This window comes from Schistocerca piceifrons, chromosome 2 (assembly GCF_021461385.2).
Source record: "Schistocerca piceifrons isolate TAMUIC-IGC-003096 chromosome 2, iqSchPice1.1, whole genome shotgun sequence".
Classification (NCBI taxonomy): domain Eukaryota; kingdom Metazoa; phylum Arthropoda; class Insecta; order Orthoptera; family Acrididae; genus Schistocerca; species Schistocerca piceifrons.
The window spans coordinates 407516078-407588166 of record NC_060139.1 but is presented as its reverse complement, the minus strand read 5'-3'; positions in this window follow the sequence as shown (position 1 = coordinate 407588166).

Below are 72089 nucleotides of genomic sequence, written 5' to 3'. Positions count from 1 at the left end.
AATTAGATATTTGAGATTTGGGGGAAATTACGGTCGCCAGTCCTAAGGACAATTATTATAGTAACTGAAAAAGAAAGGTTATTACACATATAATTAGCACTAGAAGCGTGGCAACTGAAGGTTGACACGTGTAGTGTGAAAACTGAAAGTTTGTCAGAAGTAATAAATTTCGCTACACTCTGACTTAATTTAGGAAAAGAATTAATAAAACCGGAAAATCGAAAGTTAATTTAGTGACTGAAGTTAATAGTGAGCTTTCTTTCTGAAGCACATCGAAATTCAGTAAAATACGGTTAGTCTTGGACTACCTCAACAATCATTTCAAAAGCTACTTGAATCTACGCAATTTAGAAATAAGAGATTTAACTTTGAACTTGAATTAAATGATTCTGAACGATTAACAATAGTAAAATTTAGTACGTACCAAGCTGAGCAGCAGTCACAGGTAAGCTAAAATACGGTAACAAAACTCGCACTCTTAATTTGTGCTTGTGTAATCTAAATATTGTAGCCAGCTATGAATACCTTAACTGAACTTTGAAATTAAAGCAGTGAAATCGAATGATGCTGGCCTTTGAATTTCAACGACACTCGGGTTCATTCCGGAAAAGGAAGGGACCCTGCTTGGTAATGCAATTGGAACAATGAGCAACAAACGTTCATGCTACGTTGCTGTAATTTTGTAATGCAACAATTTTAAAAGTTTGAAAAGCTGAGGTCTGCCATACAGTTCTAAAACTTTACGTGCTTCCAGTCTTCCTTGTTGGTTGATTGAAGGTTTGAAGCCGTCGATCGAGGAGGTGGCGACAGTCACTCATTGTCGGCCGTCGCTGTTGCAGAAGCTGGAGTCGGCGCGCCTTCTTCTCGACACGGTCACCAGGCGAAACGGGCTCTTGATGTGCGCCAGCTAATGCTGCCTGTCCGCGACACCATGTCAGAAACTATCATCGCAAGTCGAGCGCAATTACATTCGATTCTACACAGAGTACGCGAAAGAACTAGCTCCCCTTCTAACAGCCGTGTACCGCAAGTCTCTAGAGGAACGGAAGGTTCCAAATGATTGGAAAGAGCACAGGTAGTCCCAGTCTTCAAGAAGGGTCGTCGAGCAGATGCGCAAAACTATGGACCTATATCTCTGACGTCGATCTGTTGTAGAATTTTAGAACATGTTTTTTGCTCGAGTATCATGTCGTTTTTGGAAACCCAGAATCTACTATGTAGGAATCAACATGGATTCCGGAAACAGCGATCGTGTGAGACCCAACTCGCTTTATTTGTTCATGAGACCCAACAAATATTGGATACAGGCTCCCAGGTAGATGCTATTTTTCTTGACTTCCGGAAGGCGTTCGATACAGTTCCGCACTGTCGCCTGATAAACAAAGTAAGAGCCCACGGAATATCAAACCAGCTGTGTGGCTGGATTGAAGAGTTTTTAGCAAACAGAACACAGCATGTTGCTATCAATGGAGAGACGTCTACAGACGTTAAAGTAACCTCTGGCGTGCCACAGGGGAGTGTTATGGGACCATTGCTTTTCACAATATATATAAATGACCTAGTAGTGTCGGAAGTCCCATGCGGCTTTTCGCGGATGATGCTGTAGTATACAGAGAAGTTGCAGCATTAGAAAATTGTAGCGAAATGCAGGAAGATCTGCAGCGGATAGGCACTTGGTGCAGGGAGTGGCAACTGACCCTTAACATAGACAAATGTAATGTATTGCGAATACATAGAAAGAAAGATCCTTTATTGTATGATTATATGATAGCGGAACAAACACTGGTAGCAGTTACTTCTGTAAAATATCTGGGAGTATGCGTGCGGAACGATTTGAAGTGGAATGATCATATAAAATTAATTGTTGGCAAGGCGGGTACCAGGTCGAGATTCATTGGGAGAGTCCTTAGAAAATGTAGTCCATCAACAAAGGAGGTGGCTTACAAAACACTCGTTCGACCTATACTTGAGTATTGCTCATCAGTGTGGGATCCGTACCAGATCGGGTTGACGGAGGAGATAGAGATGAACCAAAGAAGAGCGGCGCGTTTCGTCACAGGGTTATTTGGTAACCGTGATAGCCTTACGGAGATGTTTAACAAACTCAAGTGGCAGACTCTGCAAGAGAGGCGCTCCGCATCGCGGTGTAGCTTGCTCGCCAGGTTTCGAGAGGGTGCGTTTCTGGATGAGGTATCGAATATATTGCTTCCCCCTACTTATACCTCCCGAGGAGATCACGAATGTAAAATTAGAGAGATTAGAGCGCGCACGGAGGCTTTCAGACAGTCGTTCTTCCCGCGAACCATACGCGACTGGAACAGGAAAGGGAGGTAATGACAGTGGCACGTAAAGTGCCCTCCGCCACACACCGTTGGATGACTTGCGCAGTATAAATGTAGATGTAGGTGTAGATGTAGATGTACATGCTGCCAAACCCCGAAAGCGCGGCAACTCGCGGGAGCGTCACACAACACACCTGCTCCACTCGCTACTCCAGCCAGACTCCCTCTCTGCCCGCGCTCCACGCGACCGAGTTAACACTACCAAAGATCCTAAACCCTTTGGTTCTCCACACGACCTATCGATGTAATGGTTCGATAGCATAGTTTCCCTAGGCCAGACCCAGCGTAAAAATACAAATAATCTTTACTCAACAAACCAATTATACATCGACATAAATGCATATATATACAAATAGTAAAACAATTACAATATACAAAGACACAGAAACGTCATATATTCAGGTGACAAAATAAGGAAAAAATTTGCAGTGCAATAGATGGAAATAGGAGGATATGCATTTCCGGCGTTACACACTTACTATTGAGATTTACGATTAATATACTGAAGCGTCAATGAAACTTGTATAGGCATGCATATTCAAATACGGAGACATGTAAGCAGGCAGAATACTGCACTGCGGTCAGCAACGTCCATATAAAATAACTGTCTGGCTCAGTTGCTAGATCGGTTACTTCTGATACAACGGCAGGTTACCAAGATTAAAGCGAGTATGAACGTGGTGTTATAGTCGGCGCACGAGCGATGGGACATAGCATCTCCGAGGTAGCGTTGCAGTTGGGATTTCCCGTACGACTATTTCACGAGAGTACCATGAATACAAAGGAATCCGGTAAAACATCCAGTGTACGACATCGCTGCGGCTGGAAAAAGATCCTGCAAGAACGGGGCCGACGACGACTGAAGAGAATAGTTCAACGTGACAGTGTGCGATCCTTTCGCAAATTGCTGCAGGTTTCAGTGCTGGGCCATTAACAAGTGTCACCGTGGGAACCATGTAGCGAGACACCATCGATATGGGCTTTCGGAGCCGAAGGCCCACTCGTCTACCATTGATGACAGCACGACACAAAGCCTTACGCCTCGCGTGGGCCCGTTAACATTGACATTGGACTGCTCATGACTGGAAACATGTTGCCTGGTCGGATGGCACTCCGTCTTCAGGCTACAAGTGGCCCACCGGGACCATCCGACCGCCGTGTCATCCTCACTGAGGATGCGGATAGGTTGGGCGTGTGGTCAGCACACCGCTCTCCCGGTCGTTATGATGGTTTTCTTTGACCGGAGTCGCTACTATTCGGTCGAGTAGCTCCTCAATTGGCATCACGAGGCTGAGTGCACCCCAAAAATGGCAACAACGCATGACGGCCAGGATGGTCACCCATCCAAGTGCCGGCCACGCCCGACAGCGCTTAACTTAGGTGATCTGACGGGAACCGGCGTATCCGTTGCGGCAAGGCCATTACCACCTGGTCGAATGAGTCGTTTGAAATTGTATCCAATTGATGGACGTGTACGGGTATGGAGACAACCTCATAGACCCCGCTCTGTTCAAGCTGGTGGAGGATCTGTAATGGTGTGGATCGTGTTCATTTCGAGTGATTTGGGACCCCTGATACGACTCTGACAGTTGACACATACGTAAGCATCCTGTCTGATCACCTGCATCCTTTCATGTCGACTGTGCATTGCGACGGACTTGGGCAATCGCAGCGGGACAACGCGACACCCTACACGTCCTGAATTGCTACAGAGTGGCTCCAGGAACACTCTTCTGAGTTTAAACATTGCCCCTGCCACAAAACTCTCCAGACATGAACATTATTGAGCGTATCTGGGATGCCTCGAAATGTGCTGTTCAGAAGAGATCTCCAACCCCTAGTACTCTTACAGATTTATGGACAGCCCTGCAGAATAGATAGTGTGAATTTCCTCCAGAATTACTGTAACATTAGTCGTGTCCATGCCACGTCGTACTGCGGCACTTCTGTGTGCTCGCGGGGGTCCTACACGATATTAGGCAGGTGTACCAATTTCTTTGACTCTTCGGTGTAGTATGCACAAATTGGATAACAGATACATCACTCAGTGAGCACCAGAAAGACTGACCATTTCTAGCCTATATTTCGTTAATGACTATAGGAAAATATGTATATTATTTTTCAGGTTCCATTGTCAACAGACTTTCCATATAATAGCAAAATGAAAGTGACAAACCACAGAACTCTCAAATGTACATTGGACTGTTGGTTACTGGCACTGTTTTCTTTATTCTGTAATTATTCATCCTATAGCCGAGATGTATGATTCAGGTATTTACTCTGAGCCAGAGAAAATAAATACAACTATAAATACAATTAAAAGAATGATAAATGAAAACACATTTTACAGAAAGTCACTTGCATGCTACAGGAGCAGACGAAAAGGTACTGCTATTGTCAGAAACGACACTTCGATCTTGTTAGAACTTCGCATACTACTGTATGGAATTTTGTCATCACTGCGTTCATATCGGTCGAATGACGCCTGTGAATTATCACTGATCCTAGAGAGAAGTATATGTTTGATGCTGGAACCTGTCCTTTATTAAAATCGACAGAAATAACAACAGAAGATTAATGTGCATCAAAGAGTAAGTAATCAGCAAAATATTATCGAACATGGTTCTCAATTTTATGTACTGTAATTTTGAGAGGATCTTGTATATGATGTAGAGAGTTTACATGCCTAAAACTGTATGTTTATGGTACATTAGATACATGCGAAAATCAATTGTTTTAAATATTTTGAGGTACATTTGTTCATAGGATATATATTTCGGTTCCTCTTTGAAGGCGCTGTACGTCTAAATTTCTTCTAAATCGTCGGTTAATCTGCCCTTTTTCGCCTTATGCAACACTTTCCCAGTGCTGCTGGTGTAACACAGCTCAACGCGAACCTTAAGAAGGTTGTGGATAATATTAACCTAATATCATGTTTTTGTTAATACATTGCATTACGTCTTTGTATGTGCCTCAGAATGCCACAAATATCGCATTATGTAAATGAAGTAAATACAGTTAGGCCTACGATTAAAAGCGAATGTGACGTCATTTACTGAATCTGTGTTAGATGTGGATCCGTATTACAATAATTTAATTTAAATTGTACTGGAAACTGTTTGGCGTATACGTTGTATTTCCTACAAACAATAAGGTGAAATGAAAGGTACTGCAAGCTCGTGAAGTTATTGTGTCATATGTTAAGTTAATCACTCACACAGTGTCTAAGTTCCCTTCAGTAGTAATAGTATAGATTTATTTTTGTCATCTGCGCATTATCTGATTAATCAGTACACACTGGTCATTGTTTCACATTTACAATAACTGACACTGTAAATGACGGAGTTAAAGTATGGTCATCGCTTGACTTGCTTTTCTTTTAATAATATCATCAGCACTTTGAGATCTCTTCCTCGAGAAATGCCTGTTCTAGGCAATTTAATCAATGTCATATCCCGTTGCATTTCTGAAAGTAATGAGTCATTCCTGCGTTCTTCAGCATTTTCTTTCCACTTTGAAAGAGCCACCATACACACACGTACACGTAGATATACAAATACACGCAAGCGCAAGCCCCAATAAATTGTAAATTTTTGTCACAAGAGAATTTTATATGAAGCTCTAACCTTTAGTTAGAGTAATAAACGCAGGCAGCATCCATTTGTGGAATATACGATGACATACTGTTATTGAAATTTTGCTCGGGAACATCTATTTTGCAATGGAGTAAAATCAAATTGTTTCATTATTGCCCGTCTCTTTTACGCGCGCTTTCCACACACGCCACTTGCGTGTATATTTATGTTCAATGATTCAAATTTCCTCTCTGATTTGAGGCTTTTATGATGTATTTAAAACATGCAAAACTGTGTTATTAGCAGTGGTCCGTTTTGGAGAGTTATCTGCTAATCATGGCGAGGTATACCGCCATCACTTGGTGAGAACTCGTGTGGACAGTAGGTGCTAACAGTGTTACAGCAGGCGAGAAGTTGTAGTAACAGGGGGTGTTTCACGTTCCTAAGTGTAGATTGAATTCCTGCTAATTTCGTAAGACAGAGAATAATTCGGGTAACTAGAATACTGTACAGCTTGATGTACAATAACAATAAAATAGCACGTTCTATATCTCCGTTACAAATACTGTTAAATAGTAAAATAGCACATTCTACATCTCCGTTCTAAATACTGGTATCTTTAAAGTACGACGAAGGCAACAAGTAGATAATTACAGTTAGTCGCTACGTGGCTTGGTATTGGGGAGGGGGGGTGGAGAGGGGGAGGGGGGGAGGGGTGTGTTTGTTCAGGTCCGAGTGAGGAAGACATCTTTTCCACTATTTGTTGATCTCCGATTAACGTACAAATGAAAGGCTGACCCAAACGCACGTTTATACTGCGTTTCGCCCCACTGCCGAGAGGGCTGAAGTTTGGAACGCCTACCTTCTTTTCGGTCGTCGTAAAATACGCATGCAGCGCGCTCTCTTAGTTACATGAACAACATGTGAATAGCTAGTACTTTAAGTACGAAACGATTTGGTGCCGTGGGGCAATTAGAAGAGACTTACCATTTAAAAAGGAAATGAATTTACCTGTGCGCACGGTGTCTCCGTAAAACTATATCTAACCATAGAAACAGTACTTCAGATGATCTTATACCCAACACCAAACTAGAGTGAGCCAAAGCAACCTGAATAATATGGGCATGTGTCTTCCCAGACGATTTTATCTTAAAACTATAGAATCAGCGGTAAGTTTTATGTATTTGTTATTTACAACACGCCAAATCTCACCAAAATTTGAGCACATACAAGGAAACGATAGTAATCGTTATCATGGGACGTTCAGCGGCGGGGGTTGGAGACTTATTTGACGTGAGTGGCAGGTTACTGCACTGCGTAACAGCTTTAAACATAAATTATTGGTACTGAATAATCTGCCGAATTTCTTCTATAGCATTTGAACTGCCTTTGGCTTAATGCACAGCGACAAAAGGACACGATAATTGCGCAGTTTCTTTGGCGTATCGTCGCAACTTCCACGGCACTCTTTTAGCACAGGCTTTGTTTTGTGTTGATGAGTCACTATTCTGAATAAATCTTTGCCTACAGAATGTCTCTGTAACTTTACAAAGTTCGTTCAGGCACTTTATGAATAGCCGGCTTCTGAAATCTTATTAGACCACACAAAAATAAAAAAGAATTGGGTACTATGTGACTTTTTTCCCTAGGTCAAGTAAAGGACAGTTCCATTCTCGTAGTCCTAACCTAATAAACCGGCGGAATTTGCAGTGCGCCAACGTTCCAGAAGCTTGAAGACCAGCAACCTATGCCGCTCCAGAGGGAACTACCACATAGTTGACCACGTTGGCTCCTAATGCTTAGGTCTCTATGTACATTTCAGTGCATAAGTCTAGCTCACAGTAGCTCGTAGAAGCCGTTAGGTATGAAAACGTATCCAGTAAAAATTTACTACTGCATCTTCACAGAATTTCTTAATTTATGTAGCTAATCAGATTATTCCACAATAAGTACTCTTAGAACAAGGGTGGAACTAGTCGGAACGAAACGTGGACTCCAACCAGGGACCACGTTAGAAACTGTATCATACTTTGGTATTTGATTTATTACTCTTCTTACATATTATTTCGTCACCTGCTACCTACCACGGTATGCGGTACTAATACAATTTCGAAAGGTTACCACTTAAAAAAGGTGGCGTTACATCTACTATACAGTAAATTATCATTATCATGTAGAACACCACAGCTGAATTGACCCTGTGCCGAGTGGTCCGGCCCTCTGAAGATTTTTAAATCCAGCCACCTATTGTGGCGGCGCTATATATCAAGCCGATGGTCTCTTGCAGCTGAGTGACCTGAGTCGTGCATCGGCCAAAGACGGAGTCGTCTCTCTTGTGACAGCGAGCAGTGCAGTGTGGAACGAGCCAGCAGCTCGTATCTAGCGGCTGTGTAACAGTTCTCCTCGTAGTGAGGCAGAGGCGTGCAGTACCTGATGAAGAGGGTGTTGTGACAGGTATTCGATCGTGCTGTTATACAGTGGAAGTGCTTTGAATATTTTCCTTAGTGTCTTCCCTGTTTGGTTACTAATTGGCGAACTGTCTGAGCATCTGTTAGGGTTGCTGCCTACATTAGTGTGTGTTTCGTATTGTAGTGCCTGACGTGCTGACGTCTTCTTAGTATTTTAGTGTTCGTTCCTAGTCTGTTACGTATCATGCATTAGGAGATTTGTGTAGGCTCCTCTGCGAGTGTTTCCGTAATCTCGTGCAGTTGTGGACTGGGACAGAGACGTTTGATTCGTATGCGAACCGCATTCCGAATTACAGGGTCAGCAGTGTTTGTCGGCTGGACGTTGTATGCGAGTCAACGGGTAACTTTCCGGTTGGTTTAGGAATCACGTCTGTTGTTGGATCGCTTTGCTAGGTTTCCTCTCTGACAGTGAATTCGCGGCGAGTGGGAGACACTGGAGTTTTCGTCCTCCATTGTTATTTGCCGATGTTTCGTACGGTCAGCTGCACTCACAAATTCGTTTAGTCGAGAAATGTTAGTGCAATAGATTACTGCTTTCCGCAGCAGTGATTGCGCATTGGTTTAGCTCGTTCAGTGGTGTGCAATGAAAACCGCACTGTGTTAGCAGTCATGCTGGAAGTGAGAGTGTGTGTATTTTGAATCGTTTTCTCGGCTGTCACAGGACGTGCTAACTTACGTACAGTTGCATAGCGAGCGCCGTGTCTGAGAGAGATAAATTCCGCTGATTGTATGGCGTGGAGGTGTGTAGCTAGTTTATTGTTCACTTCCAGCGTGTTTGCAACAGTGGAAGAGCGTTCGTTGTCCAGTTTGGATACTGTCCAAAACGACGATTCTGAATTGCCACACCAAAATAATTTAGCGTGACGAGGTTTTTGTTGTTTTAGATGCGGGATTTTTAGAATAAAATGAGGTGGTGCGATGTGGCCCTCAACTACGTACCCTCTGACTCAGAGTTGAAATATTAAAAATTTTGGCTGGTTTCGTTGTCAAGGGACTGGGATACGTAGTTGCCTCATTACAAGCCACATACTGCTGAGTCTACAGTTTACAATGTGAATATACACAAGAATCGAATGGTCGAAGGTTCCTATCACTCGGAAATTGCGAATTTTGAACGTAACATGATCATTAATAAATGAAAGATTGAAATAAAATAAAATCTGCAGGTACTATTTTAAGGACTTTAAATGATGAATACGACTGCAGAAGTACCTTTAAGAATCCCATTTATTACTGTAAAACACTTACTGGTGTCGATAGTCCAGCAATTAAATAAAATATAAGTTGAATAACAGGGAAACAATTGATTCCTACTTCACGTAATCAGTTGCGAACAACAATGTAGCTCGCGAGGTATTCACTTTTAAACGTATATAATGCCTTCACTGCAGAAGCCACGGAAATCTCACAAGTGCACAAGTCGGCACTATGAAATATTTCTATCCCCACTGAAATTTCCCCTTAGAAAAATTAATGAATTACTGTGCTGATAAACCTCTTACATTATTTGATTTTCTAACAGCTGAGCAGAACTGAAGGTACTCAGACATTTCGCTCTTTACCTATTCTGATAAACACTAAAGAGACACACAATATTTTTAGTGCAACGCAATCTGACTTTCAATAATCCCTACAAAAGAATGGGCCTGACTAACATTAACCTATACCTTTCACAAATCACTTACCTCACAAAAATCTTCGTTACTCGAACTACTGCAATACAGCGAGCTCCGCTACTGCCAGCCAAACAAAAGATTCAAACTACTCAAGGCACTAACTACTGATAGGCATAGTTAGCAAATGAAAGATTTTGATAAAGAACAAACAATGTATTTACCTTAATAGTGTTCAAAAGTCATAATATATGTATATATCAGTTCATGACATTCAATCTTACAAATTTACTGTCTCTGATGGACACACGTCCAGATCATCCGCCCTTAAAACTCCGCCATTTCTCTCGCCACATCCATCACTGCTGGCGGCACACCTCCAACTGCGCAACGCTACGCGCTGTTAATAGCCAACTGCCCCACACTACAATAGCATATACTCCTATAATGCAAACCCACCACAGCCTTCACACAGCACAGTCAGTGATTTTCATATAGAGCGCTACGTGGCGTTACCAACATACAAACCTAAACAGCCTACTTACATAGCCCCCATGATCCCCACAAAAAAATTTAAAATTGTTTTGGGCAGTGGCCAATACAGATTTGAAAAAAATTTTTATAATTACAATAACAAAGAATAGGTAAAGAGTGAAATGACTGAGTACGTTCAGTCCTGCTCAGTTGTTTGAAAATCAAATAATGTAAGAGGTTTATCAGCACAGTAATTCATTAATTTTTCTAAGGGGACGTTTCACCACGTCACGCGCAAAACTACTTCACTCTCCAAGTCTTTCCCACCTTCACGTCCAGCACTCCCCGCGTCCTGTGCGACTGTCCCTCGCGCCTCACTGTTCAGAATTGCCCCGTGTCCTCTCCAGAAATGATGCTCCTCCCCCACCTCCATACGTCTCTTCACATGTCCTTTTTGGAAACGATCGCTGTGATTGGCTGGAGCGCTCCCGCCATGTCTTCAAGCCGACACACACTCACAAACATAATGAAAGACATTCGAAATAATGTATTTACATTTAAATAACTTGAAACTAAATTAATATTCCTGTGGACGGACCATAAACACCGTTTATCAGACGTTATTAAATACGTAAACAAATTAAATAATCATATATCAAAGGAACAGAACACAAGTAAGCCAGTTGCCTAATATCTCTGTGCTTTCTAAAACACAGTAATTAATTGACAAGTTTCTTCATGAATACTATATATATCGCATATATATATATATATATATATATATATATATATATATATATATATATATCGCATATAAACAAAGATATAGATGAATAAATATATTTGTAAGCATGGTGCTACCGTTTTTTTTTTTTGTGTAACTGTGTAGTCGATAGTAATCGGCCACTTTAACCTCGAATAACTCATGTTCTATTCAAGTTAGATACCTGTAATTTATAACAATTTAGGTTTAAAGCTTTCTAAAGACATGTCGATCGACAAAATCGGATGAACCGTTTAGATTTTGGAAATTCGTAGCTGGGTGTAACTTGTATAATTTACAGTCAGATACTAAACTTTAAACTAATAAAGGTATTGAAAATCTGATTACTTCATCAGAATCGTCGTGCAAATAATGGTAATGTACATGTTTCTTTTCAAGGTATCATGATTCATCTGGCTACTATTAATTTCTGTACGAACTGTGATATGTCTGCTATTAGGGTTTCATGAAGTCCGCCATCTTTGGCACTCCCTGCATGTCTCCTTCATCGACACAGCGTCGCCATGGATATCCCAGCCACGTGGTCCCTGGACCATCTGCTGGGGCTACCCTTCTTGTCCGGCACCACGCGGTCTACCTGCCAAGCGGTCCACGCGGCCATGCCAACTCTGAACTTGGAATGTTTTCAGGGCGCCACAACTCCCCCATTACCTCATATAGTAATGAACTAGCTTTGGGAGCTGATTATTAAGGGCGCTGCCCTATGCTTAGTCTACAATGCCAGTAGACAGGCTGGTGGCAGTTTAGTGATAATGTTATGTAAATTGAAGGTGGAGAGGGAGAAAAGGAAGGAAGGGGAAGAAACTCATGATGGCCAGCTAAATCGTGACTTTATGCAGAGTGGAAATGTGTGTTGGACCAGGATTGAAACCCGGAATTGCCGGATACTAGTCACTCGAGTTAGCCACTGCGCCACCGGTGTTTATCAGAACTGTGCACACTGTCTCCGTACACATTACCATCGAGCGCCGCCTATTCACAGTCTCCATCCATGTCCTCCATGCCCACTTCTTTGCGATTCCCACAGGAGATCGAACGTTATTTAGCATTCGCACTGAAGGTGGTGGATTCATAGCCCATCGAGACGACTCAGTTGTATGAAAGTGCGGCGTCTGTTCTTTCGAACATATGTGACTGTTTCGTGATCAGTGTGATTTCCTAGTTGTTGTTGTTGTTGTTGTTGTGGTCTTCAGTCCTGAGACTGGTTTGATGCAGCTCTCCATGCTACTCTATTCTGTGCAAGTCCTTCATCTCCCAGTACTTACTGCAACATACATCCTTCTGAATCTGCTTAGTGTATTTATCTCTTGGTCTCCCTCTACGATTTTTAACCTCCACGCTGCCCTCCAATGCTAAATTTGTGATCCCTTGATGCCTCAGAACATGTCCTACCAACCGGTCCCTTCTTCTTGTCAAGTTGCGCCACAAACTCCTCTTCTCCCCAATTCTATTCAATACCTCCTCATTAGTTATGTGATCTACCCATCTAATCCTCAGCATTCTTCTGTAGCACCACATTTTGAAAGCTTCTATTCTCTTGTTGTCCAGAGTACTTATCGTCCATGTTTCACTTCCATACATGGCTACACTCTATACAAATACTTTCAGAAACGACTTCCTGACACTTAAATCTATACTCGATGTTAACAAATTTCTCTTCTTCAGAAACAATTTCTTTGCCATTCACAGTCTCCAGTTTATATCCTCTCTACTTCGGCTGTCATCAGTTTTTTTGCTCCCCAAATAGCAAAACTCCTTTACTTCTTTAAGTGTCTCACTTCCTAATCTAATACCCTCAGCATCACCCGACTTAGTTCGACTACATTCCATTATCCTCGTTTTGCTTTTGTTGATGTTCATCTTATATCCTCCTTTCAAAACACCGTCCGTTCCGTTCAAGTGCTCTTCCTAGCCCTTTGCTGTCTCTGACAGAATTACAATGTCATCGGCGAACCTCAAAGTTTTTATTTCTTCTCCATGGATTTTACTTTTCTTTCCTTTACTGCTTGCTCAATATACAGATTGAATAACATCGGGGATAGGCTACAACCCTGTCTCACTCCCTTCCCGACCACTGCTTCCCTTTCGTGCCTCTCGACTCTTATAACTTCCATCTGGTTTCCTGGTGGTCGTTCTGATTCATGAGGCTGGGAACTGCGAAGTCGTGATGAAATGAGGACTCAGTGCCTTGTTCAAGATTAACTTTTTGAGCGGGCTTTTTTTGCATGATTTGAATGTGCTCAGTCAATGGTGTTATTTGGGCAGGACCACTTTCGTTATATACATGTCTGCTCCAGCGCGTCCGCTTCCCATTGCTCAGCACTCTCAGCACTTGAGGTGTGCGTGATGTTGATGCTCCTGATGTCGCGTTGGCTAACATTGGTGACGCTTCTCATAAGGCTCCTGGATGAGAACTACTCTGCCAGAAAAAAAGTAGTACATGATGTCGATTTTGATTCGATGAGGGCATTTGCCACGTGGAAGGTAAATGGTTTCAGCAACGTCCACCAATAGATAGCGTAGCGGCATAGCTACCACAGTCTCATCTGTGTCTCCCATTTAGTAGAGAATGCTCACAGCCAGAAGGCTCAGTGGCGAAGCAAGCAGGTAACCATGTCACAGAGAAGCATTCTTGCTTCCTACAGCCAATTCATTGTGTTTGAAAGGTGTCTAGTAATACGAGGCTAAGTCAATAATATCCGCAAATTAGTTATAAATATATATTTTAATCAAATAGGTAGCTTACAAGAACATCATTTTTCGACATATCCTCCTTGCGTTTCAGCTTCCTGATGCCCTCATAAATAATGGTTCTCGGTTGAGCTGCGAGCCAGGAATGCACCGCTCCTTTCACTGCTCCGTCCGAGACAAATCGACGGACCCTTAATGCCTGTTTGAGTGGATCAAACAGGAGATAGAAGGGGCACGATCGGGACTATCCAGTACTTCAAATTTGAGTTTCTGGAGCGTTTCAGTAATGTGGGTAGCAGTATGTGGACGGGCATTGTCGTGAAACAATACAACACCGCCCGCAACTCGTGGTCGTGCGGTAGCGTTCTCGCTTCCCACGCCCGGGTTCCAGGGTTCGATTCCCGGCGGGGTCAGGGATTTTCTCTGCCTCGTGATGACTGGGTGTTGTGTGATGTCCTTAGGTTAGTTAGGTTTAAGTAGTTCTAAGTTCTAGGGGACTGATGACCATAGCTGTTAAGTCCCATAGTGCTCAGAGCCATTTGAACCATTTGAACACAACACCTTTTGACAGCAATCCTCGGCGTTTGCTTCGAATTTCAGGCTTTAGCCTGGCAGTAAGCATCTCACTGTAACGTATACTGTTTATTGTAGTGCCCCTTTCCCCATGATGTTCCCGTACTGGACCTTATGCCTTCCAAAAAACACTAAGCATCAGTTTTCCTGCGGATCGTTGGGTCTTGAACTTTCCTTGTACGGCGAATTTGGATGTTTCCTTTCCATACTCTCCCGTTTACTCTCCGACTCGTAATGATGGATCCATACTTCGTCACCAGCAATGATGCTGCCTAAGAAGTTGTCCCGCTAGTTACCATAGCTATCCAAATGTTTTTGCAGTTGTCCAAACGCGTTTGTTTATGCAACTGTGTGAGTTGTTTTTGGACCCATCTTGCACAAACTTTGTGAAACTCAATTCTGTTGTGGATAATTTCGTAGGCGGCACCATGACTAATTTGCAGACGATGTGCCACTTCGTCAATAGTGTAAGAGAATCATTTCACGTGAACTCTCAATGGTTCCTTCATTTGTGGCGGTAAGCGGTCGTCCGCCTCCTTCGTGCGTAACACTGGTGCGACGACTTCGGAATTTTTCAGTCCATTCGCAGACACTCAGTTGTGACAAAACACTGTTCCCTATTGTAACGAAAGTCTTCGATGAATTTCGGCCCCTAATACGCCTTCCGACCACAAAAAACGGGTCACTGAACGGTGCTCTTCTTTGGTGCAAATAGGCAGCGGAGCAGCCATGATTAACAGCACGACAGCGATAACGAAACTAACAGAAGCTTGAAAATTGCGGATATAACAACAAATAAGCAAGGCATGCGTCATTAACGTAAAACGACAGTGCCAGCAAAATAAAATAAAATATATCTAATTTGCTGATGATAATTGACTTACCCTCGTACTCTACTGACAAGGGAACCTCCCCATCGCACCCCCTTCCGATTTAGTTATAAGTTGGCACAGTGGATAGGCCTTGAAAAACTGAACACAGATTAATCGAGAAAACAGGAAGAAGTTGTGTCGAACTATGAAAAAATAAGCAAAATATACAAACTGAGTAGTCCATGCGCAAGATAAGCAACTTCAAGGAGAGTCTGAGCTCAGGAGCGCCGTGGTCCCGTGGTTAGCGTGAGTAGCTGCGGAACGAAACGTCCTTGGTTCAAGTCTTCCCTCGAGTGAAAAATTTACTTCTTTTTTTCGCAAAGTTATGATCTGTCCGTTCATTCATTGACGTATCTGTTCACTGTAATAAGTTTAGTGCCTGTGTTTTGCGACCGCACCGCAAAACCGTGCGATTAGTAGACGAAAGGACGTGCCTCTCCAATGGGAACCGATAACATTTGATCGCAAGGTCATAGGTCAACCGATTCCTCCACAGGAAAACACTTCTGATATATTCTAAACGACACTGGTGACGGCATGTGCGTCACATAGTTGTCTGAAAACAAAAAAAAATTAAAATATTCACTCGAGGGAAGACTTAAACCAAGGACCTTTCGCTCCGCAACTGCTCATGCTAACCACGAGACCACGGCGCTCCTGAACTGAGGTTGTCCTTGATGTTGCAGATCTTGCACATGGACTACTCAGTTTGTATATTTTGTTTATTTTTTTCATAGTTCCACACAACTTCTTCCTGTTTTCTCGATTGATCTGTGTTCAGCTTTTCAAGGTCTATCCACTGTGCCAACTTATAACTAAATCTGAGGGGGGTGTGATGGGGAGGTTCCCTTGTGAGTAGCGGGATAGTCTTTTCAGAGATTTACACGCAGTTAGGACATTCTGAGTCAGTTGTGCGACATTGCTGGTGTCAGTGGTCATGTGAACTTTATCACACTCGTAGACGAGGTTCTAGACGTCCCAACAGTAAAGACGCCCGTCAGGAGCCTCGTATTCTAACGGCAGATCGTACTGCTGCCACGGCACCGATAACAGGGCTTGTGAACTCAGACGTGTCAACATGAACTGTTGCGATCCGGTGATTGACATTGGGACTGCGGTCAGGCACATCTCTGTCCCGTCGTCCACTCACACCAGACTATAGACGTGCAAGGCTTCAATCGTTGCCGTTAGAGGATCACTTTCAAGATGGAATGTCGCGCTGTGGTCTTCAATGAGGAAAACAGATCCTACTTGCACGCAAATGATGGTCGTTTGCTCGTACGACGTAGACTTGGTGAGCGCTGTGCATTCGTTCAGGCACACTGGCCCCAAACGAAGCCTTACGGTCTGCTCACAGCACTAGTTCTCCTTTGTTGTTTCTGTATGGGACGCTAACCACCGCTCTGTACGTGCAGAATGTTGTTAGACCCGTTTTTGCGACGGGAAGGTGATGTGTTGGCCCAAGAGAATAATGCTCATCCACACATTGCCCATGAAGCTAAACGTGCTCTGCAAGACGTGAAGAAACTTTCCCGGCCAGCGCGATTACCGGACTTGATTCCAGCTGAGCACGTGTGGAATATGATAACTACGTGAACAGGTCAAGCAAGCGAGCCATAACTTACCCCAGGACAGTATTCGACATCAGAACTATTGGATATCAGAGTCAGCGTCTGCATAGCCGCCCATGGAGGCTGCTCCACGTATTAATATTGGTGTTTGAGCCTAGGTCGATACGTCTTAGCTCAGAACCGCTTGTGCTACTGATATTTACATGTAACAATTTCATTTACTCCATATGCACTGTTGCAACAATAAAACTTGAGTGAACTGAGAACTCTAAAAGCGTGTTTGCGGCAGTCGGTCGTGTGTTGCAGACTGGCATCGGGTCGAAAGACTTGACAAGGAATTTTGAGCCGAACTGAGAAAAATTAATAAAAAAAGGAAACTGAGAGATATTTCAGTCGAACCACCCCCCAGTCGCTAACATCCACTCCCCAACCATGCTTCCATCGTGCAACACTAATTTCAGTGATTAATGAGGATCACCACTAGCCTTGTGTTAAGTAGCAGGCAGTCTGTGTCCGCTCGCCGTACTTCCACCATGCTGTCAGAAGAATGTTTGTGATCAGTGTTTCTGGATTTAGTCTTTGACATTTTATAAGACAACTAGACCATTTATATCATGATTTCAGCACATCTCGGCACCCTGAACATGTTTTAAGTACGAAACGGACCTAACAAAGCAAATTTGTAGTAACAGGACTGAGGTGGTTTTCATTAACCATTGCAATTACGATAATTTTAAGACACTGTACTTTCTCCATGCAAATTACTAACAATTCCTCCAAAAAGATTCATCACGTGAAATTCAACTTGCTTCACACATTCCATTGCTTCGTTCCCTGGATAAAGTGAACTACATTGTTTCGGTGTCTGAACTACCGTTTTCCTGAATACGCGTCAGTCGTGCCACTGCAACACATCGCTCGCTACAGGCACTAATATTAATATCTGATGCGTCCTACGGCATTGTAATAGAACCATTGCTGATCATGTTATTTCCTAATTACTGAGCGGATAGTTTTAGTTGCAATCTCAGAATTTTTGTAGATTATGTAGACATGAGGAGTTTTTATATACTAAAATTTCAGTAGCAGCCAGCAATATCTGGACAAAATTTGGTATGATGCTAAGACTGGCAACTTGTTAACAATGTAAGATTTCAAAAGTTGAGCATTTGACGAAACGTAGCAGAGGGTGTCATTTGACTACAGATCTTTAATCTTATACAAATATTTGGTAGTAATGAAAAGAAGCATGAAGTGAAGCGGACAATACGTTGTGTTCGGAGCAACCATTCATTGATAGGATCAGGGGAACCAAATACATTATATACAACACACTTTGACCTCTGCTCAAGTGTATATCAGTTCGGATTGACAGGTGACATCGTGCGCGCACCATTATGTGCTGTTACATGGGTCACTGGCTTGTTCATTATGCAAGGAGAGTAACAGTTCCAATTGACGCACTAATTGAACCACGCAGTTTGCTACATTCAAATCATTCTATGTGTCTTTCTACGCCATATTCGAATAACGAAATAACCCACAATCCTCCTATATGTAAGGAGGCCAAGTCCACATGCAAGCTCACCCAAAAAAATATTAGTCATTTCTTTTCGCAAAAAGGAAGGCAGGATATCAGAGCTCATTGTTCCGTCGACAACTTGGTCATTAAGAACGGAGTACAAAATCGGATCAAGGAATGATGGGAAAGAAAATCGACCGTGCCTTACCAAAGTAACCATCGCAGCATTCGCCTTAGGCAGTTTTGGAAAATTACGTAGATCCTATATCTGGATGGCCAGACGGGGATGTCAGCCGTCTTTTCCCAGAATGCGAGCCCTGTGCGTTGACCACTGCGTCATCTCGCACGGTGTTCGATCGCTTAGGAGTGCTGCAGACATCAGCGACTTTCCGTTTCTAACGTAAAATATGACGGTGAAGTGGTGTGTATGCACCATTATGGAATGTGGGATCAACTCAGCTACCTCAGTTAAAATGATAGAATGGAGCTATCGTGTTGACAAGTGTCCGTGACCAATCTGTGAATGGAGCTCACCGAATTTTTGGTTTATCAATGCAAAGTGTCAAACGTCGTGTCTATAGGGAACGGTGCACTACTGATAATTTAACACGGTGTAAGATCCGATAGGAACTACAGAAAAGTGTCACGCCTTGCCAAAGGCTACTAATCTGAAATTCGACAGGAATTCGTTGTCGGTGAATGCAGGTCCCTTTTAATCAGCTTCCGAGCGAACGCTGAAGTGAACTGCAAGCTACTGTCAAAAAACAGACAACTGGGCAGTAGCTGACCAGAGGTGTGTAGTGTGACCAGATAAGTCGCCATTTGACATCTTTCCAAGAGATGCTTTATGAGGCGACATCACAATCAGCTATCCCCTCATATCCAGGTCCACAGTGGTTTTAAACACATTCGAATCTGTGAGATTTTGATGATTAAATTTTTCTGTGTGTTGTACCGAGTCTCTGTATAAAATATTCATAAACTGTAAAACCAACGTTTCGACCTATTACAACGGTGTTTTTCAGGGCAAGATTTTATTGGCTGTGGAACAGACTAGTCATGACGAAAGGGGAGAGGGTAGGAAACAACTGTAAAACCAGCGTTTCGACCTATTACAACGGTCTTCTTCAGGGGAAGATTTTATTGGCTGTGGAACAGGCTAGTCATGACGAAAGGGGAGAGGGTAGGAAACAAGCTATTCCTGGGTTAGCCTGCTTGTCAGAGATCGGTGACAGTCTCCTGTAGCCGTTCAGACTGTCGCGCACCGCGGGGAGTGGCCGCACGGTTAGAGGTGCTATGTCACGGGTTGCGCGGTCCCTCCCGTCGAAGGTTCAAGTCCTCCCTCGGGCATGGGTGCGTGTATGTGTTCTTCTTAGCATAAATTAGTTTAAATTAGTTTAGGGACTGATGACCTCAGCAATTTGGTCCCTTAGGAATTCACACACATTTGAACATTTGGGCTGTCACTTTCATGCCCGCTGAGGCTTCGCCGCAAGTGCTCGCGGATCGTAGGGTATGGATAGCCGGCAGCCAGGACGCCGAAAGTTTGTAGCCGTCCTCTTTATTGATGTTGTGTGGCTGCTTTTTTCTTCCACCATCGCAGATTTATTTTCTGTATAGCATTCATGTTCCGATGCTCTTGTGCCATCAGGTCTCCCTCTCTTCCCTATGTAGACATCTCCGCACTCACACGTCGTTCATATACTCCTGCTATGTTACATTTTTTGATTGCATACTTGGTGGAACCTCTCGTGGTGTGAGTACTGTGGATGCTGCGGAAAATGGGGTTGAAACCTCGTCGGCGGAGGACTTTGCCTATCCGTCCTCTGACGCCCTTCACATATAGTAAGTGGAATCTCCTCATTCTTGCCCTCCTCTCTTGTTTTATTTCGGTTGGCCTTGGTCGTCATTCTTATAATGTTGACGTCACAATCATTGGCACGAAACATGTGGTGCAGTTCTCTCAATTCTCCTTTTATATGATTAGTGTCACTTATCCCCTTCATAAAGACAGTCAGCCTGTGCAGAACTGACTACTCCAGAGCTGGGCGACTGGGGCGTGCTGACACCGATCGTCAGGGCCACCTTTTCTCCAGCAAAACCAGTGTTGTTCTGAAGAAGACCGTAATAATTTTAAGGTCGAAAGATTGGTTTTACAATTTATCATTGAAGGATATTATACACGGTCGCGCTACAACACCAAGAAGAATTTTAATCATCATGACACCGGCCGTGAAAGCGTACGCAATTATGATATGCGGTTTTGTTTCCCAGTCAGCTTAAATTTCGTTTTCGATCAATAACTGAGTATGTACGGCGCTCAAAAGTTACTTCAGTAATTTCTTTTTATAACTTTTTCTTGCAGTACAAGGCAGCTTTCTTGGCCTGCGTTTTGGTTCCCCCGGCTCTGTTGTACGGGACGAGATGGAAAGCGTTCATACAACCGACAGGATTCCAGCCGAACGTTGCCACCCAGATATGGGCCTAGGCATTGTGCAGCTGCTTTCAGACGCTGCGTGGGTGGCGCTAAAAGGCCAAGGAGATTATGTGGGATCTGTGTCCTGTTTGGACAGTACCACACTGGCAGTCCAACCCTCCTAAGAGAAGCAAGAGCAAACAGTACTGAGGGGCTGAGATACGTAATTAATTTAGCTTCAGTCGCGGTGATCAAGTGAAAAGGCAGCAACTACTACTTGTTTTGGAATTCGTCCCACGACGAAGGAATACAAGTGGCAGGCTTTTCATGGCACGATAGTATCTTGGGTGAACTCGATCAGATACGCAACGGAACATATATTTTGTGTGTGTTTAAGTTTTCTTGGAGAGGAACTTCCACACCGGCGCGTCGCTGGAGGGGTGGTTTTAGAGGCGTTGCTTGCCTTAGATGGGAGCGAATGTGATTGGCTCTTCCCTCATCGACACACAGGTGAGTAAAATTTAATTGCAAAGTTTCTGTATGGCAGTCGCGTCTCGTGTGTGCCAGCGATTGGTCGAGGGCTAAGCGATGAGGCACTGTACCTAGAGGTGGTCACCATTTTGGAAGAGATCGAACACAGTGCTCGAATCTCAGTGCACCTTGGTGTGGAAACTGTCGCTACGGAGGCAGGGGGTGGGTGCCGGGCAGCCAGAGTAAGTCAGAGCAATGTGGACCAAAGAGTGCTCATCGGAAAGGGTACAAATGGATTTCAGATTTAATAGCCTTGGGCAACATTAAACGGGGCAGTGAAGCCTGGCCAAGTACCGAGCGAGGTGGCGCAGTGGTTAGCACACTGGACTCGCATTCGGGAGGACGACGGTTTAATCCCGCGTCCGGCCATCTTGATTTAGGTTTTCCGTGATTTCCCTAAATCGCTTCAGGCAAACGCCGGGATGGTTCCTTAGAAAGGGCACGGCCGATTTCCTTCCCCATCCTTCCCTAATCCGAGCTTGTGCTCCGTCTCTAATGACCTCGTTGTCGACGGGACGTTAAACAGTAATCTCCTCCTCCTCCTCGTCCTCCTCCTGGCCAAGTAGTGCTCACTTTTCCTCCTCTCGATTCTTAAACTGATGGAGCTGCGCTCACTTAATGAAAAAAATTTGCGAGAACTTTTGCTGTGATATTTGAAGCCACAGAACTAGTTCAGAACCGGCCTTTCCTCCACTTGTTACAAGTAACGTCAACCTTTAACTGCTTCTCTCCCTTGTTATGTTTATATGAGATGTTAGAGTAACTCTTTGAGATTGGTTAAACCGTTTGATAGCTTAAAATATAATGAATAAATGACGGGAATGGAACCACTCAGTTTCTGAACTTCAAATCACCTTCCAGCCAAGTAAATGTCCAATTATTTTATCTGAGCAACAAATTTTGGCTACATACACACATCAAAAAAGTTTTGCATCACCCCTGTTTCCAGGACTCCTAAAGGTAGTCGTTGACTGTGGATATTGTATCACAGACACGGTCCTAAAACCGCCCAAAGATGTAAACAACCATGTGTGAGCAGTGACTATTACACGGAGAGGGTCCGACAGCCGATCAGTTCCAGACATTCCACCAGAAAGGAGGTACACGGCTCGTGTTGTCTGTAGTTCAACCATGACTAGACGGTCAACACCGCGGTTCGATCGCATCCACATTGTAACTTTGTGCCAGGAAGGGCTTCCAACAAGGGAAGTGTCCTGGCGTCCCGGAGTGAACCAAAGCTATGTTGTTCGGTTAAATGGTTTAAATGGCTCTGAGCACTACGGGACTTAACATCTGAGGTCATCAGTCCCCTAGAACTTAGAACTACTTAAACCTAACTAACCTAAGGACATCACACACATCCATGCCCGAGGCAGGATTCGAACCTGCGACCGCAGCGGTCGCGCGGTTCCAGACTGTAGCGCCTAGAACCGCTCGGCCACCCTGGCCGGCTATGTTGTTCGGACATTGACGAGATACAGTGAGACAGAAACTGTCGAAGACATACCTCGCTCAGGTCATCCAAGAGCTACTAATGCAGTGGATGACCCCTACCTAAGGATTATGGCTCGGAGGAACCCTGACAGCAACGAAATCATGTTGAATAATGCTTTTCGTGCAGCCACAGGACGTCGTGATACAACTCAAACTGTGAGCAGTAGGGTTCATGATGCGCAACTATACTCCCGACGTCTATGGCGAGGTCCATCTTTGCAACCATGACACCATGCAGCGCGTTATAGATGGGCCCAACAACATGCCGAATGGACCGTTCAGGATTGACATCACGTTCTCTTCACCGATGAGTGCCGCATATGACTTCAACCAGACAATCATCAGAGACATATTTGGAGGCCACCGTGCCAGGCTGAACGCCTTAGACAAAGTGTCCGGTGAGTGTAGCAGGGTGGAGGTTCCCTGCTGTTGTGAAGTGGCATTATGTGGGGCCGACGTACGCCGCTGGTGGTCATGGATGGCGCTGTAACGGCTGTACGATACGTGAATGCCATCCTCAGACTGATAGTGCAACCGTATAGGCACCATGTTGGTGAGGCATTCGTCTTGATGGAAGACATTTCGCGCCCCCATCATGTACCTCTTGCGAATGACTCCTTTCAGGATCATGACATCGCTCGATTAGAGTGGCCAGCATGTTTCGCAGACATGAACCATAACGAACATGCCGGGGATAGATTGAAAATGGCTGTTTATGGACGGAGTGACCCACAAACCACTCCGAGGGATCTACGCCGAATCGCCGTTGAGGATTGGGTCAATTTGGACCAACAGTGCCTTGATGAATACAGGCAAGCATCAGTGCAGGAGGAGGTGCTACTGGGTATCAGAGGTACAGTTGTGTACAGCAGTCTGGACCACCACCTCTGAAGGTCTAACTGTGTGGTGGTACAACATGCAATGTGGGTTTTCATAAGCAATGAAAAGGATGGAAATGGTGTTTATGTTGATCCCTATTCCAATTTTCTGTACAGGTTCCGGAACTCTTGGAGCCGAGGTGATACAAAACTTTTTATCCAGTCAAATTAGGTGCCAGCATTCAGTGACGTATCCATAGATTTTTTTTTCACAGCAATCCCTTCGATCGTCATAGCTGACAAGTGATGATCCAAGGGATCCTCGGATACCAGTCATTGAATTCTGGCCCCTATTTTGATTGGAACAGAGGTTGAAATCTTCCTAAGCGTCTGCTAATGGCGTAATATATCATCAAAAGTGATTGCTGAGATAAAATAAAAACTGGAAATTGAAATGACTGAAAAGTGTTTTGATTTGACACTGTATTTTTAATAAACAGTTTGCGCTCAGCTACGTAAGGTCCTTATTATAAGGCTAAGTGACTCAGTTTAGTAACAGTATATATACACTCTAAGACGAAAGAACGACGCACCACGAAGGTGTATCCGAAAAGAGACGGGAAAAAATTTCAGCTTCTCGCTAAGTGCAAGGGACCTAGTAATCAATGAGTAGCTTCAGCTGGATATTGAAGTCCTGAATAAAATGGTGGACGCTCTTCCTCCCCGTGTTGATCTCCTTATCAACGCTATGGACGCTAACGCACAGTATTAGGGTAGTGTCTCTAGGGAAAAAAGAAAACCCCGCGATCAGGTCCAGAAAACGGTAAGATGATCGACCGACAACCGTATCACCTTCATTCATGCGTCATCGGAAGCGGTATGGAAGGGCATTAGGTCAGCGCACTGCACTCTCGGCCGACATTCCGACATTGGAGCCGTTGTTCAATCAGGTAGCTCCTCAATTTGTATCACTAGGCCGAGTGGCACGCCTGTCCAGTTCTCCCACAAGGAAAAGTCCCTGACAGTACCGGAAGTAAAAACTGGGCCCCTGGTGTGAGGGTCTGTCACATTGACCACTCGGCTACGGAGGTAGGCGATGTCTCCAACGAGTGACAGATTTTCCGTTCATTGAAACGTGTTAGTTCCACACTCGGCTGAACGCGTGGCAGTCTGTCAGCCACGAGTGAAGCTGACCGAAATGTTTTATGTGAGTCGTGTGTATCTATGCTGTAAAAACGTCGTGTCTTTCGATGTGTCTGAAGACTCGAATGCTACCTCTGTTTTCACACTTTTTTATTATTATTTTGTTAAGAAGCAATAGTTTGTAAAAAATCCGAGATGAAAGTGAGTACCACACTTGGTATTGTGCAAGAAATTAGAACACTCTTGGGACAAATAGCGTGAAGCTAAAATGTGCACACATCAGATTTATTTAGGAACAGCTTGGCTCAAACGGCAGCCCCGCTTTTCGAGGTGTGTGACAGCGCTCCATCCATCTTGCTGCCGTTCCACTTTTTTTTTTCCAACTCCTTAACCGCTTTTTTTAATTTTTTTTTTTACAATTACCTAAACAGCAGATCTCTGTCTGAATTTTTTTTTACTTAAATGTCAGACATCTATACAAATACATAAATAAGATTTACATACAAGTTAAATAAAAGTGAAAATAAAAAAATAAAAATTCGTATTCCAAGCGGATTTTTTTATCTTTTTTTTTTGGGAGCAGGAAGGCAGGGTAAACAAACAATCTCTATTCGTACAGTAGTACTATCTTAGGGATAAGGAAAGGATCGAGACAGCAAAAACAAAGCAAAAACAATTTGGAAACCAGAAAATCAACGTAAAGGCCGCCCTTTTTTTGTGTAACATGAATAAAGTAAATGACAATCCTAGTCACGGGCGGGAGTGAAAATGAAGTTATCATCTGCATAACAATCCCTGCAGCACACGGTGTCTCATCATAAATCTGGCAGACAGCCATATAATCTTGACCATTTCTGCCTTTGTGGGCGGCATATATTTATGTATTTCTCCTGCGTCGACCATGTTGGGGCCAGTTTTCTTCTCAGTGTGCTGTATGCCAATATAACTGAACCGCGCAGTATTGTCTCTAGTCGTTCTGCTGCAGGAGTCTTCTCAGTTCTGGGACACCCCAGCTGTCGGGCGGATTGTGAAAAACACTTCCTAAAAAATTGAAAAAAAAAATGGTTCAAATGGCTCTGAGCACTATGGGACTCAACTGCTGAGGTCATTAGTCCCCTAGAACTTAGAACTAGTTAAACCAAACTAACCTAAGGACATCACACACATCCATGCCCGAAGCAGGATTCGAACCTGCGACCGTAGCGGTCTCGCGGTTCCAGACTGCAGCGCCAGAACCGCGCGGCCACTTCGGCCGGCTTTGAAAAAGTAAGTCCTGTATTTCGTATGACTCCGTATGATCTCGTGTTGTTCTTGTAAATACATCCAATAATCCATCACGGACTTAATATCGTACGAATACAAATATTTCGTCGCATGTCCCGCGATCCAATTGACCGCAAACGTCTTTTGTTTGGGAAGAAAGGTCTTGTCCGGTAGAAAAAGTACATCCGATGTGATTTCTGTGTAGTTAGTGCGCCGAATTAAGGCCAATATTCGACGCGTCAGCATCCAGACGTCCCTCGCCACACACTAAACCATGTTCTTCCGTTGCTAACAGGCCACAGTTTGTGAAAAGAGGAGAATCGACCATATGAATTGTATGTAATCGACTCCTGGTCACAAGTTTACGGTTTATAAGAATGTACCACATCGATCTCGCTACTGTTGACAGTAATGGAGTATGCACTGCACACCAAATGTGGTTCCACTTTCTCGACGGGTATTTGAATTCCATTACGTTGCGGGCATGGTGATCCATCAAGCACCTATAGATCTCCCGAGTCGTGGGTATTCTCGTCGAAGGTACTTTCAGACGAACATAACTGTAATCAACAAGAAATGAAGCAATGTGTGCAAGAGAAGGCGAAATATTGCCCACCGCAATAGGGGGTTCGTACGAAGGCGGAACAAGTACTTCTATCAGAGCTGACGTTATGGTGTGCTTTCGTTGTTGCCAATTTCGTATCATCGCTCGCATGTAAAGTGCCAGAGCTTTGTTTCGCACGTTTGTGAGGTTGTGGCTACCGTTCCGGAATTGTAGCGTTAACGTGTCATATGTGATCTTAAACAACATCCCAGTACTAACATAGTAACCAAAGGCAGCCATGAGGCGGTCTGCAATACCCTTCGGTATTGGTAGGATCTGCGCTAAATGGGGCAGTCGTGACGCTATGTGAACGTTAGTGTATGCCACACGCTGGATCGTGTCAAAGGCTCTCAGTGAGTTGTTCCGTATCGCCAGACGAACATTTTGCAGAAGCCGCCGAGAACTCGCCGCCGCTGCCCGCCGTAGTGAACGGGTAAATGTGATCCCCAGACATCTCAGCGATTCCACCGTCTGAAACGGTCCCGGTATGTCTTCCAGACCCCGTCCAATGTGCATAATTTTGGATTTCGTCATGTTAATGACACTGCATGCTGCCGTCCCGTAAGAGTCTAGATATTCAACAGCCTGGTGCACTTCATGACCTGATCTGACAAGAAGGATCAGGACGTCCGCATATGCGCGACAAACGAAAGAGTTCTCATTAAGCGCTATCCCAGTAAGTGAGCGCCTCATAACACACATCAGCGGCTCAAGCGCTATCGCAAACAGCATCATGGAGAGTGGGCACCCTTGTCGGACGGAGCTGTTAATAGGAACCGAGCCCGCTTCCCGACCGTTTACAACCACCTTCGATGTAGCCCCTCGTATTAGCCTCATAATGATGGAGATGAAAACAGGTGGAATCTCCATTCGGCTCATGACTGACGCCAAGAAGTCATGGTTTATCCTGTCGAACGCACGATCTAAGTCCACAGATATCATCGCTGCTCGCATTTTACAAGTTTCCGCAAGGGCGATAACGTCACGGTATTCACTTAACGCCGAGGAGATGTTGCTTCGCACCCCTAGGCAAGCCTGATCAGGGGATATTGTCCTGGATATCGCCAGCTTGAGACGAGACGCCAGTAGCCGTGCAAAAATTTTATAATCGGTGTTTAGCATAGTGAGAGGCCGATATTGATTAACACTGCGACTCCCCGCCATCTTCGGGATGGGAAGAAGAAAGCCCATCACAAAATCCGACGGTAGGCGCATGTTCGGACTCATCGCCTCATTGTACATCGACACCAACTGTGGCATCATCATGTCCACGAATTCTCGATAAAACTCTAGCGTAATCCCATCTGGCCCCGGTGATTTATGGGCCGCTCCTTTTGTGAGTGCCACCTTTATATCGTCTTCTGTGAGTGGCTCCATAAGCGCTGCCTTATCCGTCTCTGTCAGTGTCGTTTGCAGATGTTGCAGTATCTCTTCCCCTACCTGACGGTCCGTCGGTTTACCGGCATAGAGATGGCGGAAATGCTCTAAAAATTCATTGGCAATGTCCTGTTGTGTTGTCAGTTGACGGCCATCTAAACCGTGGAGCGCTGTTACCAATGCCCGACGGTAACGCTTATGTTCCCGCGACACATGGTCCATCGAGGTACGTTCCCCAGTGATGGTGTCAAGACATCTTGCCCGTATTGGGATGCCACCCAGTCGTCGTCGCGTGATCGATAGGATTTGTGCCTTGACACGATGAAGTTCCGCATGATGTTCTGCAGACGGCGCCTGGAAGGACAGCTCACGAAGCATGGTGTAATAATAATCAAGAGTGTCTCTCTGCCATCTCGCCTTATCCCGACCATGCTGTACGAGAGCTCTTGTTAGTGCCGGCTTAGTGCACTCGAGCCACCATTGAAGCACGGAGGTATACGTTGGTAGACGGCGTTGACATGTGGCGCATACCTCCTCGACTCTCTGACGACATATGGGGTCCGCCAAAAGGGACGAATTGAGCTTCCATGTCCCGCGGCTTCTCCACACACTTTGCCTAGGGAGTGACATGGTACAAATGTAAGCCACATGATCAGTAAATGCCGCAGGCCATCGTTCCGCGTCGACCACCTTATCCTGTAGGCCAACCGAAACATATATTCGATCGAGTCTGCTCGCCGAGTGACTAGTAAAAGAAGTATATCCCTCACGGTTCCTATGAATCATGTCCCAGGTGTCGCTTAACTCCAGATCCCGGCATAGCACATGCAATTCACGACAGGTATTGTAATGTGGTGTCTGGTCTTATTGGGCTAAAACACAATTGAAGTCACCACCTATAATGAAATGATCGAATCTGCCGGTAAATAAGGGCACAATCTCTTCCGAATAATATCTCGCACGCGCCCGTCTGTTGTCTGTGCCGGAAGAGGCATAAACATTGAGAATGCGAATTCCATTAACAGTTATCGCCAGTCCTCGTGCCGAAGGTAGATATGCCAGGTCTCGGACCGGAATCCCGTCCCGGACCAATATCGCCGTTCCACTGTCGTTGTTCGAGTGCGGCGAGGTGTACGAGATGTATCCATGTACTTCCTGGAACTCAGGAATGTAAATTTCCTGCACCATCAGTATATCCACATCCGACGCGTATATGATGTCCCTAAACAACTGCTGTTTCACGGGCGATCTAATGGTATTTACATTCACTGTCCCTATTCTGTATGCCTGGGGTCGAGTAGCTGTCATCTCCACATGATGTTAAAATGACAAAGTTTCACCGTGTCGATAGTCACTTTGCACATCCGCCGAGGGTCGCCCGAGGAACGTGTCACTGCGGCACTAGGTTTCTTGAGATGCGGACGGATGCAAGGCCCCACCAATAGAATGGTCCGCATCGGTGATGTCGTCGTCCTGCTCATACCAGCTGATACTATTGGTGTGCTCCAAATTTTCCTGTGCGGCATTGATGTGTGACATCTGTTGTTCTTTCGCAGCTGTAGACTCCACCGCCGAAGGGGTAGCAGGCCCCGGAGCGGATGCGTCGTCTGAACGATATGACATCATTTCACTTTCCGAATTCATAAGATCTGCGACATCCGAAGCTTGTGGTTCCATGTCAGACAGGTCCATAGTGTTAGACTCGTCTGGGCTCCCTAGAAGAGAAGGGAGCGTCTCCGCAGAGTTTAGTCGGCGCTTCTTGCGGCGCTTTGGCGAGCGTTGTTTGCGGGCCCTAACCTCGGCCTCTGGTGTTGGCGCATCTTGCATCTCCTGCGTTCCCGCCGCCGCCACAATGCCCTGGGGCCATTCCACTTCAGCTTCCATGCCTATTGCGATGCTCTCATCCTCTTTCTGCGCCACCTGTAGTGTCTGAGATTGGAGGTTGGTCGGAGCCATTCCTTCTTCGGTGGCGTCCGAAGGCGCCTCAATCAACTGCGGCGTCGGTTCGATGGTGCGCTCCGACCTCGGCGTCACCTCCCCGCGAAGTGCCGTCACGTAAGTCATCGGCAGTGTCGTTGGTGTAGTCGGATTCTGGAAGTCTCCGCTGGGGAGTTGCACGAGTCTCCTCTGCATACACGCTGATCGAAGATGTCCTTCACCACCACACCCGGAGCATGTCCGGGGCTGTCCATCATAGATGACAATAGCTCTACAGCCGCCGATGTTTATGTACGATGGCACATGTTTCGTAAGGGCAATTCGCACCTGTCGGACACTATTGAGCACTGGATACGTGCTAAAACTTGCCCAGCGTTCGGCCGTATGACTAATAACTCTGCCATATGGCTGGAGTGATTCAGTGACCAATGATTCGGGTACCTCGAAAGGTAGCTCGAAGATTCGAATCGTACGCACGCCCAGGCCCGAATGAGCGACTAAAACTTCGCCAATATGACCATCGGAGTGTCGGAACTGGAGTCCTCGTTTGGCGGCTTCAATGATCCTATCAGATGCTGCGTCGTCAATCATCTTTACGTAAAGAGTGCTGCTCACGATTGATAAATGAATTCCAATAATCTCCGTGTAATTAAGATGCACTTCGTCCCTCAAGAAACGTTCGATTTCGAAAGCCTTCGGTCTTGCATACTCGTTACAGAACGTGAACTGTATCGTGGTTTTTCGGAAATTGTGTGCCATTGCTTTCGATTCAAACAGTAACACACGCGAGTGACGACGGTGTAAACACCGCTTCTTCCGCGACCGTTCGCAGCCGAGACGTAAACAAGTCCGAGCTGCTCCGCGGCGAAAGGCGGACTGACGACTTGAGCGTAGCTTGGGGCAACGTACATGCTCTATTTAATCAAAGTCATGCAGGAACAAAAGGATGTTGTGATCTCAAGTTTCATGCAGCCCCCATTGTGTTTGAACATGCTCATTAAATTACTACACAAATTTTGGTGCGAATTTCACGTGTAACTTGAGCGTGCCTTGAGTTTACGGAAAAACAAGACGTCTTAATATAAAGTTTTATCTTAAATTGTCTGCTCCGCTCTATAATTCAGAAGTTTACCTCTGTGAGACGCTCATAACGACGTAGTACAATAAAGAAACGAGAGATGGCGCTGTCAGTTTCGTACTACACGTTAAGAACCAATACAGGGCATTGTTAGGTTTTTTAACTGAGCGACAGATGTATTTTCGGAAATTTATGTCAGTGACAGAATTTAAACGCAGCAAAACTGTGTAACGGAACGAGGAATAAAGTTACTTCTCTCCGACGTAACACGATAAAAGCGGAAATTTTAACGGAAAGTGGCGCACGCGAGCGAGTTTTTATACCCGGAATCCCGCTTATTCCTAACAATTTACCATTTCACTTTAAACACCACAATTCCAGGTTATCTCATGTTACACCACGACAATAAACAAAGCACCAGACCAGATACTGCCTGTTGCTGGTGTGGACCTTAGTTGCATTCCGCACAGCCCACTCTACATGTCTCTCTCCAATGCTAGTGAAGCAAACAAGTTGTTCTTTCATCTCACCAATGATATTACGTCAAACTTTGTATACAAATAGGGTTGATAAGTCGAAAGTAAATTTCACCCGTATGTAGTTTCTGGCGCAGCTATAAATAAATACCTTGGCAATGCCAAACTTCACGGCTAGTTTTGTAATGCGAATCGGGAGTACAAGCAAAATTCCTTTAATCAGTATACGAGGGCTATTTAAAAAGTAAAGCAACAATCTAGTTTTCTGAAAGCAGGTTGGTTTTTTTCAGGATTCAAATATAAAATAACTTACCATACTCTTTTGGCTACGTAATCCTATTTTTCAACATAATCTCCGTGCAATGTGACGGCCTTACACCGCCTAACTGGATGGACTTGTATGCCCGCATGGTACCTCTCTACTGGACTATATCGTAGCCATAGTCTTGTTGCATCAATAATCAGCCCATCATCCGGGTACTACTTCCCGCGTAGTGAATTCTTCAATGGGAGGAACAGATGGAAGTCGGAACTTTTTCTTCTGAGGCGAGGTGATGTGGCACCTCTCCATGGACTGCCGTTTTGTTTCCAGTTCGAAGTGATGAACCATATTTCATCGCCTATAACGATGTTCGACAAAAAATTGTTACCATCAGTGTCGTAATGCGCAACAATTTTCCACAGACGGTTCTTCATTATTATTTACATACTTGTGTAAGGCGGTGAGAAACCCCTCGGGCCCAACCACTTTAGAGTGCCTCAACTGGTGGACGCCTGTGCCACCACCACCAAGAGAAAAGTCCACTTGTGCAGCGAGGTGTTTGGTTGTGGTCCGTTGATCACTTCGAATGAGAGTGTCCGCACGTTCCAACACTGCAGGAGTCCCTGCTGTATGCGGACACCCTGTAGGCCAGAGATCAGACAGGTCTGTGCGACCTTGTTGCGATGATCACAGACGCCTCGCCCAGCGAATCACCGCGCTTTCGTTCACTGTCTGGTCTCCGTAGACATTCTGCGAGTGCCTATGAATATCTGCGATGCTATGACTTTCCGCCAAAAGAATCTCATTTACAACTCTCTGCTAGGAACGCAGCTCCGTCACAGACACCATTGTGAAGGTGACGTACAGCGCCGCCACCTATCGCAACTTCACGAAACTATAGGGACTGAAGTGTGCATATTCCACGATGTCCCACAACCAGCTCCACATTTTTCAACGCCCCTCGTAATGTGCAACTTGGCAATTCTCTCCCTCTCTCTCTCTCTCTCTCTCTCTCTCTCTCTCTCTCTCTCTCTCCCTCCCTCCCTCCCGCCCTCCCTCCCTCCCTCAGTCTCACTATCTTTCTTCCCTTGTCCTCACGAGCCGCCTCCTCTCCACCACAACCAATACGCACACGTATCCACTTCCATTAAACTATCATACATGCATACAAAAATAATCATACCCAGGAAACTGCCGTAAAGGAATTTAGCTTCCTGTGCTCCCGGTCCAGTGTTTACCAGATTTGAGCTTGGATTAAAACGAGTACGTAAACCACTTCCCCCACGTAATCACTGAGGAGCACGCGGCGCAGGTCAGGGATGACGGGCGTCCCTCCTGCTCTCCCCAACCCTCGGCGCTCCCCGCCCTGCCGCTGCTTCCGCCCCCGCAGGCCGCCGATCCCAACCGCATTATCTGCCCCCGGAGGCCGCACTCTGCACACTTAATTGAAAATAAATATTGACCGCCTGTCGCCTGCTGGCCTCCCCTGGCACAGACGAGCTCTTTGCACGGCCCTCGCCCCTCGCCACCGCGCTTACCTCAGACCGCTCCCAACGTCCACCATGCCCCCTCCACCCCCCCACCCCCCCGCCGCCCTCCTTCCAAGCCTCGTTTGCCGTTAGCTGAGCACTGACATCTGACGTCCCTACCATTGCGTTCAGTTTTCGCTGACGGGAGACCTGAACATTCGCTTGTTACTTGCTGACACCCCGTTAAGTTGTTGTAAGGTACATATCCGTCTGTAAGCATCCTGGCAAATGTTCACGATAAATATCAACAACATAGAAGGTTGGATACTACAGTCAGATTTAAAGTAGTTGTCACTTGACATTTGCGCTGCGAAGTCGGAGCGTTGTCACGTCAAGCACTGGCTGGAGGCAGCCGCCTCAGCGCATCGCTATCCCCGGCGATAGAAGATCATTTTAAAGCCTGTATCTTCTACAAAAAGTAAGTAAATAATTTCAAACCCACATATGATGTATATCTCTACAATGTCTCTCAATTTGTCAAATATCTATTCTGAATTTAAATTAGGACAAGAGTTACGTTAATTTGTTTGAATTAATTTAAATTCTCGATTTCGCAAACAGCTTCTAACATATCACGTCATTACTGAAAAACTATTGGTGTCACAGCAAAATATTTTTTTCCATTCATTACCAAAATAATGCACTCGGCAAAGAATCCTTAAAACTCTTCATAGTGCATTACGTTTTCTGTTTATAAATTTCTGAAAACAGCGTTTTTAAGCAACCCTATCACTACTGAACTCGAAACAAGTATGACGTGTAAAATCACTATCTGCTATAAATATTATGTAAATGTTTTGACATTTACGTACAGTATCGGTCTCAGTGGTATCTATAAGCATATCAAATATATTTTCTTAATTTTAATTAGGGCCGTTGTTACATAACTATTAAAGTGTGAGAAATTTTCGCGTCCGGAAAAGTTTTCTTCTTTAGATTGCAAATCTCGAAAACTATTACACAAATTGAATAACATCTTGGTGTATATACAAAATGAAATAGAATCAAAATTCAGTCTAACTTACCGTAAGGAGATGACGAGAGCTGGCCAAAGAGTATTTCTTAGTCTCACAACAAGAATAAGAATTAATCGAAATAAATTCACAAACACAATATTTAATGGTAGTAAGTACTCTACACACTAATCAGACAACGCGAAAACACCGCTTAATTCAGAGTCAGTTTAACTATCCGTGTCGCTGCTCGTATTGACAGATATAATCAGGTCTTCGACACTTTGTTTTAAGATACCTTCATTGTTCCGTGTGTCCTGTATCACTCTTTTCACGTGATGCACTACCTTCTGCCAGTCTTCCGATGTCACAATTTCAACTGCCTCTTCCAAAAGGCGTTCCACTTCGGTTAATGTGAATATCTTGTTTTCTGCAGCAATATGCCATTTAACCTGAGCCCAAGTCAACTCTATTGCGTTGAAATGGCAATGGTAAGGAGGCAATCAGAGCACTTTATGCCCGTATTTTTTTGCTACTTCATCCACAATGTAAATCGGGTTCTTTGGCTTGTCTTGCGATACAAGTTCTAATAATTCTGCCCATGTCAAATTACTGACGAACTGTACCTTTTGCCGGCCGCTAGTGGCCATGCGGTTCTAGGCGCTTCAGTCTGGAACCGCATGACCGCTACGATCGCAGGTTCGAATCCTGCCTCGGGCATGGATGTGTGTGATGTCCTTAGGTTAGTTAGGTGTAAGTAGTTCTAAGTTTTAGTGGACTGATGGCCTCAGATGTTAAGTCCCATAGTGCTCAGTGCCATTTGAACCATTTTTGAACTGTACCTTTTGTTTCTGTAACCAGCTAACAATGTCGTTTTTCCTCGTTGCCTTTGTGGATGCTTTATCTTAAATTACTGAGTGTTAAGGAGCGTTATCCATAACAATGACAGAGTTTTTTGTTACGTTCTGGAGCACACAGTCTTCAAACCATTTCACAAAAGTATTGTGGTTCATCTCTTCGAGGTAGACGGAGGTGTTATTTGAACTGAATAGCAGCAGACAATTTGGATTGAAACCTTTTGAATTACCAGCATGTACTACAGTCCATCCTTTTTTTAAACTGTGTACTGCATTCACCCACGTTTCATCAAGCCAAATTATGTCATCAAAATTTGTCCCCACTAATTCTCTAAGAAAGTGGTATCGCCACGTTGCAATATCTTGGCGTTCCATTAGTAAATTTCTGCCAGAGATGGATTTATAGCGGAATCTTAACATTTTCACGACTCGTAACAAAGTCGATTTACTACCCAGAAACAGGTCAGCCGCTGTGAGTGTGGCATGTAGTTTTTTGAGTGTTGGATACTCCTTCCTCGAATAAAATGCTTATATCTGACGACGAATGGCATCTTCCTGAAAAGAGTCAAGTTTTGCGACCCACTTCTCTAGTTGCCCCTTTTCCCAGGTCTCTCCAATTTAGATGATTCACTTGAGCCTTCTTTCGTGAATTTCTCATTGCAGGTTCTTATTACTGATCGTTCGCTAACTTGCAGAGCAGCTCCACCACCTTATGCAAAGGAACGAGAGGTCCCCCTGTATTCCTCTCTCACTCAAAATACTCCCTGAAGGAACACACGTATTCACGCGCCTGACGGCGTATAACGACGCCTTGTCCGCCACTTTTTGGAGGTTCCCGATGAGTGTGCAGCCTCAGCCTCCCTCTCTTGCGACTGCTTTCATCAGAGATCGTAAACACGCGAAATTACAAGTCACTCATACCTCTCACCCGCACGTCTACAACGGCTCGCTGAGGACTGGCTGGCACAATGCCTCAGTCAGCTCAGCAGAGCGAAGTGGCAACGCAGTGGCAGCCGACAGCGCCGGCTGCCATTGGTTTATTGGTTCAAAATTGTTCAAATGGCTCTGAGCACTATGGGACTCAACTTCTGAGGTCATTAGTCCCCAAGAACTTAGAACTACTTAAACCTAACTAACCTAAGGACATCACACACATCCATGCCCGAGGCAGGATTCGAACCAGCGACCGAAGCGGTCACGCGGTTCCAGACTGCAGCGCCTAGAACCGCACGGCCACTTCGGCGGGCGGTTTATTGGTGGCGGGAGCCCTGCAGCCCCTTGCCTGTCAAGTTCAAATGGTTCAAATGGCTCTGAGCACTATGAAACTCAACTTCTGAGGTCATAAGTCCCCTAGAACTTAGAACTATTTAAACCTAACTAACCTAATGACATCACACACACCCATGCCCGAGGCAGGATTCGAACCTGCGTCCGTAGCAGTCCCGCGGTTCCGGACTGCAGCGCCAGAACCGCACGGCCACCGCGGCCGGCGCCTGTCAAGTAACAACTAGTTTAAATAATAGTATAAGCCTCAGCCATGTCACATCTCAAGTTTTGAACGCGGTTCCTCCATCTATGTCAACGTACAAAATAACAATTTTGTCTTGAGTCCTGTAACAGTAGAGCACCAAAGGGGGAAAAATGTTGCAGTGCTACTAAACTATCGTAAACTTTACTGCTACAAATTTTACTCAAAGGAAGTCGTAAGTTACACGTTCAGATAGTTAAATGGAAATATTAATCTCCAGTGGTATGTTAAGTACAAAATTAATGGGAAATTTCTTGTTCTAAACCCTATAACGAGAATTTTACTGCTCAAAATTGTATTGAGAAAGAAGTCATAATTTGTTATGCACTAATTACAAATTATTATAATTATTATAGCTCCAAGAATATTTTACACACGCATTGAGTAGAGATTCTTCTGCTTTAGCCACTATTAATACAATCTAAGCAAGACCTACGTAGATGTTCTGTACAATCTGCGTTTGAGCAGTGGCTACAACACATCGTCGTCATTCTTCGTTTGCTCAAAGGACAAAATGAGTACACTTCTCTGTCTTGCGGTTGTTGTAAATTCCGCTGCTACAACTCGGGTGGAATTCTTCAACATAATCACCCTGTATTTTATGTTAGTGTAAAAATCAAACTCAGCACCATCCACATTGTGTCAGTTTCAGTAGCAAAAGACGAGATTAGCACTATCACGCTTCTAACGGTGACTGCTTGATAGTTCACCTAAGTAGCCTCAGTAAGACAAATTATAAGCAACATGCCGACTATTAGTAAACAGGCACGCCATTAGTAGATATCTTAAATTTAGGACAATGAACCAGTGTCAGCAAACCACTGGATTAAGGCACTAAATAAGTCAGCCATTGTTGAAAACAAGGTTTGCCACAAAGTTACTGAAAAGCATATGCTGCTCATATGATATTCGAAGAAACCACAGAGAGGGACGAAGTGCAATCATAGATTTTACGAGGGTATATTAATCTGGGATTAAGGAGACACAGGCTACCGTTATCCCAGAACGAACATCGTAAGAGTGATTAAGAGCAGAAACTAAGTTATGTGTATTCGTAACCATCAGATCCACTTTTTAAAGGTACTGATTTGCTTCTGGTTAATGACTTGGATGTTTCGAGAATGGTGTCTCAATCAGCTTTCGAGTGTTGTACAGCTGCAGCATTCTTTCTTTAATACTGCTCAATGTGTGGAATCAAATGGTCGTCATACTATCAATTTCGGTCCATAACGACCACCTTCTTATCTTGCATGTATGTGTTACTGTAAAAATAAGTATTACATCCAAGACGGGCAAAACGACGATAATGCTACCATTGAACACTTTGTCTCATTAACACTGTTGCGCCAAACCAGGTAAGGCTGCGATCAATCGGAGTGTGTAGACAGTGTGACATATGGTTGTTTATATCGGTTCTGGAAGTGTGCACGGATGACCGAGATGATTAAGGCGACCGCTCGGCATAATTGGGAAACCCTGTTTGAGTCCTGGTGCGGCACAAATTGTCATGTGTCGTCACCAGTTACGTTTTCCATGTCTAAAGCAGCTAACATCAAAAAGTTCACAACTGCGACAAAATTTCGAAATATTTGTTGCTGTTACAATTACACATCCATAAGAACTAAACAGGCACAGGTACATCTGTTTACACGGGCTCACGTAGTATTAATCGACCACAATACTGTCTCACTTGTGAATGAGGTCGCTTCAATCGGTTTATCGTGAGGGTCTTTTTCGTGATGTTACCATAGTATACCTATGCACAAGTGTCCTGAAAGCATTCGCAGTGTTATTTGTTTTCCTGAATCATCACAGTTTTGCTTACTGCGACGCCATCGCAAGTTTCCGGTAATGGCCATGGATGGGCAAATGCGATGATATCATGGTCGAACAGTAATAGCGCGTGTGATGTCAGCTCTCCTCACCAGGGCAGTCCTCTTGCCTATGGGGCACTCTTGTTGGACACTTGTTGGAGCAGTCTGGACTAGTTCATCGTAAGAAGTTAAATGTGAGACAGATCGTTAAGATAACACCAAAAGTCAATAGCGTAGATAAAAATATCTATAGGTGTAAAGAAAAAACATAATATAAATATAAAGTAAGTAATGATGTTAATACAAAACCGGGTAGTGTAGAATGTTGTTGCCATCTCCTAATAGGTTAGCACAGTACTGGATGTTGTCCGACGTGTTTGACCAGGTAGAAGAGGGGACAACTGGTAAGCAGTTTGTTAACGTGCTGGTAGGAACAACGACAGCTCTACATATGTAGCAACCTGGAGATTTAGTTTCTTTCCTTTACGACCCCTACGCAAAAGCTCCACTCCTGGAAATGGAAAAAAGAACACATTGACACCGGTGTGTCAGACCCACCATACTTGCTCCGGACACTGCGAGAGGGCTGTACAAGCAATGATCACACGCACGGCACAGCGGACACACCAGGAACCGCGGTGTTGGCCGTCGAATGGCGCTAGCTGCGCAGCATTTGTGCACCGCCGCCGTCACTGTCAGCCAGTTTGCCGTGGCATACGGAGCTCCATCGCAGTCTTTAACACTGGTAGCATGCCGCGACAGCGTGGACGTGAACCGTATGTGCAGTTGACGGACTTTGAGCGATGGCGTATAGTGGGCATGCGGGAGGCCGGGTGGACGTACCGCCGAATTGCTCAACACGTGGGGCGTGAGGTCTCCACAGTACATCGATGTTGTCGCCAGTGGTCGGCGGAAGGTGCACGTGCCCGTCGACCTGGGACCGGACCGCAGCGACGCACGGATGCACGCCAAGACCGTAGGATCCTACGCAGTGCCGTAGGGGACCGCACCGCCACTTCCCAGCAAATTAGGGACACTGTTGCTCCTGGGCTATCGGCGAGGACCATTCGCAACTGTCTCAATGAAGCTGGGCTACGGTCCCGCACACCGTTAGGCCGTCTTCCGCTCACGCCCCAACATCGTGCAGCCCGCCTCCAGTGGTGTCGCGACAGGCGTGAATGGAGGGACGAATGGAGACGTGTCGTCTTCAGCAATGAGAGTCGCTTCTGCCTTGGTACCAATGATGGTCGTATGCGTGTTTGGCGCCGTGCAGGTGAGCGCCACAATCAGGACTGCATACGACCGAGGCACACAGGGCCAACACCCGTCATCATGGTGTGGGGAGCGATCTCCTACACTGGCCGTACACCACTGGTGATCGTCGAGGGGACACTGAATAGTGCACGGTACATCCAAACCGTCATCGAACCCATCGTTCTACCATTCCTAGACCGGCAAGGGAACTTGCTGTTCCAACAGGACAATGCACGTCCGCATGTATCCCGTGCCACCCAACGTGCTCTAGAAGGTGTAAGTCAACTACCCTGGCCAGCAAGATCTCCGGATCTGTCCCCCATTGAGCATGTTTGGGACTGGATGAAGCGTCGTCTCACGCGGTCTGCACGTCCAGCACGAACGCTGGTCCAACTGAGGCGCCAGGTGGAAATGGCATGGCAAGCCGTTCCACAGGACTACATACAGCATCTCTACGATCATCTCCATGGGAGAATAGCAGCCTGCATTGCTGCGAAAGGTGGATACACACTGTACTAGTGCCGACATTGTGCATGCTCTGTTGCCTGTGTCTATGTGCCTGTGGTTCTGTCAGTGTGATCATGTGATGTATCTGACCCCAGGAATGTGTCAATAAAGTTTCCCCTTCCTGGGACAATGAATTCACGGTGTTCTTATTTCAATTTCCAGGAGTGTATATTATGCACAGAATTACCCTCTGATGCAATATCGACTCCAAAAGCTGTCTTGTTCTGTGCATATGTATGTTTCCTAAAATGGGAGTCAAAAACTACGGCTCGTCTTGCAAAAACAAAATTGGTCGTAATCTGTTACATGTCTGAATCAGTGAATTTATCCGGTCTAGGGCCTATAAGGCGTCGCAGGCACAATTTAAGTGGCTATTATTTGCAACCATAACTTGACAATCGTTTTACAGAAACATTATTCAGTTTTCTGTGATACATACCACAGTTGCAAACTTGTAAGCCTAGTACTAGACTTATTTTTGTTATTATATTAGAAGACGGAATGCTCTTAGCTGTGGGTGGATATTTTTGTCTGTGAAGTTTTTGTTGATATTGCTGACCTCACTTTCTCTGTATCCATTAGCTACTGCGATCTGTTGTTTCAACACAAGGGCGCCAAAGCTTTCTTTCTTTTTATCATTTATGGCGAAGGAGAAGTTCGGTGAACCCACTGGTATTAAGACAGTCCCCTGATAAATAAATAAAACTTTCAAAAAGGTTTGTGTATTTTAACTAAGGCAGGCGCTTACAAACTTCCATAACACTTATAAATGTTATGTTGAGTCAATAATAAATTGGCATATGGCAATTAAAGAAAGATATGTTGATATATCATACTAATTATTCTGAGTCCTCAGTTTCAAGGCAGGAGACACACTTCACAGGTGTTTCTGAATGCATGCTACATACATTGTTATGACACTGTCCACAATGCTCTCTTTCTTCAATTGGACTATTGTACTTATGCTTCTTTGTTTCATTCCTTTTACACGAAAATGGCACCAATCTTTCCTTGCATAAGGCTGAATCTGCATGTCTTGTCACTTCCTTAATTTTATTTTGGAGAATACTTTGCACCAACAGGACAATTTTGTTACATAACCCACCTACACTAGTACTTCTTTCTACTGCCTACAGTTTCACTAGTTCGAACCCAGCTTGAACAGTTTCCATTTGTTATCTCATTCCATCTTCGATGTTGCTGGATGAATGTGGTGGTTGTACTTACAGCGTAGATACCGACGAGAGACTAAAATACTATTAGAGGCCATCTTTTGTTCCTCTTCTGCAGGTGTATGTACGAGCGATGTGATCAATGGTATTAATGTGATTTGATGAATGGTATCAATTTCACTTTTAACGGAATTATATTAATGTAGGTTTTAATCTTTTTCCTCCTTCAGTGCCTTTATCTTGACGCATTGTTTATGACATCCGCAAGGTTTTACTTGCCACTGTGACAAATGGCCTACTTCCTTATGTGTCTGTGAACAAGACCTCTCGATCTGATGCATTATGTATGAAACATGCTTCCTGTATGACTGGCGAGTTCCTACTGTAGTAACCATGCAGTCTTGGTATAACTCTTCCGCCAAATCCAGCGATGTGTGTATAGACTGCAGCCACAACGTTTTTCACTGGCACCGCCAGATGTTTGATAACAAGTGCTGAACCTTTTTTGTACTTGGTAAATTCTGTGCTTTCCCAGCATAGGTATCCATATTCGTGACGTATGTCTTTCGCATCTGGCACCTTGCGTTTAAGGATGCCATACTCGCCCAGTTTCTCCTTCATAATATGTCCTCTACACAAGCTGAGCATCTCATCAATGGTGTGGTGCCTCCATATGTATACAAGTTGTGGAAACCTATCGTTCACTTCACTGCAGATTTCACTGACTGCTGTGGACTTGTCCGGTTCCTTTCATTCCTGGGAGGTAGATGGTTTTGTCATCAACCCTAATGGGTCTGAGTATAAGTTCCTTGAAAAGATCTCTTGCCATAATACCTTCGTTAACAGACCGACCCATTGGGATTGACCAAAGGTCGTGTCCTGAGAGATTTCTCTATATTACTATTCAGTATTCCTATAAAGGCATACAGTTCTTTCTTATTAGTAGAAGTATCATTCAGCGAACTTTTCTGTTCATTTGTATGTTTTACTTTAATATTCATGATGTCAGGTATAGAAAGTAACATCAAGGTTTCTCTAGGAGAATGGCAAAACCTGGATGGAGTCACTCCTGCCTGCTCACTTACTGTATTTGGAAGAGACCTCCAAGGCAATTTGGGCTGTGTCACTACTTACCTTCTTCCACATTTACCCATAGTCACATACTGGTGATGACTATCTGAAGCTACATTATATTCGTCATCTTAATTGTCTCTAACGTCCATATCACTTTCCCAATATGAATTGTTCTGAGTAACACCATCCTCATCTTCACTTCCATTCCCTAAGTTGGACTCTTCATCTAGAATTTCATTCGGAATTCTTTCTAATGATGATTCAAGAATTGTTTAAGACACTTCTGAGTCTGGGTGTGAACAGCAGGGAAATGAACAAACTCATTGGAAGTATATGAGTTATTTAACAGCTGAATTTCATCAGCAGTCACTTCCTACGAAAATAAGCTGAGTTTTGAGAACATCAAGGATTCCAACCAACAGGAAACAGAATGAAATGGATGTAGAGGTGGTAAATAAAAAATCTTACACAGAAAATCTCTCTGCAGCTAAGAAATGTAAGGAGGATTTGCTGAACACATATTCAGGATTCGATTTTTTCTTTCGAACGTTGGTTGGCATTTTCGTTTCAGACATTACTCAATAACTAATAGGGAAAATGTGTTACTCTGTTCACTTGAGCAGAGATTAAGGAACACTGAACGAACACCTCCCTCTCCCTTAGGAGGACTCCGGTTGAGAGATGTCAATCTCTTTTTAGTTTTATATTTCGCTAAGCTGAATCATAGAAGGCAATGCATCATGGAGTACAGCTTTTTGTAGCACTGTGGATGGAAAGCGCCTAATAACACCATTAGTCGATGTTGGTTTGGAAAAACACCCAAATATAAACACATGTTTCTTATCATTTCTAGTAGTGACCAAAACTAAGTAGTTCATATAAGAATTGAGTTCAAGTTCTAGGATGAAATTAATTACTGAGAGTCGGTAATTTCAGTAGAAATTACCTACTATCATGGAAATTTCATCTCTTACTCACTTTTTTCATAAAATCATATATTCTGTTATAAAGCACATAGAAAATTGAGAGAAATAACTATTTTTTTCTTATTATGTTGACTAATTATAAAAATTTTGTTGTCTATAAATAAATGAATGTAAGTAAATAAATAAAAACGGTTTTATATGTATATTCCTTACAGAAAATTTTTGTAATTCTTTTTTCTTGAGCAGCCATAAGATTGATATGATCTTTTCATTTTTCATTTTTTTAATGTTTGCTTGACTACAGGACTACTGCATTTACATGTTAGTTTTTTCAGAATCCTTTTTCTTTTCACATTCCACACATACACTACAATAACCATTTGTATGATATTTATCTTTATAAAATTCATTAATATGATATTTAGTTAGACAGTCACCACACTTTAGCTGTTTGGTATTGTCCACTTGAAGATTATAAAATTTAGTAGGAAAAATAAAATTTTAAAAGAATTTGCACAGTGTATTCAAAATCATGAGATTGTTTATCACTATTTCTAAGTTTGTTCATTTCTAGATATCTCAATTTAATAGTGTCTTCTTCAAATGATTGAGGATCCTAATTACTAATTAATTTTTAAATATCTATTAGGTAAAATTATTTTTAATTCATTACTGAGTTCCAAACATTTTTTTCTATATTTCTGGTAGGTAAATATTCACAACCAGCAATATTATATATAGCTTATACTTGTAATTAACTAATCTTTTTAAACAAAATTGGTAATGTTGTTGAACTCTTTTAGAAATAGTTCCATCTAGATCAAAGATTTTATTAGTTTCCTTACAATGGATGATTTCCATATAGTAATATATCTATTTTATTTTCCAACACATGTCTTCTATCATAATGAGGACTCAATGCTTTCATGTTTACTTGAACTGTTTAGATTTCATGTCAATCCCTTTGAATCATATTAATTGTTATGCATTGTTCTCTAGTGTTAGAAAACAATATTTATAGACTTCTAATCATCTCCTAACTTTAAGAACACATTTATTATCATATGTAGAGTTTTTTTCAGCAACTTTGTAGGCATACATGAAGTTACCTCTAAAACCATAAATTTCTTCCATTATTTCTCTATTACTTTCTTCTTTCTTTTTTCCTACATATGTCTTGTTGACTTGTGGAATATTGTGAATATTATCTAGCAAATAGTCACATATCAAAGTCACCAGGCACCGATTTCATGTTTTCAATGAAATCTTCAGGTTCTGTATTGCAGGTATAACTGTCAGTAGCTTGGTAACCCAAACTCATTATTTTCTCCATGTTTTGGCATCACTTTTCTATATTAAAAATCGTACATCACCTCTTTAGATAAATCAATTATACTCATGCCAACATAGATGGGTTTATTAAATGTGATTTTATTTTTATTCATAAGATAGGAACCACATTTTCATTAAATAAAGTTCCTCCTTTAAAGTTTGTTTTGCTGCAGGTTTATCAAAATTTTTCTGCACTTCCCACTAATTTTACATTCGCTCCATTTCTGATATTTTCCATTGTCTCATCAAATACTCAATTATTCATTGACTTAGAGAAATCTTCCACAAAATCGTTCTTCAATTTGATCCTCATTTCTGTGTAGTAGGATATATATATATATATATATATATATATATATATATATATATATATATATATATATATATATATATATATCTTCAACCTATCTGACTGCCTAAATTTTCGAACACTGTGTATATCCATTAATTTCATTCCTAGACACTGATACTGTTTAAGATTTCTATAATGAAGTACATAATGCTTTTTGTTTTCCCAGGTACTTAACAATCTGCTTTCTATAGTTTTATAGGCCACAGAAAATATTTCTATTATCTGAATATATTCTCACAAGCTGTGCAAAAGCTACATAAATTACTTAGCTTTGTGATTTCACACCTTTTTTGTCACATTTCAATGTTCACATTGTTTATTATTTACAGAGTTCTATCAATGATTTTAGTGCCTTTCTTACAGCTGGTCCTGTGGTAACAGTCACAGGGTTGGTCACACAATTCAGACACACAGTTGTTGCCAGGGTTGTCAGAACTCCTGTTCTTACATATTTTGTGGTGGTATCCGTACATTGCTATAGAGTCTACTAGGTGTTGAAGTTCCTGATTTGTGTTGATCCAAGATCTGCTTGTTACAACTTCTGTTGTATAAAAGTACAGCCAAATTTCCCTGGTCCTCTTCTTCTCTCTTTCACGTAGGGATTTATTCGAGTTTTCGTAGGCTGGCCAACTGAAACACAGTTCTTCTATGAGGAATGGTTCCCCAGTGAGTTTGTATACTAGACTCAACTTTGTGTGTTTTGAAACACCTAGGACGGCTTTCAAGAAGCAAGATTTAACTCCTTCCATATTCCTTAGCTCTTGGAGAGTCAACTTTTCCCAAATGAGATCTATTCCATAGCTTGTGATGGGAAATATTTCTGCAGCATACAAGGCAATTCTGTTCTCAGTGACAGTCTGAATATTGCCTTGATGTCAAACATGACTTTTGTGGCAACTGCTGGTCGAGACTTTGCATGTACTCAGAATGATCTGGGAGTATTTCACAGTCAGTCCCAGATATTTGAAGATATTAACTGTCGTAAGTTGTTCCGTCCCAATATATATTCTTCACTCCACAGTTTCTCGACCTATGTTGTGGAATGCCATCTTTATGGTTTCTCCCATGTCATTCTCCATTTTGTTCTCCTATGCCCACTTCTGGAGTTTGTTGGTTGCTCTTTGCAGGTTGAGACTGGAGTTCAATCAGATGACAAATGTTGTCCACATATTTGTAGATTTTAATGTTCTCTGTTTCCTGTCTTATCTTCTGTACAACATGGTATGTGGCAATGTTGAAAAGTAAAGGGCTCAGTGGGTGTCTCTGCAAACGCTTTTTGCTTGTGTTATCGTTTCTGATGTGCTTATGTTGTCTGTGATCTGAATGAAGTTGGCTGTCAGCATCTTATGGATCAAAGTTGTAACTTTATCTTTCCCTGTTGCTGATTCTAATTCTGAGATTAGTATGCACCTTTTTATTTTATCTAAGGCCTGATATTTTTTACTTTGATACATGCTTTTTTTAGTTTGTGTTTAGTCTTTCTGTAAATCAATGTAAGATCCTCTCAGTGGAACATATGTCATTTCCGAGTCATAAAGAAATAGTTTAACATTCATCCTAGTCCAGTCCTTGAAAATGACCCATTCTTGATGAAATACCTTGTTTAGCATTTGTAAATTTTTAAACTAACCCTCTTTCATTTGTGATCCTATAGTTTATGGTTTAGAACTTAAATTCCGTGATACTCTTGCTTGTCTGCATTTGGTATGCAACAAAAAGGTTAAGAGCTACATGCAATCTGTGATTGATTCTTAGATTATCTTTTAGAGTTTTATAATTTTCCATTTTACTGCAGCTACGAAATGTTTAGGTTCAATTGAATTGAGATTATTTTCCAGCTTTGTAGCTTATAATCTGTTGGCAAGTGCTTTATTAATGAGGTAATTACTATCTATTTACCTGTCTTTCTGCTTCTCAGTCGTTGGTAAAAAGTGGAGATAAATTTTTTATGATTTATCTTCTTTATTTTGGAAAATTTATTAGCAAACTGTGGTACTCTTTCCAGAGAGTTCCACTTCGCATCATCATAGCAAACTTAAGTCCATTCTAGGCGCCTGGTCTGGAGCCACGTGACTGCTACGGTCGCAGGTTCCAATCCTGTCTTGGGCATGGATGTGTGTGATGTCCTTAGGTTAGATAGGTTTAAGTAGTTCTAAGTTCTAGGGGACTGATGACCACAGATGTTAAGTCCCATAGTGCTCAGAACCATTTGAACCATTTTTTTAAGTCCATGACTTGATGTCTCTTAATAATTTTAATTAGATCAATTTTTTTTAAATTTACTGTAACTTCTCAAATTATTTCTTTTACAGTAATCAAGAAGTTGAGGAACTGTTGATTTCTGCACTTTAGTGTTTTCATTATAAAAAGTTTAAATTTATTGGATGTGTAAAATTCGACCCAAAAGAAATCTTATTTAATGGCAATTTGAAAATTAAGTATATGATGATTGTCCTTTCTGTTCTTCATATTTTTTGAAACACACATTTCACATTTTTTATTGTTTGTGGATTTCTGTAAAATCAATCTTTACTTTCATGCCAAACTTCTCATTTTTTGGTTCATTTATTGGTCTCTTATTCTTCATCATTACTGATTGATGACAATATTCTCGAATATTTTTCCCACAAATTTTTTTTATTATAATATTTAGATTTTTCCACATACACAAGGAATTAATTTTCAGATCTACACTTTTACACGGTATTCATTTACACACAGTCAACCAGTTGTCTTATAACCATTTTTGTGTATTTTTGTGAAAGGAAATTATGGAATGACTTCTCAGTCAACATTTACACAGATTGGATTTAAAAGCTTCCATATATATATATATATATATATATATATATATATATATATATATATATATATATAATTTTTATATGATGTCTATAAAATTTCTAAATTCTGTAATATATCTCTCAAAAATTTGCTGTCTAAGGAAATAATTTTGATGATTACTTACAACAAGTATAAAATAAAGAAATATCAGTTGTAATAGCTTTAACTAATGTCTTGTGAATTCATGCTATTCATAAAATGTATCATCCTGAAAAATTAAATTGATACATTATCATATATGAAAACAGAAGTTAATCCTGTGGGTAAAGCTAGAAATTCTCTGTTTATAATTTCTGATGAATTATGTTAACATCATGTTCATCTAACTCAACAAAAAAATATTATTAAAGGGCAAAAATTTTGTACCAGAATGTGTATTTACTGTACCGTTTAATAATTTTTTTTATGGAATTCGATACTACTTACTGACTTTTGAAATTCAGGGTTTAATTCTAGTTTCTGTAAATGTGTCATATACCTCAGCTAACAAACAAATTAAACAACATCATTATTTGGTCTTTGATGCACTCCATTCATTTTTTGTAAATCTTATGGCTGCAATTTTAACCAATTATTACATGTGGATTCATATCCCCACCTATCCACAAACACTTGTTATAAAAATATATAAAATTATATTCACAGGCAATAAATGATCGAATTTATTAATTGCACATAATGCTTAGACTGATTTATTTGTATTAACTGGAGGGACAACTGGTGTATATTTTGACAGCTGTGTTGACATATTTTTACCGTGAAAACTTTGAATACCACATGTGTCACATTGAAATAATTCTAAATGTGAACCATTATAGTATGGATACATTATTGATTGATAAACATCTGCATGAACTACCCCTAATGACTGACCTATTTCATCAACTTGAATTTCGAACAATTTTGTCTGATGATCTGCTGTAGTTTTGTAAGTTTCTAAGTACCACATCCATCATCTTCTTTGTGTATTTCTACTGCATCATTATTGATATTTGAAAAAGAAATACAAGACCTGTTACATTTCCTTTTCCCAGCTGGATCGTTTGGACAACAATGACCATATAATACATTTCTATGCAATCGAATTTTATTTGAAATTAAAATATCAGGGTTACTGGTATGGGGATGAAATGTAGTATCAGAATATTTGTGCCACAAATGAAACACTTTTTCTGTTATTTCTAATACTTTGTTAGCTGCTCATATTTATAAACATTTTATATTCTTTTTATTCTATTTATACAGTATAGTTCGATAACTAAATGAATCTTTTACACCACATCTAGGCTTATTCATAAATATTAAAGTTTCTTCACTTAACTCACAAGTTGTTTCAAGATTTTACAAATACCAAAATAACAATAAAGCTTTTGTGAATATACCACTTGAGTAAGTTTCCTATCATCATGAATATTTAAGTAACTGAAATCATACAACAATTTAGAGATATATTCTTTTCAGCAGTTGTTGATGATACAAACAACAGTAGTAGAAGTACCTTCATTGATGCACACTTAAAATGTTATAATATTACTCTAAACCCAAGCATCAACAACATTTATTAATGAACCTACAACAGCTTCTGGTATATATATATATATATATATATATATATATATATATATATATATATATATTTAATTTTTATTATTAAAATTAAGTATCTAATGAAAGACTGTTTATCGAAAGGTGTCAGTCAATGATCTTATCAATGACAAACTTACATATAATAATAAGCAAATGTTAATGATTATTGATGAATTAAATGGTCATTGGTTTAAGAGAAAAGATATTTCTCAAATATTAGAATATTACATTTCGAATCTAGCAATTAGAAAAATTTTAAAGGAACATGATCTAATGATATTAGACATATCTAAGGGCATCTTGGAGACAACTTTAAAAAGTTATGAAAGTCCTTGTTATTTAGTAAGGAATCTGGATGATATGCTTTTATTTTAATGGCAAAAAAGGAACAAGCAAAGAAAATCAAATAATGGTTTAGTCACGATGTTAGCCTTCAATCAGAAAAACAGGTGAATATAAAATTGAAGATCAAATAACACTCTTAGAAAATTAAAATATAATGGAAGATGATCATATATCTCATTTGATTCAAACTGTTGATAATGCTTTAGATACAACACAAGAAAGAAACAGAGAAATAATTAATTTATTACCTCATATTGTCCCTCAAACAGTCACCAAAAATTTAAGACCAACATTCATTCTTTTAAAAATTACTAGATGATGGCTGTAAATGTAATTATTATGTCATTAGAGGACAGAGAAAAAAATTAAGGAAACAGTTACATACATTGAAGATAGACATCCTATTTATGAAGAAACCTCAAGATAGTACTAATCCTAACTTAGTAAATCTGTAGGAGGATGAAAGAAACTTTAAGAATTGTTTGTTGGCACAGTATTTTAAATGATTACACTCAAGATCAATTGATTAATGAGATAATTACTCTTCATCACAACTGAAGTCTTCATCAACATTGTTACATTCAACAAACTTTTTTAAGACATGTGCATCTTGGACAAGAAGTATGATCCACTAACCATTTGTCAATACATTCTTTGTGAAAAAATACGAATACTGTTTGTTTTCACAAATTGATGACTGTCTAATTATTCCATTAGGTTTACATATTTTATCTTTTAATGTTTCAGATAATGTTTAATATTTCAAAATATATTCTCTGTTAACTTCATCTATATATTATAATATAAAATCTTCTGACAATACTTGATCTCTTGATACAGCATGTCAATCTAGATAATCTTGAAATTTTCTCACAGAACCTTCAGGTAATATTTGTCTGGCTGATATAGCTTCCTACTTAATTTATCTTGAAATTCTCTGTAAAATCTTTGGACAGTTTATGATAACTTGATACGTTTTTCCGAACTATTTTACCTTGAAATTATCTCATAAAACCTTCAGAGCAGTTTTGCCGCCATGATACTTCACCCCAGTTTAATTTATAGTGAAATTCTCTCATAAAATCTTCAGGTAATACTTGAAAACTTGAAACACTATGGCAATTTCCTTCATATTCAAATTATTTCATGAAATCTACAGATAATTTTTGATATCTTGACGTATTATTCCTATCTAATTGTTCTTGAAAATTTCTTATAAAATCTTTAGATATTCCACGACTTCTTAGTATGTATTCCCATTCTAATTGATCATGAAATTCAATTCAAAATTTTTCATTTATTATAATATCTTGAAATTAAATTGTTTCCATTAAAATTCACAAAATACGTTTTCCTTTGTAATATAATTAATAACTATTTCTCCATTTCTTTCATTCATTAAGTGCAACTCAAATAACTGCCTAAAATAAAAAAAATTGTTCAGAAGATGATTCATTTGAATCAGTTGTTGTTGTTGTTTAGTTTTTAATTCATTCATTTCACCATTAACATTATTGTTCACTTCTTCATTAATGTTATGGTTATTAAGAAGATCAATAGTTGTTGTATTCTTATTTTCAAATAACTTCTAAGGCCTAATTGTTGTCCTTGGTTTTTATTTCGTTTGGTTTGAGGCTATTTAAGCTCACCATTTATTAGAAATAATTTTAGAATTTGTAAAATCCAGTAAAACACAAAATGCTGATAAAATATATTCCCAAATCCTCATAGGCAATCTGCCTAGTTTACCTATTTCACTAACAGGAAAATGGTTATAAAAGAATGCCAGGAAACAGTGTGGGAAGTGTCAATGGTATTTAGTATTCCATGTAAGTTGCTTATGCTGAGGTTTCTATGTAATGCTTTTCCTGCACTCCTTTACAGGTGGCACATTTCACACTTTAATGCGTTTCTATGTATGAGCATAATGGCTCATTTGGATACAATGATACTTCAGTACAATGTTTCCACAAAATATACAAAGCTGATGAGTATATCCAATGGACATAAGTTACAGGGTACATTGACTTTTTGAATCTATACAGGTGAAAGCAAGTAAATTAGTGACATCAAGTGCAAGAGACATATAGCAAAACCGAGCACAAGACTGGTCATAAGTAACACTTGACAACATTATAAAATACAAAGAGTGAGTAACCTGACAAAAAATGTAATAACAAATCATCAGAGAATAGCATGAAAGTCAGTAGAAATAGCATCTTGCATAGGGTGTGCAATAATGGCAAAGTGGAGTAGCATAGCATCACAGAAAATAGTATATTTCATCGGTAAAGACAAAATAGATCCAGATATAAATGAACAATAAATGTATATAGGTAATGTACAAAAGGACACAAGTTCTTACTAAAAAAAAAGTTTGAGTTACCGATTGGAGCAGGCAGACCACCCAAGGGATGTGATCTGCAGGACAAATTTCAAAATAAATTGTCTCTTTCAGTTGTTTCCATGCACATGTATACGAAAACAGAAAAATGTGCAAGGCCTAAGCTTAGGGCAAGAGAACCGACCTGCAAGATTCTCCCTAGTTGGCAAGTCAACACCTAACAAAATGCTAAATAATCAAAGAAATGTGAAAAATATGTGTCAAGTAGAAGGACTAGTGTGTTTTATAGGTTGTGGACTTGTGGACTCGCATGTACAGCCAAATTAAGCATAATCTGATATTTGCTGGTAATGCAAATAGCGACTTCTGCAAAACAAATGCCAAGTACCATAGTTCCTGAAAAGTACCAAACAATTTATGCAAAGCTGGAAAGTGATATATACAGTGAATATAGTGTACATATAGTGTATATAATATATATATAGTGTATATATAGTGCATATAGCATAGTGTATGTAAAGTGGCTGGTTACTTAGAAATTTCGTAGAATAAATGCCGTAAAATTTTCTTTTCAAATTCTTGCTGCTGAAATAAGTGTGTGTATATTTTCGTTCACAGTTACTTAGTAGTTCAAATGGTTCAAATGGCTCTGAGCACTATGGGACTCAACTGCTGAGGTCATTAGTCCCGTAGAACTTAGAACTTGTTAAATCTAACTAACCTAAGGACATAACAAACATCCATGCCCGAGGCAGGATTCGAACCTGCGACCATAGTGGTCTTGAGGTTCCAGATTGCAGCGCCTTTAACCACACGGCCACTTCGGCCGGCTCACTTAGTAGTGTAAAGGCTACAGCACCAGATGAGATACCTATAAGATTGTTTAAAGATTATGTGAAAGAACTCGCTTCCCTTCTAGTAGTAATTTATCATAGATTGCTTGAGCAACGAAAGAGACCTAAGGACTGGAAAAAAGCGAAGGTCATTCCCGTTTTTAAGAAAGGCTGTAAAACACATCGACACAATTACAGACCTATATCGTTGGGTCAAAATGTTGTAGAATTACGGAACAACTTTTATGCTGAAGAATTATGACGTTCTTGGAAAATGAACGTCTCCTCTATAAAAATCAACATGGATTCCACAAACAGAGGCCTGCGAAACTCAGCTCGCTCTGTTCCTTCCATGAGATCCACAGCGCAGTGGACAAAGGCGCTCAGGTTGATACCGTATTCCTTGATGTCAGTAAGGCAATTGACACCGTGCGGCACTGCCATTTGGTGAAAACAGTATGAGCGTATCTGCTATCGGAGCAGACCTGTGACTAGATTCAAGACTTTCTTGCAGATAAAACTCAACACATCGACAGATGCAAAGGTAATATCAGGAGTACCACAGGGAAGTGTGACAGGACCGTTGCTATTTACAATAAAGACAAATGATCTAGTAGATAGCGTCAGTCCTCTTTAAGGCTACTCTCAGATGATGAATCAAAGCCAGAAGATAGTAAGAATTTGCGGAACGATTTGGAGACAATTGATGAATGGTGCAAACTCTGGCAGTTGACCCTGAACATAAATAAATGTAACATTTTGCGCACCCGTAGGAAAATAGATCTACTATTGTACGGCTACACAATTGATGATAAAAGCTGGAGGTAGCGCCTGCCTTAAAACATCTAGGCGTAAGTGTCCAGAGCGACCTTAACTGGAATGAGCATATAAAACAGATCCTGGGAAAACCAGACACAAGACTCAGATTCATCGGAAGAATCTTAAGGAAATGTAACTCATTCACGAAAGAAGTGCCTTATGAGGCAATTGTTAGCCCCATTCTTCTGTATTGTTCATCTATCTGGGAACCCTATCAGGTAGGACTGATAGAGCAGACAGAGAAGATCCAACGAAGAACGGCGCGTATCTTCAAGGGATCATTTAGCTGGCGAGAGAGCGTTACGAAGATGCTAAAAGAGAGGCGTTGTCCATCACAGAGAGATTTACAATTTAAAATTCGGCACAGCACTTTTCAGGAGTAGTCAGACAACATAATACTTCCCCCCATACACATCTCGTGTATTGACCACAAGGAGAAAATCCGAGAAAATATAGCCAATACAGAGGCTTACCAACATCATTCTTCCCACGCACTAGTCGCGAGTGGAACAAGCATGAAGAGATCAGATAGTGGTACCGAAAGTACCCTCCGCCACACATCATTAGGTGGCTAGCGCAATACGATGTAGATGTAGCCGTATTCTCGACGCTAAGACTTACATTATTGATATATCAGTGTTTTCTCACTATTGTTAAGATGGAAACTGAAATTAAGTACCTATCATTCAGGTGTTGCATAGCTACAAATGACGCAAGAAGATGAACAAAGGCAATGTAACAGTTTAAAAATCATATCTAATGTCGCAGTTCAGCGAAGCAAAATCGTATAAAAGGTAGATTACGTGATGGAAGAATCTGCTGTTGTATTTACTTGAAATGAAGTGAGATGTCATGTGGCGACGGCCTCCCGACGGGTAGACCTGATCACCTGGTGAAAGGCTTTTCAGGTGAAGCCACTTCTTTGGGCATTGGGCATCCATGGGAATGCAATGATGATGATGAAGACGACACCAATACCCAGTCCCTGAGCGGAGAAAGTCTCCAACCCAGCCGGCGGTCGAACCCGACCTGCCCCCCCCCCCCCTCCCGGCTTGACTTGTATTTACACAGCGTAATATAATTGATCAAGCTCTGCTGTTGGCTAAGCATAATGTTTTTGAGATGTAAATAGATATGATTAGTTTTGGATATCGATGTTTCTAGTAGATATGCTTGACAGTGTAGTAAATACGTTATGGAAGGCAGTGCAACGGCACTGCCGCAGTGGATACACCGGTTCCCGGATCACCGAAGTTAAGCGCTGACAAGTGCGGCCAGCACTTGGATGGATGACATTCCGGGCAGCCATGCGCTATTTCCTTTTTTCTGGGTGCACTCAGCCTCGTGATGCCAGTTGAGGAGCTACTCGACCGAATGGTAGCGTTTCCGGTCACAGAAAACCACCGTAACGACCGGGAGAGCGGTGTGCTGACCACACGCCCGTCCTATCCGCTTCCTCATCTGAGGATGACACGGCGATCTGATGGTCCCGATGAGCTACTTGTAGCCTGAAGACGGAGTGCTACGGGACAATGGTAATTTTTTGGACTGATTTGCTGGTGATGACTCGGCGATTAATTTCATTGAATCTGTGCACTGCTGTTAAATCAGATGGACATTGTGAGTAAGAGGAAGAAACTTATGACGTAAGTGGGCTTGATGCAACCGGAGCAGAGATTTCTTTTGGTCGGCGTGGCGCTACATTGCTTTGAAGTAATCTGTCGCGTGCCGTTATGCGGCCCGACGGTATTGCTGGTTTCAAGGACGGCATGGCACTTTGCCTGCAGTTATCACACTATGTCTCTTCATGGCTTCTGTGCTTCCAGTAGGCTATACCACCCATTGAACTTGAGCTTGACTAATTTGTAGCCTTCGACAAAGCTCGGTGTTATTAGAGCTATTTTCAGTTTGTGTAGGATAACTGTAGTAGGTCGATACATCGGAATCTGTGTTAACCTCATCTGTAACCGAATTTATGCTACCCTCAGCATGGGTTGTAGGACTATTAAGCAACTGCTGTTCTATTTCCTGTCTTTGTACTGATAATTATTGTAAAAACAGATTGTTTTCCTCTTTGTGTTTACGGCGAAACTCTTTGTATCGCTTTTCTGAGGTCTCAGTGAGAAATTACAGACCTGCATCTAACCGAGTTTCTTGTTGATCTATTCAGTCATTCACGGATTAGATTTCATCTGTAAGCTTTTTATAGGTTTCACTACACTGATCTCTTAAAGCATTAATGCCATCTCACAAATATTTGGTGCTGTCTGCGCATTGCCTAACAATTGCTTCAAATTTCACGCCAAGACGTTTATCACTGGCCTTAATGTCTGTATCTACCTCTTTGACACGGTTACCCGTCGTTTATGTGTGCGATCTAAGCTCGTCACGAATGCTGGAAAACTGTTCATCGTATTTATGAAATCGTTCACTGAACTGAGCAGTGGTGGCATCTAGTTTGTCTAGTATGCTGTGTAAAAGTGTTCATCATTTTTATTAAATCCTTCATTGAACTAATCGGTTTTGTTATTCTGTTTAACCATCATTTCATCAGTCTTTTTAAATATTCATTGAACATCTGCATGAGACTTTGAAGCATCGCTTCCATATTATTTTGAACTGATGCATCGGGTGTGACATGTGTTGTGCCTTGTGTTGTTGAGACATTATCTACAACCATGGACGTCTCGTTTGTTGTATTATCGGTATAATTACCTGTAATGGAATCTGACTGCTGTTTAAAAACAGACTGGGTACTTTGCACTACTTGGTGCTCTGCCATACAATTGGCATTCTGATTGACTGTACAAGACCTGGGACGTTGATTGATCTGATATGGTAAAGAATAGTGTTCTGACGTTTGCGTGTTAACAATATCTACGTGAACGTATTCTGCTTTGCTGGAATCGCCAGAGTGAGCAGATAGTCAATTAGGTGAAATCATACTGTCAGTAAACTGCACAGTATTTTGGGGACGGAACTCACGTTTTCTGTGGTGCTTTGCTACTTTTGCACAGCAGAGTGATTAATATCATTCTCAACATTGTTATCAATACTCGTAAAGTCGTCTATTTCGGTGTCTCTAATTGTCAGACTACGTGCCGGAACCTTGACACTTTTGCGCTGCGTCATAAATCACATACATAGTACAATCCAAGACAAAAAATGTTGAACAATCAAATCACTGGAATACAAGGTACATCACAAGAATGGCTATGAACTGTGAAAAATTTATGTAGAAGTTAGTAAATTGCGTTTCGCCAAAAAAAAATATTACCTACTGTTACGGTTACAGACTGGCTCAGAGAGCAGACAGTATATACCTGACTATTTTAATATCACAAGATTCCACAAAACGAACGACTGGCAGAGCTGTGCCAAGTGTAACGTTCTTTCAATTGTTTCACTTCTGGTTATGCTGAATGAATGTATGAACTGTAAAATGGATACTGAACTCGAATTATCGAGTAGCGTGTTGTAACTGCAAATGGTGTGCTTAACGTGTTTAACGTGTGTTATTGTTAGCAAAAACTTTTTACGAATTAATTGGTCATTGCAACTCTCAATGCCAATAAAGAAATAGAGACACTGTAGAATACATTCTGCCTCTTAGGCACTAAATCCTCTGAAGTTACATTGATAAAAAAAGTCATACTTACTAACTTATCCACAAACAATGAGATTTGTTTACAGTAAATATTATCTAATCTCACTAATCCACCATAAATACAAATCATCAAATTACATACAGCTCTGTTAACAAATCTTAGAGGCATTACAAAAGTGAAATATCTAACAAGCCTTTTTGCCAGTCAGTTTCCTTTGAAAAAATTGAGATGGGATCTGCTGAAACTACCTGCTTCCGAGTGTATGTTAATTAAAACGCAAGTAATATAAATTACGTCATGTTCACTGCATCTTTATAAAATAAGATTGTCATCCACATACCGTTCATTGTAGAGTATATAGATTTTCATTGGAAGTTTCATATTTTTGAAAATAATTATGCCCTGGATCATTAACAAAATATTCAGACAACGTAACTGCAATATAATAGTCGAAAAATTTTGCCAACGTAACTGTAATATAATTGTAACAAAAGAACTGCCCCAATAGTTAATTTGGTAATTTAACTTATATAGTACCAGGTTCTCTCTGATAATCTGCATACCATCTTTCACAGGAACAGTAACAGAAATACTGCCAAGGACTGTGATTTAGCAACATCTGGTATTCTGCTATCAGTCAAAAGTTTCTCAAGTTCATAGCTGTTTTTTAAAGTACCATACTGTTCGAACATGTACACGCTTTTCAATTTCCTTTTCAGTATTTTATTTAATTCTTAATTTGGAGAACTGACATTGTTAACAATCAATCTAATTGGTTTATTTTCCTTATGTACGTTTATTTGACGTCTAATTTGCTGCATACTAGGGTTCATTACTTTGTTTCCTTCTTGTTGCTTGTCAGGAAGAGGGCAGTGTTACAAATCCTCTTTTACAAAGTATTGTGAAAAGATATAATACGATCTGTTTTCATTTCAATAATAATATTACAGGCAAAAATAATTATGTATTCTTTAGATATTCTCTGTCATAAAAGCTGACAACGGTATTCCCCTTTATCTGCTTTCATGATAATAAGCTTTACGTTTTCTAGTTGTTTATTTAGATTTATGAAAGATTTTTGTATATTTACTATGGTAGAAGAACAACGCTGTAGACATAAATGTTATTTAGTTTAGAGCGCTGTGTTGTAGAATTTACTGCCTCAGTGGCTATTTACGTTTAATTTCACATTGTTTGAGTTCAGGAGAGATACTGAATGTATATTTGATTTGTCTTATCGTCAGCCAGATAGTGTCAGGTAATGATCTAAAACTGTAAATACTGGTGGTCACAAAGATAGGAGCGACCACTATAGATGGTTCAAATGGCTCTGAGCACTATGGGACTCAACTGCTGTGGTCATAAGTCCCCTAGAACTTAGAACTACTTAAGCCTAACTAACCTAAGGACATCACACACATCCATGCCCGAGGCAGGATTCGAACCTGCGACCGTAGCGGTCGTGCGGTTCCAGACTGTAGCGCCTTTAACCGCTCGGCCACTCCGGCCGGCGCACTATAGATGTTCCTTGGTTTGAAGAAAGACAACAGAAGCATAAGGATACATTCCTGGGACGTAGATGGCGCTTAGGACAAACGTGGAAAAGCAGCCGAAAGTATCTGACAAGTTCCTTCAGAGCTCATAGGAGAGACAGACACTAGCTTTTCGTACAAACGGCCGTTTATGGTCATACGGAAAATAGTGGCTACCCTGACAGTCTGATGTATTCCTGGTGGGACCGAGTTTTTGAATAGGACCCACAATGGTCATTCAGTCAAACATTTGTCGGTCTCCTGGAGCAGTCAAAACAGAGGACATCGTGGACAACCGCCAGCCACCGTTGGTACAACACAGAAAGGCTCTACAGCCTACAGCTTTGTGCGTTTCGATAACTCGGCTGTAGTCTGGTGTTGAGCTCTGCGGCCTGGTGTTACTGAGCACGTTGCTGTATGTAGAGCCCTAACGTTGTTGTTCTCTGTTTCTGGTTATTGCGTTGATCACAGTCAAGGTACAGACTTGCGTAATTTGTAGCCAAGAATGGTGGTTATTCAGTGGTCGGTCGCTCACTGTTGTATGTAGCTTCACCATTGTCAGCAAAGTGGTTAACGATGCCTTAAGGCGATGAGAAACGATTCGAAAATGTTTACTTACAGTTTAAGAAGAAAATGCCGATATACACTCCTGGAAATTGAGATAAGAACACCGTGAATTCATTGTCCCAGGAAGGGGAAACTTTATTGACACATTCCTGGGGTCAGATACATCACATGATCACACTGACAGAACCACAGGCACATAGACACAGGCAACAGAGCATGCACAATGTCGGCACTAGTACAGTGTATATCCACCTTTCGCAGCAATGCAGGCTGCTATTCTCCCATGGAGACGATCGTAGAGATGCTGGATGTAGTCCTGTGGAACGGCTTGCCATGCCATTTCCACCTGGCGCCTCAGTTGGACCAGCGTTCGTGCTGGACGTGCAGACCGCGTGAGACGACGCTTCATCCAGTCCAAAACATGCTCAATGGGGGACAGATCCGGAGATCTTGCTGGCCAGGGTAGTTGACTTACACCTTCTAGAGCACGTTGGGTGGCACGGGATACATGCGGACGTGCATTGTCCTGTTGGAACAGCAAGTTCCCTTGCCGGTCTAGGAATGGTAGAACGATGGGTTCGATGACGGTTTGGATGTACCGTGCACTATTCAGTGTCCCCTCGATGATCACCAGTGGTGTACGGCCAGTGTAGGAGATCGCTCCCCACACCATGATGCCGGGTGTTGGCCCTGTGTGCCTCGGTCGTATGCAGTCCTGATTGTGGCGCTCACCTGCACGGCGCCAAACACGCATACGACCATCATTGGCACCAAGGCAGAAGCGACTCTCATCGCTGAAGACGACACGTCTCCATTCGTCCCTCCATTCACGCCTGTCGCGACACCACTGGAGGCGGGCTGAACGATGTTGGGGCGTGAGCGGAAGACGGCCTAACGGTGTGTGGGGGCCGTAGCCCAGCTTCATGGAGACGGTTGCGAATGGTCCTCGCCGATACCCCAGCAGCAACAGTGTCCCTAATTTGCTGGGAAGTGGCGGTGCGGTCCCCTACGGCACTGCGTAGGATCCTACGGTCTTGGCGTGCATCCGTGCGTCGCTGCGGTCCGGTCCCAGGTCGACGGGCACGTGCACCTTCCGCCGACCACTGGCGACAACATCGATGTACTGTGGAGACCTCACGCCCCACGTGTTGAGCAATTCGGCGGTACGTCCACCCGGCCTCCCGCATGCCCACTATACGCCCTCGCTCAAAGTCCGTCAACTGCACATACGGTTCACGTCCACGCTGTCGCGGCATGCTACCAGTGTTAAAGACTGTGATGGAGCTCCGTATGCCACGGCAAACTGGCTGACAGTGACGGCGGCGGTGCACAAATGCTGCGCAGCTAGCGCCATTCGACGGTCAACACGGCGGTTCCTGGTGTGTCCGCTGTGCCGTGCGTGTGATCATTGCTTGTACAGCCCTCTCGCAGTGTCCGGAGCAAGTATGGTGGGTCTGACACACCGATGTCAATGTGTTCTTTTTTCCATTTCCAGGAGTGTAGCAAGCCGACGTAAAGAGTTTGTATGTTCGTGCTGCTGTGGCTTACTGTAAGGAATACCTGCGAAAGCAACGTGGGTTGTTTAAGTGTATTATTTGCAAAGGAGTGTTATAACGCGTTTCTGCGATCGTAAAATGACGGAAACGACCGTTACTAAGTTAATGGTTCCCTCTCTACAATGTGTTACGCGGCGATTTCCTATCTCTTGTTGTTACTAGATTAATCAAAAAAGATTGGGTTGTCATCTCGATATGGTGTCCAGAACAGTGAAACTGGGATTGTGGAGCATTGACGCGTCCCTGTGGTGTGCCGTTGCATGGTCAGACAGTTCACTACAGTGCACAGAGCTATCAGATCAGTTGTTTTATTTGCCACTGGAATAGGTTTTGTCGAGATGATTTTAATGGATTTTATAGTGTTGTTTTTTCGCCTGTTGTGATGGTCGTTATTTGTAGAGCGTTTGTGTAAAGTGCGGCTCTTAGCTTGGGATAAATAGTGAAGTGATGCACTACAGTAGTTATTTTAATGAATGGTGCCTGATCGTGAGTATTGATCTGGGTATGATCGCAGTGTCTTAAGTTGTCTGTTCCGCACAGAGCCCTAGGGTCAGCTGTGGTAAAGCCTGTCCGATGTTTACCTTTCCTTCACTACCACGTTCAGTTGTGGTTAGGTTTATTGGCATCTGTAGATAATTGTTATTCGGTAAGCGTACTGGGCAGCCTGTGTGTCAGTAACTTATTTGTATTTAATCAAAGTAATGATGCGTTTGGCCAGCCCTAAGCCATTTTTATAGTATAGTAAATTTTAAAAATTATGTTGCTAAGTATTTAGCTCTGATTCTCCTGCAATTTATTTGATGAAATTAAGCCCTGATATTTTAGTTGCCTGCCTCCCCTGAGGTCAGTGATACGTAAACGTATAGTTGTCTTAAGTTTCTGGTTTCCTGACGTTGGCTTCGCACACCACTCGTTCTATTTAAAGAAAGGCAGTTTCAATAACAATTATCTGTTTATTGAATTTTAATACTTTACGTTTTTGTTAAGGGATTTTAAGTTTTGTTGTTGCTTTGTGTGGCGCCAGATATTTACTTGTGAAAGGAAAGTATAAGTCGAGGTGATAGTTTCAAGGGGCCGCAGAAGCATGTTGCAGCTTCGGATAGTCAGTCTCACCAGCCAGTCCCGTGGGATGCCCCCCTGAGATTCGATGGAGATTCAGAATTCGGCCAGCAGGACCGAGAGAGACTTTCTTCTTCCTATCATCCAGTGGAGCCCACCATCCTGGAGAGCTTGACCTTTTTTTAAAATTTGGTATAGAAGTAAAGAGACTTCAATAATTTCAGGCTCGACAATTAGTAGACCTTCCTCCACTTCCATCAAAACTGGGTTCAATACCAGTAGCCGAGCATGGTTAATTGATGTGGGGGTCACTGAACAGATTAATTGATTTGACAGTGATTATTTTGAGATTTCTTCATGCGACCGCCATCTGCTGAGGCAAGAACAAATAAAATAGTAAGTTTCTTAAAAAACATCAAGTCGCCGTTGACTGTATGAAATATTTATTATTACGATTGCAATTTCGGTCTTAGTGCCATTTTCAAGTAACGCTGCAAAAGTTACCTAACACAAAAAAAACAAAAGTCAGCACATGGTGTATATATATATATATATACGCTGCAAAAGTTACCTAACACAAAAAAAACAAAAGTCAGCACATGGTGTATATATATATATATATTGTATATATATATATATATATATATATATATATATATATATATATATATATAATTAAACAAACATTTCACTAAGAAAGTAGCGTAATTATTAAAATTGGTGAGAAAGTACATAACTTAAATTCTGTCAGAATATAAGACTAGTCGTCAAAATGCAGCCTTCTGACTGCTAGAGTCCCACAAGATCCGATGAGTAAGACACTTTTTACACTGTGAAATGTTGTTAGATATGTTGCATGGGGTCTTAATTAAATATGATTGAAAATATTTTTAGTAGCTGTTATGTCCGTTTACGCTGTCTCGTAATCGGTTAGCCCTGACTAGTATTTGTACGCAATCTGACTGCATAGAACAACAAAAAACAATGAAAGAAAATTTCGTTAACAAAATTAATTAATTAAGTCCCCAGCAACTATGAAACCTACAAAACCAAAGCATAAGTTTAACTGTTCTGTATGTGGAAGTATGACTCAACGCACATCTGGCACGGTTCTTCTTCAACAAGACAAGAATTTTTAAATACCAATTTTACTGACGTGATAAAAGAAAATTACAAATACTATAATTCCGTAAGGAAAGCAGAATTAAACTCTAATACAAGAACACACGCCAGATGCTTGTTGACTGAACCTGTAATGACGCATTATTTAGGATACTGAAATAAAAAGAAACGGAGTTAGTTACCTCATTTATATTGATGAAAATCACTCTAATCCTTACATTATATGTCACACCGTTTCTCTACTATCACATTTCAACCAGAACTCTCCAATATCACATCTCAGCAAGCACTGCCTAATAGCACATCTCAACAAACACTCTCTGCTACAACATCTCAGCACAGACTACCCGAGTCCTCGACAGGCACTGACTACCATGAGCTCTCGACAAGCACTGACTTCTACGAGCTCTCAACAAGCACTGTGGAGGCGGCTTAATAATACTCTTTGGCGCAATCTCTGGCGCAGTGGCTCACTGTAGCCACCTTTCATATGCCCCTCCTCCACAGGCCAGGATTTGATGGTATTTTTGCCAGCATTGGTGGTGAAAATACCACCAAATTCGTCCACAAAAATACAGACAAAAAAAGATAATATTAATACCTAAATATCACAAAATTAGTTAAAATTTTGGCTTTGCACTGACCTTTCAATAACCTAATATATAAAATACAGTAGGCAATACAAATTCTTTTCATACATGTGGCTTTACATAATAGTTTACACAATACACAAAAAATCAGTTTATACAAATGTTCACATAAAATACTTTTAATTATTCAAAAAAAAACAAATAGTTGATAATTCCAGCCCAGCAATGGTCAACAGGTGCAAACACCAACAAGTGACATCATTTCAGCAGAAGCAGTCCATCAGTTGCACCCAGCAATGTTGAGCAGGTGCAGACACCAACAAGTGACATCATTTCAGTAGAAGCAGTCCATCAGTTGCACCCAGCAATGTTGAGCAGGTGCAGACACCAACAAGTGACATCATTTCAGTAGAAGCAGTCCATCAGTTGCACCCAGCAATGTTGAGCAGGTGCAGACACCAACAAGTGACATCATTTCAGTAGAAGCAGTTCCATCTGTGGCACCCAGTAAAGTTGAGCAGGTGCAGACACCAACAAGTGACATCATTTCAGTAGAAGCAGTCCATCAGTTGCACCCAGCAATGTTGAGCAGGTGCAGACACCGACAAGTGACATCATTTCAGTAGAAGCAGTCCATCAGTTGCACCCAGCAATGTTGAGCAGGTGCAGACACCAACAAGTGACATCATTTCAGTAGAAGCAGTCCATCAGTTGCACCCAGCAATGTTGAGCAGGTCCAGAGAGCAGTCCATGATATTCACTATCACCGATCACACTGTTCATCAGAGTATATAAGCACAAATTAAACATGTCCTAGTGGCACCAATCATATAGAAAAAGTACAAGTAACAGTCCATAATATTCACTATCCCTGATCACACTGTTCATCAGCAGAAATTAAACATGTACTAGTGGCACCAATCATGTAGAAAAAGTACAAGTAACAGTCCATAATATTCACTATCACTGATCACTCAGTTCATCAGCAGAAATTAATCATTCCTAAGTGTCACACATTACGTTGAAAAAGTGCAGGTAACAGTTCATAATATTTACCATCACTAATCAGACAGTTCAGGCATGAACAATAGTTTGAATACACATACAAATGCTTTTACACTAAACATACAAATCATAACAAACACACAAATGATGTCAGATAATTGTCATATTAACTATTACAAATACTCAAATATCCGTAAACCTATAATATTTATGGGTGTCAGTGCAAGCCACTACAAACAAATAAAATAATATTTACGAGATAGGTGGGTAGGATTAGGAAAGGAAAACACACAAAACACACTCATTCATCTTTCGTCCACATTAAGTACTACTGTGTAATTGAATAGTATTAACTGTGTAAATGTAATTCTGTCAAAATCTGATGTTCATCATGTGTATCAAGTAGTAGTGGCAGCAATGTATAATAGTCAATAATAGTTAGGTCAACGTCATAGTCATCATGTCAAGATCAATGTTTGCCAAGCCAGATCAAATGTACTGTTGTTGAAGAACTGTCAGTGAGCTAAGATATGCAAATACTCCCTCTCTTCAAAAAAAAGTATATACTGCTTAGTGATTTAACAAAGTGTGTGTATAGACTATCTTCCTTCTACTTTAGTGTTCTAGTCTGCTATCTTCATCCTCCTTGTTCCATAAGACCAACAAAAAAAATATGCATCTCACTTACTTTACCTCTTATCCACCAAAACTCCAATAATCATCAACTTCACACAATCTCAATAATACCTCAATAATACCTCTTCAATACGTCGATACATATAAACCTTATTGCCAATATATGCTCCTCACTTACTTTACCTCTTATCCACCAAAACTCCAATAATCATCAACTTGACACAATCTCAATAATACCTCAATAATACCTCTTCAATGCGTCGATACATATAAACCTTATTGCCAATATATGCTCCTCACTTACTTTACCTCTTATCCACCAAAACTCCAATAATCATCAACTTCACACAATCTCAATAATACCTCAATAATACCTCTTCAATGCGTCGATACATATAAACCTTATTACCAATATCATTTCACTTCCATAACAACTCTTTCCTCTAGTCAGTCTCCTCGAACAAGTACAGATAAAATCCTAATGCAAACCTCATCATCCCATACAATCCGAAGACACATTGTCAACACACAACCTCTGTGTAATCCATCTGAGCCAAATCTTCTACTCATTATGAATTATAAACAAAAGAAATGCATACATGATCTCAAACATACTTAGTTCGAATAATTCTCAGTAATTAAGTACGATTACGGAATGTGAATGATCATAATATTTCACAGTGTGTACACCACTTCAAGAATTATGGCAGAAGCAAACATGTGGAGTATTTCTTGTGTCAAGTGTCACTTCCTATTTCAATTGCTCGCGAAAAATGCAGTGTAATAACTGTCAATGGTCTAAACCTAGTTTTGGTATGTCATGTCGTTAGCTTCCTTCCTATTAACATAAATTTATACAGCTTCCATAAAACCTCAGCTCATGTGACTTCTATGAAGTTTCTTGTACTAATGTCGTTCGTCGAATTATAGCGGTTCATTTTCTTATCTCAAAAATATAAGGCACTGAGCGTAAGCAAAACAAGTAATAGCGAGTAAATATACCAGTAGAGAACAGAATGTCAACAAGTGTATGCTGCACAATTCTTACAACGAGGCTCTGCCAAGCAAACAATCTATAATTAATACAATAGTGTGACCTAAACTCTATGTTCATACACAGTATATCAGCATTTCTATACACCAAATTAAAGAGTAGTTATGACAACAAACAGAAGTGTATAAATATGCAATCCATACACATAGCAGCAAACAGGTCATTAGCATCATATCAGCATAAGCAAATAAATGTTCATATGTCATTCTAATAAGTAAACATGAAGGCGCAAGCAGATAAATCACAAAGTATAACTTACATACCTAACCACATCAGCACAATAAATCAGGTGACAATTATAATTTAAATAAATAAGCACAGCAGGCACATAATTTAAAAAAATATGACATCAGTGAAAAAGCAGTGCAGCCAAGCGATGCATAATATACACAAGTTACAACCCAGTTCATTAATAATCATTGTCAAAATCAGTTAACGTACGCAAGCACGTCGCTTCACAAGTAATTTCATAGAACATGAAATTTAGCACAAAGTATGAATCACGTAATTGCGAGCAGCAAATTACGTCTAAAGTACGTACATAAGTGGAAATATGTTACCTGAAAAATGAACTCAATTAATAGTTACCTTTTTAGTTTATTAGTTTCTTCTTGGAAATTACATTCTTTCTGAAAATTTCTCGATAGCAAGTCCTCTTAACGTCGGAGACACACAGAATTTACCTGGAGTTCTTAATTATTTTATAGAACCGTATCCTGAAAAATACTGAATGTTAATAACATAATTCATCAAGTCACTATAGCTTTATACTGAATTTAATCGGAGAAATTAAACTGTGTATTTGTTTACGGCTGTCAGTGCATTCGCACTGGGCGCTCGATCAGCTGTAGGCGCGTGACGTAGGAAGCAATTGTTTTCGGTCAACGACTGCCTTGTGCGGCGCGCAGACTTGACTGTTGCTTTGAGTATGTGCCGCCGCCAAAACACAGCGCGGTATCCTAGCATTCTCCGTGTGTTTACATGTAGCTGTGAGTTTCTCTAAAGTATGTCATTCCACAAAAATTTTTACGTTAGATATATGATGTATTCCTTTAGAGCGTCGAGATTTAAGAGATTCTACTTCAACAGTGTTATCATGAATAATTTTACGAATTCTATATGGACCTTTATAAAGCAGAAAAAATTTGCGACGCAAGCCTTTTCCTTTGTGCGACAAACGATGAGACTTAATTAACACCTTTTGACCAACTGACAAGATTTTTAAACGACCAGGATGTTAAGCTGATTTCTCTCTTCTCGCAGCCGCAGATGCAATATTTTGCAGAGCCAGGTTGACAACTTCAGAATGCCGCAGTTTCCGTGTAGGCGGAAAAGGAATGATTTCAGAAATGCGATTTGTCGGTGCTTTGTTTTTTAATATCAGTATAGGCGGTAAAGAAGTTGAATCATTAGGAAGTTCATTCAGAATGTTTCGAAAAATATGAAGATACTGATCCCACGTTCTGTGATTCTGATGACAATAAAGACGACACAATTTATTGATTTCCTTCATCCATCTCTCTGAAGCGTTAGATTGAGGGTGAAAAAGTGAAATGAAAATTGGTTTAATTTTACGACGCTGTAGACTACGAAGCCAAATTTTAGAACGAAACTGTGATCCATTATCTGATATAACCTTATCAACATGACCAACTTCTTTAAGAAAATGTTTGATGAAAGCGTTAGATTCTGAACGAGCTGTTGCTTTGCGTAAAGGTGTAAAACACACATATTTTGACGTCAACTCCACTGCTACGAAAATGTACGCAAAACCATTAGTAGAACGAACCACTGGACCGAACAAATCGACTGCAGCCATCTCCTTTAATTTCGCTGGAATGATAGGAAACAACGGTGCTCTGTGAGAAACTGTTGGCGGCTTAGCCTTTTGACATAATTTGCATTTGGCCAGAACAGATCGAATACGTTTTTCCATATTACTGAAGTAGCAATTTTCCCGTAATTTATGAAAGCATTTTCTGGGACCAAAGTGTGCATAACTGAAGTGCGTATACCAAATCAGCTTATTAACCCACTCATCAGGAATACAAACTAACCAAACAGAGTTGTCGACCGATTTTCGTTTAAAAAGAATGTCATTGCGGACTAAATAATGCTGTCTAATCGCTACGCTTTCCTTTCTCCTCCACTTCTCCTTAATGTCCTTCCAGATTGGATCCTTATTTTGCTCCTTAGCGATGTCCTGGAGCGAAGACGAAATAAAGTTCTCAAACGCAACACCTTGAATATACATCAAACAATAATTGTTTTCTATGCAGTCCTCTTCAGCACTTTGTTTCAAACCCATAGGTGCACGTGATAAAGCATCGGCAACAATATTTGAAGAACCCTGTATGTAAACAATACTAAAGTCAAATTCCTGTAGGTACAACGCCCATCGTGACAATCTGCCATGAGTTAATTTTGTTGACATAAGAAATTCCAGAGCTCGATGATCGGTATAAACCTTAGTATGTCTGCCAAACAAAAATGTGCGAAATTTTGTGAAAGCCCAAACAACAGCCAAAGCTTCAAGTTCCGTAATCGAATAATTCTTTTCTGATTTAGAAAGAACACGACTTCCAGATGCAATAGTTTTCTGTACTACAACGCCGTCTTCTTCTATCTCTTGAAATAAATGTGCACCTAGGCCTTTGTATGATGAGTCCGTCGCCAAACAAAAATCTTTAGATAAATCCGGATGTGAAAGAAGTGGAGCAGCAACTAAAGCATCACGAAGTTGTTCAAATTCTGACTGAGCTTCCTCATCCCAACACCAATTAGAATTCTTTCCGGATAGTTCACATAAACGAGGTGTGGCCAAATTGTCCAATCTAAAAGAGCGTCTAAGAAAATTTCAGACACCAAGGAAACTACGAACATCACGTTTTGTGGTAGGAACAGCATAGTTACGAACAGCGTCTAATTTCTCTGGATCAGGAAGAATACCTTCTGTAGAAATAATGTGACCGAGAAATTTCACCTGAGAACGACCAAATTCAGATTTTTCCAAGTTCACTGTAATGCTAACTCTTGCAAAGATACGTAATAATGAATCCAAAATTTTGTTGTGCTCACTCCAAGAACGTTTAGCAATAAGAATATCGTCAACATATGAAGTAATATTGTCACGAAGACAAATAGGTAAAATTTCATTTAAACTACGAATGAATGCTGCAGAAGATACAGCAAGTCCAAACGGTAATTTCCGAAACCACATTTTGGTAAAATAGTCATATCCGGTTATTGTTTACTTACTCTCTAGATAGATTGATAGTCGAAGAGTTGGTTTGACAGATGCAAAGAATAGTAAAAGAGTAGGCAGCGATACAGAAAACTAAAAGAGAAATAGCACCACTACAGCTCGGGGCCCTATGCTCGCTATGGCACATATTCACTTAGAGTAGTGAATCCCCTGAGGACTTAATAGCCGCACATAATTTCCAGTTTGTGTCTTAATGGCCAATTTAGTGGGAGTGCGTACATAAATTGATCTAACCATGCACATGGATGTATGTCATTCTTAGAATTGCGGAAGATCTTAAATTTCCGGACAGTCAAAAAGTGTTTATAGTCAAAGTTTTCGCCTCGTGGCGACAAAGACCTACCGCGTCTGTCCCAGTCCGAATGTCGATTATTGTAAAGTTCGCGCGCCTGGCGCTCTCTTGTTGCATCCCATAAATGAAATAAATTATTTTCTTCAAATCCTTCTGGTATCTGTGATACTAAATTTCCTTTGCCGTCTTTTCCTACGATTTCGCCTTGAATTTGTTTGACTTGCTTTTTTAATACCTCAAATTCCCTTTTCACGCGTTCATTAAATTTTCCCTGATTTTCAACATGCTTATTTGTGTTCTGATACTCTTCGGTTTCTGCAAATGGTAATGGAGCTGTATCATCCGAATCTCTGTCCCCATGTAAACTAAGATTTGTCAATTTATCTGAAATCTCCTCAACTCTTTCCAATAAGTCACCTAATTGTTCTTTCTGTTTATTTACGTCTTCCGTAAGTGTCGCGACTCGGGTTTCAGTATTGTCACATTTGGTAGCTAGCTGTTCATATTGTTGTGTTAGGTTATTTAATCTGTCATTTGGTACGGATTCCTCGATTCTCTCAAATATTTCTTCCTTATCCTTTGCACGTTGTAAATTTAACTCTGAAAATTTCTGTACTATCACGCGATCTCTTTCTTCCTGTTCTCTATCCTGTTCCCTTTGTGTAGTCTCTACTGCAATTAATCTATTATTGTGAGCATTCAAAATCGATTGTACTTCTTCTCTGATTTCCTTCTTTAATTCATCTTTCATGTTTTTGAAACATTTCCCTATTCGTGAGTCTAACCGTGTTTCCAAAGATCCCATTTCTGTTTTAATTGTTCCAATCTCTGTTTTAAATTCAGATCCTAACCGTGTTTCCATTGTTCCCATATCAGTTTTAATTGTTCCCATCTCAGTTTTAATTGTCCCTATCTCTGTTTTTAATTCCGATCCCAAATTTAATATTACACCCATCAACTGCTCCATATTAAATGGTTCAAAATTCTTTTCGCCCCTAACATTTCCCGCAAAACCAGCTTCCTTCGTCATAGCTGTAAAGCTATCTGTGTTCGATACTATTTCAGAATCTTGTATCGTTAATCTCGTATTCTGTGAATTTTCTGATTGAGAAAAATTTTGAAATGGTTCCGGACTGTCTTCCCGACTTATTAAATTGTTTTCAACTCCATTATTCATCATACTGTTGTCCTGTGTTGGCGAGTTCGCCATGTCAACAATTTCGTCATTCTCACTATTCATCATTTTCGCCTTTTTCATCGACGGCGTAATCATTTACAAAACATAAAAAATTCGTCACTATACGAAAATTACACACAATGACTCTTTATCTCAACAATATCATTCACATGAAATGTTTCCCTCAAACACGATTAATCGAACAATTGAAATAATTGCACTAAATTGTCAAACGCGTATACAAGACAACAAATCAAATTCTGAGAAAAAATACCATTAGAAGAATGACAATTACCAAATCTACACATGCAAAATAGACTACAATTACTAAACTCAAATTACTACAACAATACTACGGTCTACTATTTTTACAATCAGAAGAATTCCAAGGGACGATCCGAAGCAGCGGTCGCCACGTGCATGGGGTCTTAATTGAATATGATTGAAAATATTTTTAGTAGCTGTTATGTCCGTTTACCCTGTCTCGTAATCGGTTAGCCCTGACTAGTATTTGTACGCAATCTGACTGCATAGAACAACAAAAAACAATGAAAGAAAATTTCGTTAACACAATTAATTAATTAAGTCCCCAGCAACTATGAAACCTACGAAACCAAAGCATAAGTTTAACTGTTCTGTATGTGGAAGTATGACTCAACGCACATCTGGCA